This window comes from Lampetra planeri, chromosome 12 (genome assembly GCF_965212315.1).
Source record: "Lampetra planeri chromosome 12, kcLamPlan1.2.h2, whole genome shotgun sequence".
NCBI lineage: Eukaryota > Metazoa > Chordata > Hyperoartia > Petromyzontiformes > Petromyzontidae > Lampetra > Lampetra planeri.
In genome coordinates, this window is record NC_136118.1 from 8,065,026 (window position 1) to 8,137,114 (window position 72,089).

Here is a 72,089-nt window from a genome sequence, read left to right on the forward strand (position 1 = left end):
CGCTTACGAGTAAACCACCCGGAATTCAGCCGATCTCGTCAGATTTCGGAAGCTTCGTCGGTCTGAGCCTGGACAGTGATTGCATGGGCGACCACAATGCACCACGAGGTGCTCCAGGCTGCGGGTTCCACGTGGTGGGCAGCAGCGGGAAGAGCAGCGCGATTCGTTGTCGTAACTGCGCCTGTGTGATGCCACGTCCACACGCACCGCATTCACAGCCAGCATTGGCCGGCGTGGTGAAGTATGGTCAAATCACCCCACACTACGAGCCATGCGAGAGGCGAGGAGGCCCCTTCATCAGCGTCGCTAAGGCCGCGTTACGTGTACATCTACGGCTCCCAGCTCTTTCTCTCTTTACCGAGCTGAAACCGCTAAATGGAAAAAGTGACTCCTTATAATCAGCAGCGTTCATCCTCTGAAACTCAATTAACCGCAGTTGAATAGCAAATACAAATACGTCTCGTGACAAATAGAAACCATGCCCGCCGTGGGCGTCAAGACTCAGCAGGAGATGAGAGCACGGAGCCGTCAACGCCGAGGACTTGGGTTTGAATCCGGGCGGTAATCAATTACACACGCTCAGAGCGTAGTAAGCACGTGTTCGCTCACCCTTATTCCACACGTGACTCAAACACAACACGCGGCCGTGTTCCTCCGCAATGCACTACTGGGTTGGAAGCAGTGGTCGACGCACTGCACCACCGCAGTTTGATTCCCGGCCACGATGAACATCGGTGAAGAGCGAGATACTGGACTGGATTCTGAACTTCGAATCCTGGTCCCACGCCACTACGCTTTCACCAACTCACCCTACCGCACAGATGACCACCCTGGTGAAGTATGGTCAACCAACTCCCCCCCCCCCCTCCTCCTCCTTGACCGAAACTGCGTGTGTGGAGGCATTCATCAAGCAGTGGGATTGACAAATCACGACGTCGCACGAACAAACAAGCACGCGTCCCTAATAATGACGCATGTGACCGTGCGTGAGATAATTGCTTTTTTTTGGGGGGGGGGGGCGTGGGACTGATGATTTATACACGAATGAGAGATAAACGCTTTTAATAAAAAGAGAATAAAGGGCAGTTGCACAGAGGGGCGGGAGAGACGGCGGGTGGGCTGCGTCTGGGGGAAGAGGAGCGGAGAGTGGCTTCTACGAGATTAGGCATTCGGCTACCACAAAGTGCGTCACGATAACGCGTTATTGCTCGAGTCGTGATCAGATTGTTGCCTCGCTGAGGTTGGTGGCGAGCGATGGGATGGGTGGGGGTGGGGCGGCGAGTGGTGGGGTGGGGGCTGTGGGGGTTAGGGAGGGAGGGGGCTGTATTTGGAGCTGTTGTTTCGTGGTATCTCGCTTACAGCCACGAGCGCCTCGCCTCCTCCTGCTCTTCGCGTGAATGAAGGCCGAGCAAGAAGGGGGCAGATGAACAACACGGTGAACGGGCAGGACGTGGGTGGGGGGTTAGATGCGGGAGCTGGGGGTGGGGTCAATTGACTTTGGGCTGCCGGTTATATTTGGGGACCATCAGTCATTTGCGGCCAGTGTCGATTGACTCCTGGAGCCACGCGCGGACCCAAGGGGCGCGGATCCGTAGACAGGATTCCCCCCCCCTCCTCCAGCGCTATCATCAGTCATTAACGACATCGGTCGTGAAGTCTTCCCGAAAATATCAAACGGGTAAACTCAGGGCCGCGCTGAGGTCCTTTCCAGGCTGCGGAAATGGGGTGTTGAGATTTCGTACTATCACTGTTTTATTGTTTAAAAAATACAAACTTGTGAGAGGGGGGTGGTGGGCAGGGGGTAGCTAGTAATGGGCCAGTATATTACCCTGTGAACTTCTTGCAGCAACAGATCAGCAGCCGTCTGACCGAAGCACACACGCGCGTCAAGCGGCGACGTTTAAAGGTACGTGACGATAACTTGCTAAGCTGAATTCAGGAGCGATCGTGCAACAAATTTTACACTTGATAATACACAGCACCAGCGTTCACTCTTATAAGATTTTTTTTGTTTAAATAAGGATAATCTCGACTCTTTAGAGGTATTGTCGGGAAAGCTGCGAGGCTCGCTTGGAGGGAATGATGAGTATCGGCGTAAGGCACTACCACTAGAGAGTACTGGACAATGTAGGCATATCCACAATCATTCTCAACGATTTAACTTCATATTGTATTCCTATAATGCTATGAACAGGTTTGTAACAACAACAAAAAAGGTGCAGTATAATGCGGGCAAACTATAGATGTGGAGTGGCCAAAATAGCTCCCGGAGCATCACTGCGGACTATTTTGGCTGACATTAAGGCACTGGATTATAGGCCTGCAAGACAAAGACAAAGACCCCCCTGTAGCCTTTAATAGACTTGGGGCAAGTGCTGTTAGCGAGCACCTATGAAGGCAGGAACCGTACACGAGGGGTTAGGGGCCAGCACCACGCCCGACCACCTTTGTCTCCCGATTGGCGATGTTTACACACCGCACCAGCTACTAATTTGAGGCTGAGTCGACCTAGAAGTGGTCCAGAACTTATTCAAATATTCGTCACTGGTTCTCGCCGTAAGCGGGAATCGAACTCGGGTCGCCGGGCTCGTAGCGCGGCGCGCTCACCGCTCCACCACCCGCTCCACCACCCGCTCCACCACCCGCTCCACCACCCGCTCCACCACCCGCTCCACCACCCGCTCCACCACCCGCTCCACCACCCGCTCCACCACCCGCTCCACCACCCGCTCCACCACCCGCTCCACCACCCGCTCCACCACCCGCTCCACCACCCGCTCCACCACCTAAGTGGACAGTTCATTGTCCACTTTCACCTAAAAGATGAACGTGTACCGTCACGCTGCCGCTGTGTTCGAGCGTCGTGACTGCCTGCAAGGTACGTCTCCATATGGCAGGCCCTTTTGCCGCTCCACTGCTGGATGACGGCCTCCCTCCGACGTGCATGGTTGTGACCACGCCTCGTGCGGGTTGGTGAATGCAGGTAACCGATGCGATGGGGGGGGGGCATAGAAGTACAGGGCAACAATGGATTTAGCTGCATTGCCCTCTGCTGGCCACAACGTAGCCCCACAGTCTCCGCCGATGACAACCTGTTTGTACATGTGGGTCACTCATTCAAGGACTCTCCAAGGTCCACCCTGTTGAACTGCTTACAAGCTTGCGACTTTTTGCGTATCCAGCGTGATTTGGGCGCCACGGTGGCGAGATGTTAACTACCTCGCCTGGTATGCAGGAGGTCGTGGGTTTGATCCCGACCCTGACGCCTGCTGCTGCTGTATATTCGGAGCTTGCACGTCTCTCTCCCCGTGGTCGCGTGGATTTTTTTCTCCGGGTCCTCCGGGTTTTCCCCTCCACATTTAGAATCAACATCACGCGTTTAAATTGTTTGGCTGCAATACATTTCTCCATGATAGGGATAGGCCACTTCGTTGAGGTATCATTTGTGGCGAGATTGCTTCTGAAAAAAAGAGGCTTTATAGCCGAGTGGGTCTTACCTGGTAAACTAAAACATTGTTTCGTTTAAATAGTTGGAATAACAGTCAAGGTATACTGAAGGAGGCTTGTCTCAGTATTCAGTGCTCTCTCGTACGGTATAAATGAGTTCCTCTATAGTAAATGCACAGAAGGCGACGGTAACAAAAATCTACCAATCCACACACTTGGCGCCGATGTGTGTGCGTTTGAACAATATGCGGATGGTTCTATGCATCGCGTGTCTGTGGGTATCTTTGTTCGTGTACGTGGGTCACAGGATTCGCGCAAAATAAATTAAGGACGCCGTCCATAATAAAACATCATTCACGAGCCATTTTACCAGATGGCAATTTTAACCACGCCTACATGTGCAACTGTTGACATACCATACGTTTAAAAAAAAAGATAGCCTTGTGTAGCTTTTTATAAGTGTGCAATGCCTATTCTCTTTACAAAGACACAGAGACTGGTTTTGCTGGCCCTCTAGCAAGTACGCAGCATGTGCGAACATTCACTTATGTCCATTGGTACAAAAACATCTGCCTCTTACAAGCAAGTAGTGACGGTTCTAAGGGGTGGGGGGGGGGATTTGCTACCCCTCTTACTCCCATCTCATTTTAGGAAAGTTTCTCCCTCGGGCTGTGTCTGCAAGCGAACGGTTATACAAGTGACGCGCAAACCCACGCACACGCGTGGATTCTGTGACGCGTTCCCAGCACGTGTTTGAATCCACAAGTGTTTCGTTTGCAGCAGACGCATGCAAACCAAACTAAAGCCAGCCAAACGGATGGGCATCTCCCAGGGCCAGACGCGTATGCATAATATATATTATTTTAAATACTGTAGCCTTACTGACTGTCGGTTGGGTGAAATTGTTTGATCAATTTGACCAGTTTTTAAGCAACACTATACCTTCCTTCATCCATAAAACTATAGCTTCATCCTGCAGTTTCGTTTGTGTTCACGTTTCCGTGTTCATAACTAATGCACAAGCGCTTTCATCGTTTGTTGGGAAATGTAAACAAATATATACAAAATAGCGCACGAAAAATGGCAAAGAGTCACTCAAAGTAATATAGGCCAGTCCACATCGTGGTAGCTCCACATCAGCTTATTGTCCATGAAGTAATAATGTATTATTATTGTTATTAGAAAGTCACTGGAGCAATGCACTGTTCTTCACGTTTTTATATATTTATTCTGAAAGTGCAGAAGCACCGAGACAACGCGCCGATGATTTCTGTGGGGAGAAAGACATAAAACACGCGAGGGGGTGGGGAGACTTGTGGGTGCTTGAACATTGTCTAGGAGCCTGAACATTGTCTAGGAGCCTGAACATTGTTCTCTCCGACAGGCGCGGTGTGGGGGTTGTGTTGATGGAGGGGAGGGGGGACATTGATCAGCATTCTCTGGGGAGATGGGGTGTGGCGAGGAGTAGGGGGGGGGGAGGCAAAAGCGACAGACTATACGTCATAGTCCAGCTTTTTTGCCCGTCCAAGGACGGATGTGTATTGCAGTAAATCTGAAATATTAAATAGAAAAATTGTTCAGCTCGTGGTTATTAAAGAGAGGGGGGGGGGGTTGCCCCATGTGGAGTAACGTCACGCGAGAGGTGGGCCTCCTGTGGAGTGACGTCACGCGGGGGCCTCATGTAGAGTGACGTCACGGGCGGGACGGACAGATATTTCTGGGTGATTATAGCAGGTAACGCCACACACGAGGTTTGATGTGTTGGTTGGCGACGCATCAATCTTCTCTCAACTGACGAAAGTAAAAATAAGAAGTGGAGGATAGGGAGGAGCCCCCCCCATACCCCCACCCCCTGCCCGCTCCCATATCGCGTCCCAGGGACCTCTCCAATGTTCCTCTCGTTGTAGGCTTGGCAAGGATGTGGTGGGACCCACGACCTGGCCTCAAACTCCTTTTCTTTCATATTCTTAGGTTTTTTCGGTAAAGTCACGTAGGTAAAAAATAAAAGTAAAATAAAAAATAAACTAAAAATCACGACGCTTTCGGAGGCAACACAAGCTTCCGTCTTCAGGTGGAACCGTCACAGCACGATATAGCTGGTTCCACCTGAAGACGGAAGCTTGTGTTGCCTCCGAAACGTCGTGATTTTTTATTATATTTTACTTTTATTAATTTTTATTTTTTACCTACGTGACTTTACCGAAAAAACCTAAAAATATGAATCCTTGCAGTCACGAAAGCTTCAAATCTAGAATCCTTTTCTTTCCCCATGGAGTGCCTGGCACAGGTGTTGGATGCCCGCGTGGGCTAGCACGGTGCTACGCCGGTGTCTCCATGGTCTTTCTCCAGTTAGGCAAGATGGACTTTTTTTTCCCCCTCGGCTATAATGTTGAAAGTTCTGAGTATAGGGCGTGCTGGTGTTTTGAAAGGGGTGTCCCGCTTTCAAGCCCTCACAGGGGTAGTTTCAGTTGATGGAGAGAGGTTGGTGCCGCAGGTTTGATTAAAGAGGGCCCGATGTTTTCTGGTAAAAACTAAAATTGCGATGTTCCTGGCATGATGAAAACGCATGTAAGTTGGGTTGGTATTGCGTCTGGGGCAGAGGTCGCAACCGGGTACCCGATACCCGTACCCTACCCGATACCCGGCTACCCGTACCCGGCCGGGTATCGGGTACCCGTTTGCGACCCTGGTGCGGCCGGGTACGGGTACGGGTAAGGAATCAAAACCCGTTTGCGACCTCTGGTCTGGTGTACAACTTGGGTACATCTTGGGCAGTGGTGTGGGTTCGGGCGGGTGGAGCTGTGCGTCTTAAAATCTAGATTGAAAACTAATTTCTTTAGAACTTATTTTTGTGTTTGGTTCGTAGTCCCTTCCCACGCACCTCCGATTAGCGTGGTTGGCTACGTACGGTGCGAACGAAGTTCGACAGCCAGACGCGTGTGGCGTGTGGTAAGCAGCACGACTGTGTGAAGTCGGTGGATCGTTTCGTTGATCGTGCAACCACCTGCAGTGAAACTATAGCAACCTTCGAAAGCGCGTCATGTCCAGTGGGTACAATGAAGTCAGGATCATGATAATCATCAGCCAACATCTATCTACTGCTGAGTGAAGTCATCCCCCAAGCTGTCACCAGCTCTCGCATCCTCGTGACGTATCGAACCATCGAAAATCTGCGCACTGTTGTATACAGTATCTGCCTTTTTCCAAATTTGTTTTTATATTAAGTGAGAAATTGCCTATTCTCGGTGTAATCGTTTTTTTGTAGACATACATGAGGATCGAGTGCATCCTGAGCGTAAACAGAGGCCAAACTAATTAGCATTCAAATGAAGAAGTTGAACAACAGGCCTGATGGCTTGGGCTGATTATGTCCAGTGACGCGGGTCTGTGACACCCCTCCCTTGAGACGACGGAGGCCAAAGGAGCGCACCGCTGCTGCTGCTTCATGGCCAGAGCAGACAACCGCCGCTGCATTGAAGGGGGAATGGAACTCGGCTGACCAGCCTCAATGGGAGAGGGGACAACAAGAGACAACCCAGAGAGGGAAGGAGGGAGGCCGTTTGACCAACATAGAATGGGCCCCGTGTAGCCTTAACAGACTGTAGGGGCAAGTACTGTTAGTGAGCACCTATAAAGGCCGGCACGGCACACGATGGGGTATGTGGCTAACACCACGCCCGGCCGCCTTTGTCTCACCAGTGGCGATGTTTATACATTACACAAGGTACTAATTTGAGGCTGAGTCGACCTAGGGGAGGCCCAGGAACCGGTTCAGATCATCGTCACCGGTGTTGGCCGTGAGCTGGAATCGAACTCGGGTCGCCAGGTTCGGAGTGGAGTGCGCTGACCGCTACACTACCGCTCCCCGTAGACACATCCACACACAACACACCCGGGGGTCAGCTTCTACGGGTCAGAAATCTGTCCACATAAGTCTTGGGATGACTGATGGGCGACGAGGTATCCAGGCAGCCAGAACAAAAGGTGAACTAAGATTGACCGGACGAATGCACGAGGGGCGTGCTTAACATTAACATTGAGTGCGCACAGGAATATTGTCCAAGCTGTAGGCTCGGAAAAGTTGACTGTCGAGCAAGTGACCGGTATTACATGAGTTGTGGAGAGGCCTGCAGAGTGAGCGTGGTCGTCCAGGCTGCTTGCACAGCGGGGGGGACATGCGAGGTTGTGGCGAGGCAGGCGACGGCTGACAGGCAGCGTGCTGGACCAGCAGTGGCCGCAGCCAGCGTGCTCCAGCTGCAGATCTAGCCTGGCGTGCAGGCTCCCTGCGAGTGGGCAGCGGCTAACGGTCGAGAGCCGTGAGCACACTCCAGCTGTGGATGGAGCCTGTCGTTCCAGAACATCGTTGTGGGCCTGGAGGTATTTTTCGGGAAGAAAGAAGATAGAAGATGGAACGTTAACTTCACACCCGCTCATCATTTGTAACTGTACCTTGCACAGGTTGCGTGCCATGGAGAGTCTCAGCTTGCACGCATCACACACCGTGACCATCTTCTTGGTTCTTTCGGTAAAGTCACGTAGAAGGGAAATAATAAAATGATAAAAATAAAACATGATAAAATACAATTCTCACGACGTTTCGTCCACAACGCAAGCAGCCGACCTCACGTGAAGAACAGGTCTGTCGGAAAGGCAGCGTCTGTCAGACCTGTTCTTCACCTGAGGACGGCTGCTTGCGTTGTGACCGAAACGTCGTGAGAATTGTATTTTAATATGTTTTATTTGTATTATTTTATTATTTCCCTTCTACGTGACTTTACCGAAAGAACCAAGAAGATGAGTCCCTGCAATCACGAAAGCTTTAAATCGAAAATTACACCGTGACAAATTAATTGTGCATCGTCGCGTTACTGTGATGCACTAGCCTATTGTTTTATTCAATCACGGGATCGTGAGATTTGACCATTGATGCTTTTATGATCATCCAGTACGGATTGATGAGTACGTATATTTGCATGGGTACTGTCGTTGTCTCTGATGATAAGTGTTTTGGATGTTGGAGTAAGTTGATATTAAAGTTGCTGGGATTAAAGAAGGGTCTGAGTGCTTCTTTCCAAACTCGTGCATCGTTGTCTTAATTACGAGAACTGCATCTTGCGGTGAGATCTGAATCCGGAGGCTTGACGTGATTACACGCGTAATTGTTGTGGTCAATGCAAACATGACTCCTTGTAAAAAAAGGTGTCAGTTTTGTTGCCAGATAAAAGGGTAAAAAACAATTATCATATTTTGCTACTGGCAAAGGAGGTTCCAATGGAGTATCACGATTGATAATTTGAATCAATTATAATAATTATAATAAATTATATTTATAATCAATACTCCTAAACAACGAGAGAGACTAATACAAATCACTTGCTAATTGCATCATAATCACAAGCGACGTAAATATTCATATATTTAAAAAATCACAATCATCTTTAATTAAACTTAAACACGTATAATAACATTTACACTGAAAGAACGTTAACATTAACATATTTTGAACATAGTTTTAATCAATAAAATTACTTGCTTTATTTTATTCATATTTCATTAATTTTAATAAACGCAACATATACAATAGCACGGACCGATTCCGTTGCTCCATCTCCATGGGATACAATAAATATAATAAAATAATAATAATATGTAAAATACGCCTTTTTGGAGTCCTCTGATCTAACACCGTTTGAGACGAGGCTCGAAAGAAAGCTGTCTCTGGCGTGGACCAATCAGTTTCAAGGACAATGCATATATTATCAGAGTGTTTTTTTGTTTGCATTCTGACCACAAGTATTGTGGTTAATGCGGACATGATTCCTTGCAAAAGGTTTCAGTTTGGTGTTTTAACATCTCAACACCTGTTTTGTTGCCAGAAAAAAGGGGAAAACCTATTCTCATATTTTGGTACTGGCAAAGGAGGTCCCATGGTGTATGGAGTAGTTGTTTGTGTCTGATCGTAGATAAAATCATTTTTGTAAAAAATCATCTCAGCTTCATTATTATATTCATTGAAAACTTTTGCGTGGCAAAGACAGCCATCATGAACTAGTTGACGATTAAAACAAAAGTGGGTTATCAATAATTGTTTTATTTTAATCCCCAGCACATTCCTCTTGTCAGGCTCACGAGCGCCCGCGAGGATCCAGCCCGCCGCTCTGCGCGACCCCTGCCGGCATCGCCGTGCACCGCTAGCGCACCGCTGGCGCACCGCTAGCGCACCGCTAGTGCACGTGGGGGGCGTGCAGGAGGGCGCAGCGGGAACCCCGCTCGTGCCGTGGCCATGGGCGCAATCAGCGGCTGGTTCAGCGAGATGCGCGAAAGCCATCGCTCGAGGAAGCTCATCCTCGTCATCGTGTCCGTGGCGCTCCTCCTGGACAACATGCTGCTCACGGTGGTGGGTGGGTGCCAGCGCCGCGATTGGCAACGCCACCACCACTACCGCCACTACCTTAACCACTACTCCAATTACTGCCACTACCACCACTACCACTACTACCGCCACCACCACTACCATCACCACTACTGCCAACAGTACCACTACCATCACCACCACTACAATCACCACTACTCCCACCACTAATACTCCCACCACTACTACTGCCACTACCACCACTACCATCACCACTATTGCCACTACCGCCACTACCTTAACCTTGCCACTACCACCTTAACCTTGCCACCACCACTACCACCACCACTACCACCACTACCACCACCACGACTACCATCACCACCACTACCATCATCACTACTGCCACTACCACCACTACCACCACCACGACTACCATCACCACCACTACCATCATCACTACTGCCACTACCACCACTACCACCACCACGACTACCTTCACCACTACTCCCATTACCACCACCACTGCCCCCACTACTGCCGCCTCCACCACCAATACTGCTACCACTACTGCCACCACCCCTACCACGACCGCCACTACTATTGCCACTACCACCATCAGTGCAGGATAAGAATCTCCTCCCTGTTGAGAACATTTCATCTGTCCTCCCTCATTGGCCCAGCACGGGCGTAAGGAGTGGGGGCTCAAACTCTTTCACCACCACCAAATTAATTCAGGGCAACTTGAACTATAAAATATATTTTACCAGCTATACAGCTCTTTTTCAGAAGCGACCTGGCCACAAATGATAGCCCAACGAAGTAGCTCATCACGTGCAAATTTACAGCAGCCAAATACTGTAAACGCGTGTTGATTCTAAATGTGGAGGGAAAAATCGGAGGACCCGAAGAAAAATCCACGCATGCACGAGGAGAACATGTCAATTCCAAATATACAGCAGGCGTCAGGGTCGGATCGAACCCACAACCTCCTGTACACCAGGCAAGATAGTTCACATCTCTCCACCACAGTGCCCATTCTATGGAGGAAAGGATAACTAAAGTTTTACTCATGAGCTCACCTGAGGTCTAATTATAATATCTCCTCTGGCCTAGATCAGTACTTTACCGAAAGACCCAAAGAGTATGCATTCCTGCAGTCACGAAAGCTTTAAAACAAGATTTAGATCAGTGCAGGTCATGATGAAGCGGTGGTGCTGTTGTCAGCGCGCTGTGCTACGAATCACGCCACATGAGTTTGATTCCCGGCCACAGCTAACATCAGTGGTGAGCAATATCTGGAACCGATCTTGGGATATCTCATTCACCCAACATGCACTGACCAGGGTGGTGAAGTATGGTCAAACAAACGCAAAAAATATGCCACGGGGAGGCCTTCATCCAGCAGCCACTTGACAAAAGAACTCTACGTTACTATCATTCATTAGGTGCCCTTGTTTAAGTGCTATTATTGACGTTGGAAACCTCTCTGTGCCCTACACCGCAACCGCTCATTTGCACCCGCAGTGCCAATCATCCCCAGCTACCTCTACTCCATCGATAACCACAACGCCACGCAGGCCCAGCCGTCTCCGACTCCAGGGCTCGCATCGCGACCCACCCATCCCGTCCAAAGTCAACGCACGCAGGCGGCTTCGCTCCCAGCGTCGGGGGCTCACGACCTCCCGACCCCCGGCGGGACGAGGTCGGAGGTCGCGAACGGGACTGAGGGGCCGAGCAAATGCGAGGAGGGCTCCAACGTGGACCTGTCGGATGAGAACGTGCGCGTGGGCCTGCTCTTCGCGTCCAAGGCCACCGTGCAGCTCGTGGCCAACCCGTTCATCGGCCTGCTCACCAACCGGTGGGGTCACTCGGCTGGTTCGCCGGCGGACTCGACGGCCCATCGGCGTTATTGTCTACGTCATCGTCGCCATCTTTTGTCACTCTCATTTATTGCATTGAAAGACCTCAAACGAGATAAATGCAAGTCTCTTATTGGTCCTAGAAATTCGTTTTGAGGTGATTAGTGTACCATTGTATCCATAGGTCTGTTAACCCAGAATATTGTTAGATATTGGAAGCGAATCATTTTCATTCATCTTTTAATACAGCGACAAAATAGTTTAAGGCAATCGGCCTCCTTATTTTCTCTCGCGATGCTATACGATGTGTTTTGGAAGTGGAGTTCAGCAAAACTCGTGAGCAGCAAGCCACTTGGAGTCTTTGGAATAATGGTGCAATATGAATGCAGATTATCATAACCGCGCGTATTTTGAGTTTGAAAACCCATCTGATGGTGTCTGAGGTCGCTAGTTAAGTTCAGTCCGGCGTCTGTGAGACATGGAGAGGCCACGCCGTTCTTTTGCTGGATCTTCAACGTTAAGCATCTAGGCGGAGATTTTCGGAAAGGCTGGCCTCATACCGCGCCACCGGCGATCAATTGGTTTCCCAGCTGAGAAAAAAAAGCACTTGTGCGTGGCTCCAGAAAGATTTCCACTTTCGTCGTCTGGTGACAGGGCGGGTGGTGTCGCCCTGAGGCGACTCGATCGACGCCAGTTGCAGAGGTTCACGGTTGGAATCGAGCGGCCGCCCCGGTTATTACCGCTCGCCGTCCGCTGAAGAACTCCTGACGACATTCGCCAGGGCGAACAAAAACTTGCCGTGTTTGAAGATTACACTGCCGATCACTCAATTGGGGATGTTACACTCGGCAGCAATCATCGTCCCCTTCCTGGCAGTCTAACGCACCCCAGGGCACTCTTGGCAATGAGACTCGTCCTGGACTCTTTGAGTTCTCACCCGGTTAAACGCAAAAAACTTGCAACTTGATATGACAATAAATGGACGTCAAAATCAAGGTATTTCTTCCATCTCTCATTGGACTTCTCTCTCAGTGAACCCGCTCTGGCGCTTGCAGACACTTTATGGAACAATTAGGGCTGCAAACATTTGTTTCAGCGTTTGCAGATACCATAAATGTTTATGTACGTATGTTGAACTTCTTTCGTCGCGTACGTAGCCAACCGTGCTAATCTGAGGTTATAACCAAAGCTTTGTTGTCTTTCTCTTTCAAGTTAAGTTTAGTGGAGGGGGGGGGGTGCAGTTGCACGATTTCAGGCGTACATTTCAGACACTTTAAATCTATGGCTAGTCCTTAGCATCGTCACAAAGTGGCATATTACCCGGGAATGGTCATTATCAACATCCACGAGCAGAGAGCCCGTAAGTGTCCACTGCACATTTCGTGATTTGCTTCCACTTTCTACCGCCTTGTGCCAATATGCCGAAGAAGAGCCACATCTTTGTGGTTCCAGTCTCTTACGTTGTCAAGCCGTTCACTGCGAGGCCCTGGGTATGGTATCTCGACTAGCTATGACTTTAATCCGGACGTAAAACCATTATTTAGCCGCCCTTGTCGATGAAAAGCGAAACGCGGTGCCGCGGTGCCGGACTTCCTCTGGCGAGAACCGACTTCTTCACCCAGGCTGGGACGATGGCGGCGCATTCGGTTTTGCGTACGCGCCAAACCAGCGGCTTAGTCCATAGACGGGCCAGATAATTTGTGTTTGAACAATAGACAGCTACCTTTAAAGTGACCACCCATACGTATTATGAGGATGAGATGAATTCGTGGCTGTGAATCGTGGCGTCGCTATCGAGTGTGCAGGTAGTGCGACTGCGCCTGGCTCCAGGCACCGGGATGTAATAAAGGGGGAGAGGGTGGTGGGAGATAGGCGGAGAGTCGGGCCTCCACGTTTCATTCCATGCAACATCGCTAAACATGCAACATCGCTAAAACACACGCCATCGCTAAAAACGTGTCATCGCTCGTTCTGAGGTTGCCCAATTTGTGCAACTGTCCTCGGCTGCGTTGCAAACATGAATACAAATGAGAGCAATGCATTCATATAGGGACATCATTCCAGAAGATTCTAAGTTGCTTGGTCACAATTCGTTGTTTTAGTTACATCGTGGGATCGTGAAAGATGACGACAGCTTGAAAAAGCATTCGTCCAGCAGTGGACTGATGATGGCTGCTGCTATGGATGATGATGATGATGATGATGGTTTTTGTCTTGTTGCAGGGTTGGTTACCAGATACCTCTCTTTGCTGGGTTCATCATCATGTTCATATCTACGATAAGTAAGTTATCGTTTCTCCTCCTGTTTTCCATTGCACCGATAAGATCATCACATCTTCGGACATCGCGTCTGTCGATACGATAACGTAATCCTTCATATCACTGCTGACATTTTTGCCAACTGTGCGACAGCAAACGTTTGGTAGTACAGTACAATGCGGCACTGTACCATGTGTTTGCGACAACAGCAGAGATTGCAACATTAATAAGCTTCGTCTTTTAAGGGCAAGCTCAGTGCGACATGTATTCCAAGACGGCCGGCCAACGTGGCAATTTAGAACAAAGAACTCCCCCGAGTTGGGCTCCCTAGAGCTTCTCTCGAGTGGAGACCCGTCCGCCAGCGGTGGCGCGAGCGAGCACTTGCGGAGCTGCGCCTCTAAATTCTCACAGTTGCAATGATTTGTACTTTTAGATTTTTTTCGGTAAAGTCACGTAGGTAAAAAATAAATAATAAAAAATAATAGCAATAATAATAGAAATAAAATAATAAATCACGACGTTTCGAAGGCAAACAAGTCTCCATCATCAGGTGGGACCGTCACAGCTGTATTAATACAGTAAATTCAGCTGTGAAGGTCCCACCTGATGACGGAGACTTGTGTTGCCTCCGAAACGTCGTGATTTATAATTTTATTTCTATTATTATTTCTATTTTTTTTTACCTACATGACTTTACCGAAAAAAGAGTATGAATCCTTGCAGTCACGAAAGCTTCAAATCTTGAATTAATGCAATGATTTGGATTGATATGACGTCTAAATGCGACTGCATCCCGCCACGCTCTGTCCACCGGGCATTCTACTCGTCAGCTCTCCAACGTATCCCAATTGCAGAGGAGTCCACAAAGAGTAGAACGTGTTGCACGTGTCGTGTGTCTGTAGGTTGACGATTCCCCTGTGATAAATGCACGACGCATACATTTTATAACAATGGCAATGGGCACGGATACACATTTTAAGGAAACTATTTTCCTTCGAGCCTTAATTTTTTTTTACAAGAGCTTAGGGCAAGACAGCGAATCTGGAAGTAGGGCGCTGCCTCTGTGAGAGAGGAAATCGATATTAAATATTCATAATACAAGTGCTATTTGAAATAAATATAACCGATAATAAACAAAGGTGCAGCCCTGCAATGAGTTGTTAACAACACTGTTGGTGGAAGAACTATTTAACTGTTATATTTTACCAGGTAAGGCCCACTGAGCTATTTACCTATTTTGCAGAAGCGACCTGACCACAAATGATAGCTCAACGAAGTGACTTATCACGTGGACATTTACAGCAGCCAAATAATACTCTAAACGCGTGATGTTGATTCTAAATGTGGAGGGAAAACCCGGAGGACTCGGAGAAAAATCCACGCGACGACGGGGAGAGAGAGACACGCAAACTCCAAACATACAGCAGGCATCAGGGTATCGATGAAACCCACTACCTCCTTGATACCAGGCGCGAGGTCGTTAACATGTCGCCTCTGTAGCGCCATAGAGGGAACTCCAGAGAGGCCCTCGACTGTAGAGGGTACATGTTCTACTCGTCCATGCTAGCCACGCGACTTGGAAGAGGACCAATAAATATAAAGCGCCTTTGAAATCAAAACTCAGAGGGAATTCAATTGGCGTTAAATGCAGGAAATAATGCAATGATATGTATTCATCTCATATAAGCTGGGTCATGCCGAAAAGCACTTCAAATGTCATTAGAAATAATAATTACATTTAAATCTTAGCTCGATAAATACATTCTGCGTAGACTATGATCTTAATTTTTTTTTGCAATTGGATAAGTCTCATAGCAGTGCGCAGCCAGTAGGATACAATTTAATTTTTTAAAATGCACGGACGTAATTGGCCTGCATTATAATTATTGTTGAGGAGGGCACAGTAATTAAATTGTGTTCAATTAAGGCACTTAACCATCGGCTGAAACCCAGTACTTAGGGGGCTTTTATTTGTTGCCTGCCCCCCCCAACCCCCCTTGTCCACGCGTGCGGCCTATCCGGTGTAAACAGCTGTGTTTGTCTTTGCGACGCCTCGCTCGGCTCGCTGGCGGCAGCGTGGCGGCCTGCGGCCCACCCTTGTGACATCACAATTGGAAAAACAGGCATGGGGGGTGGGGGGGGGGTCACACGAGGCAATTGTCCAAAGCGACGGTGAGGATTTGCGCGACGTCGTCGAGACGCGTGAGCGAATCTCAAGACGCGATCTTAAACGCATCTCGAGTCTGCGCGACGACGACCCCTTTGTGCATTCGGCGAACGCCTCTGGACAAGCGCCGCGCGTCGTTCGCTTGTCACGTTAACTTGGCGGTCGCCGCCGCCGCCTGCCTTCTCTGTCGCTCCCCCAGTGTTTGCGTTCGCCGAGAGCTACGGGCTGCTGGTGTTTGCCAGGTCTCTGCAAGGCATTGGCTCTTCGTGCTCCTCCGTGGCCGGTGTGTAAGAAAAATGAATCAACGGTCCAGCTCGCGTCTGTCTGTTCGATTTCCGCTCAAGGCCAACACCGGTGACGATTATCTGAAGCGGTCCTGGGCCTCCCCTAGGTCGACTCAGCCTCAAATGAGTACCTGGTGCGATGTGTAAATATCGCCACTGGGGAGACAAAGGCGGCCGGACGTGGTTCTGCCCACCCACCCACTCATGTGCCGTGCCGGCCTTCATAGGTGCTCACTAACGGCACTTTCCCCAACAGTCTGTTAAGGCTATACGGGGGATCTTTGTCTTTGTGTGTCTATATAACGCTGGTCCAATGGTTCCAACCACATGCCAACATTTTCCCAGTGGCATGCTTTCCTCCACTTTTAATTTATGATCCCAGTCAGCCTTCAATAACTAATTGCCTTAGGTGGTACATATTCTCTGATGGGTTTTCCAGTTGTGTCCAAGCAACACATATATATATTCATTTATTTACAGAACTTGCTGCACGTAATATTTGTTTTAGTTTTTCTCTCTCTCACACCTAGTTTGAGGCAAACTTTGGGGCCTTCTTCGTTAAGTTGTTAAGACAATTTCCTGCGATTTGTTTTTCTGACGCCATCGTCTTTCTTACAACGAATAGAAATGCATTGCAGGACATGACTGAATGTGCTATGAGCACATTGGCCAGATCTGAATTTTTTTTTATAGATTACAAATTAACATTATACAAACTAGAATGTAGCTGTAATCCAATGGGAAACACGTTAATATTTCAAAAAATATTTCACCATTAGCATTGTTACAATATGAGCCATCGATGTCAAATTTTTCAAACCCGGAATAATAATGACAATTTAAGTTTAGAACACGGTAGGCGCAATTTAAAAAAAAACCTATACCAGCAATCATACCGTGGTTAAATTGTAGTTCTGGCTTCCTGGCAGACAGTGGCTGTGGAGCAAGGCACCATTTAATTGCATGGTGTGACAAGCAAAATGGCAAGTGTAAAGCCGATTATTGGCCGGTGTTAAGTCTCCAAATTGTCAGTAGCAAAATAACAATGGTGACCACTCTGCTCCATGTGCAGCTTTGCAACTTGTTGTCGCGAAGAGATTGGAGGCGGCCTGTGACTAGTCGCCACGGCCATAGTGAGCGGAAGTATACTGGATGTGGTGTGCCTGTTGTGGAGATATTTTCCGGATCACCAGTCTGGACAAATCCTGATGGCATTCAGCCCTGGTGGATGGTATGAGGAGTGGCGGTGCAGCGGTTAGTGCACTGTTCAGTGAACCTGACAAACCGAACTCCATTCCCGGCCACGGCTAACATCACCGGCGAGTGATATTAAAACCGGTCCTGGGTCTCCCCTAGGTGAGACTCGGCCTTAAATGATTTCCTGGTGTGGTGTGTGAACATCTGCACCGAAGAAATAAAGCCGACCGGGTGCACTGCTACTCACAACTCCCCGTCGTGCGCCGTGCCGGCCATCATCGGCGCTCACTCACAGCACTTGCCACGACAGTCGATGTAGGCTTCACAGGGGAACTTTGTCTTTGCAGGCATGGGTCTGCTGGCGAGTGTGTATCCGGATGACGAAGAGAGAGGCAATGCTATGGGCATCGCTCTGAGCGGTCTGGCCTTGGGGGTGCTGGGTAAGGAGTCGCACGCACACAGCCTGGAGTAACACAGTGCACACGGTTTGCACGGTTGGCTACGTATGGAGCGAACGGAGTTCAACACACGGTACATACATCACGTGCTGCTAGAAAACGAAACATCGATTGGAAGCACAGGGCCGAGAGAAAGAAAGATGAGCACATGGATAATGGGGGACACAAGCTCGCTCGGAGACATCGTACCGAATGCCGAGAAAAGTTTCTGGGCTTGGAAGGGAAGATGATGATGATTGATGGACAAGACTGGTGATGGCATGGCAGCCAAAGGAGAAGATGAGAGGACGACCACCGCAGAGATGGCACAGTGAGATCAGCTCACCGAGAGCGGTGGCCACAGGCATGCGGAGACATTAATCCAGCAGTGGATAGACCATGTCCGCTGCATGTTGATGATACAAACAAATGGACATCAGTTGTGACGCAAAATATTACGACGTGTTGCATTGTGAGCCTTTTTGAAAAAAAATTGCCGTCGATAAATCGATGCGCACCCATCGTCGTCGTTCCACGACCAGACGACAGACGGACTGCGCAGCGCTCGCATTTCGCCAATGACGACAGCGACCTTTGTGCGTTTGCAGTGGGGCCGCCCTTCGGCAGTGTGATGTACGCCTTCGTCAGCAAGACGGCGCCATTCCTGGTGCTCGCGGTGCTGGCGCTGTTCGATGGAGGTAAAGCGCCCCGGCGCATCGCACACGCAACGAAGATTGCCCCCCCCCCCGCCCCCCACCACAACCTCAGGTAGTCGTGTGACCACTATCCGTAACTTCACAGAAACTCAATCGGGGGAGCAGTGGTCATATTTCTGCAGAATAGGGAATCTATATCCATCGAAGGAGAAAACTGTGCAGCAACTGTCCGATCCCAGTGTATCATAGGCGTCACTTCATTTAAGCCAATTCTGACATATTCTTAGGTTTTCAGGTTTTTTCGGTAAAGTTCGGTAAAGTCACCTACGTGACCTAAGAATATGAATCCTTGCAGTCACGAAAGCTTCAAATCTAGAATAAATTCTTACATTTTTGGGACCCAGTGCACCACGTCCAGTTTCCCTCTCGCGATGTCCATATCTGCGAGTCGCGTGCCTACAGCAGTCTACCAGTGACGTGGAAGAGATCGAGTGAGAAATTAAGCCCTGAGCATGGAATTCGGGAAAAATAATACAAACACAGGGTCAACAGCGCAAGGATGTTCAGCTCAATCGCTGACGATCAGCAACCAGGAGAAGGCAATGAACGCGGCAGCACGATGGGATGGGACGTAAATCGTCCCTTCTCGACCGAGCCTCTGATCTCGCATTGAAATATTCTCAGGTTTTTTCGGTAAAGTCACGTAGGTAAAACATTAAAAGTAATGAAAGTAAAATAAAACAAAACAAAAATAAAAATAAAATTCACGACGTTTCGGAGGCAACACAAGTCTCCGTCATCAGGTGGGACCGTCACAGCCAGATTAGCTGCATCAAGTGAAGCAATGATTCAAGACGTAATCCCTTATAAGCAAAAAAAAAAAGATCTCCAAAATTCTAAACAAACATAAGATCCAAGTCCGATTCAGCACAGTGCATAAAATCCGTGATCTGATTCCATCTGTGAAGGATGTCGTTCCTGACTTACAGTATCCTGGAGTCTACAAATTGAGTTGCATTTGTGATGATTGCTACATTGGAGAAACAAAACGTCATGTTGCTGATCGTGTCCGCGAGCACAAGTCAGATCTGAAACACGGCAGAACTGATTCTTCGGCCGTTGCCGATCATTGCTACAACTCGGCGGGCTCTCATGAAATTGTCTTTTCCGAGACCAAGGTTCTCTGCAAGCCTCCTGGCTACCATCAAAGGTTTGTACACGAAGCCATACAAATATACAAACACAGACATAATTTCAACCGTGATGATGGGTACAAACTCAGTAATCACTGGAAAGATGTTATTAACCACGCAAAAAAGACTTAATTACACTTTTTGGACCATCTTATCTGACAGGCACTATTTTAATTTACTTCACAGAGTGTTAACATCCCCAGTTATTTTTAACAGTACTCTCTTCATTTTTCAGCCTGCATTGGTATAAACATGGGCATTTTCGTTCCTTTGTTCTATCATGTGTATCAGACCTCCCCTCCCCCCTCTCTGCCCATTGTGTTGGCGTGCGCAGCAGCCGCGTCCAAGCCGTCGCCAAATGTTTTGTTGGCTCCCTCCCCCTCCCACCCCCCTCCCTCCCGATACGTTCCATTCATTGGCTACCACATTCTGATGAACTCCCCCCCCCCTCTCCTCCCCCCTTCAACTTGCTTATAAGGGATTACATCTTGAATCATTGCTTCACTTGATGCAGCTAATCTGGCTGTGACGTTCCCACCTGATGACGGAGACTTGTGTTGCCTCCGAAACGTCGTGAATTTTATTTTTATTTTTGTTTTGTTTTATTTTACTTTCATTACTTTTAATGTTTTACCTACGTGACTTTACCGAAAAAACTTGAGAATATGAATCATTGCAGTCACGAAAGCTTCAAATCTCGCATTGAAACCTGCACGTCTCCGTACGTGCGGACGATCGTAGCCGAGCTACGGGATACCTGACGATGTTCCATTAGGGCAGGAGTGGGCAACCTGCGGCTCCGGAGCCTGCATGTGCCTCTTTACGTTACTGCTTCATCACGTCACGTGTGCATGCATTCACGTGCATTGCGGCTCTTGAAATATTGAGTTTTGTACCGAATTCGAAAGAAAAAACAAACGTCTCTTCTTGTTATTTTGGTTTTGCCAACCCCTGCACTAGGCCTAGTGAGTTGCAAGTTTGTTTTGTAAACATTGTCAAGCCTACGCTTATGAGCAGAAGGATGTAAATGATGAAGTCGTTGAATCTGGGGCCATAAAAAAAAAAACATGACGGCCCCCGGAGGTCGATCGCTTTCACTCGAAGGGCACGGCGAGGCGAAAGGTTCCACGCGAGAACCACGTCGGGTGGCGTGCACCATCTGTGACCCTGCTCGTCGTCGGTGACCAGAGCACTTCACCTCCCGTGGAATGTGACTGGCAGAACGCAGGCGAAGACCACTAGCAATCATGACGAGCGATAGCGAATGTTGCCAATCGCCAATGTGCACTTTGCAATGGGTCCTGTGGGTTTGCACGACCGAAGCGGAGTATGTGGGTAGCACATCGTACCACATTTCATGCAACAAGCTCGACGCATTCGTCAAAAAACTTTCGTAAGCAGAGACATTGATCTCTCTCCGCCATGAGGAAGAGCAATTGATGGAAACGTTGCCTATTACACATAACATTACAATGTTCCCTTACGGGCAGTGTTATTGACTAACGTGTCGAGTTTTTTGTGAGTTTTGTAGTCTTGTACCGCTGCTGCCAATGCAGCATTACAAAATTGTAATGAACGCAGCTCTGTGTATTAACGTGCACTCTGAATTGGTTAATCCCCAGCCTTACAGCTGTGCGTTCTGCAAAAGCCCAAAGCAATAGCCGAGGTGAGTGAACCCTCGGCCGCCCTCCACACCCATGCCTGACATGCACAATCACATTGAAACCCACATGCCTCCAAGCCGCCGCTGATACGGCGGTGTGTGCCACGTGTGGCCAACGAGAGCGAGTGGCTTACCGTGGCGATTCCGCTCTCACAGATCACCAAGAACGATGCAACTCTTTAAAAATTTTCGCACCGATATAGGTGTACCCGCAGTGCTGTTCAATGAACTGTCGAGATTCAGGGTAGCATGTCGATTCAAGAGTCGATGGCTTTCTATCATGTTCTGGTCTTCCCCCCCCCCCAATTGTATCCTGATTGTGCACTCGGTGTAAAGTCATGAGACAGACATTTCACTCCGACCGATCACAGAGAAGTGCAACACCCCCCCCTGCCCCACCCCACCGTGTTCGAGAACAGCCCACGGGAAGCGGTGACAACAGAACTACGTTTGAGATCCCCTCACATTAGGCGGCAGAACTTTCCCACCCGACTCGCCACACAATAACGTTCGTCCCATTATCATTCAAACTGATGGATCGTTTATTCTCAGAGCTGAACCACATGATCATATCCAGATGCAGCGCTCCGACCTCTGACCTCTGAGCTACCCGGCCACCTCGAGGCATCGATGTTATTTTTACATTGCTGTAAACGTAGCAGCTGCAGGAATCACGTGAACCCATGACATTCAACATAGACAGAACAACATAAATATTGATATTTGCACGAGCGATATTATTCTTGTATCATGAGCAGAGAGAGTTAATATTAATCGATGAACCAGTGCAGCATTTTACCACTCGTCATCGACATGTTTTGTATGCACAATCAGCAACTATAACAGCCCTGGTGACACTTCGTTTTGTGATTTTATCAAGTTCTCTGTGTGATGCAGTAATCCCACGAATGTGGAATTGAGCACATACTTATATCAACAACTCAACAAATCGGTCAATAACACTGGGGAAAAAATGGATATAATAAGGTGACGTTTCAAGCGATTGTCTTTCTTCATAGCACATGATGTACGATGAAGAAGCGACCATCTCATTGTGAAATTTAAAACATTCATTATGCAAACAACATGTTCCATCTTGCTAAACGACGCTGTCTGCTTTATTATTACGCAAAGTGACACTCCATTGCACACACTTTAGCAAGACTGAACAAAAAAAAACCCGTTTATGTAATCGCTATTCGGTAACTATTAATATGCCAATGTAAGCCTAATATTGAGAAAACATTGTTGCTGTAATTGTCATCAGGCCCCTGTGTGTGAAGTGCATTCTCCCACTCGTATTGTCCATTCTCGCTCTCTGCAGCATTTCAATTGAATGTGCTACGAAGAAAGGTAATTGAACGAAAGATAACCTATTATCTTTATATATAAAACATTTTTTTAAGGCCACAGTGTTATTGAGGGAAGCTGAGGTTTTCGTTGTTATTTGTGCTAACAGAGAAGCAGCTTCACCAAATAATGTATACGGCCTCATATTGTGGAGAATACAGAACAACAATAATAATAATACAATGGGTGTTGACAAAGAATGGGAAAATGAATTATATTTAACATCAGTCTCGACGGTCAGAGAATTACATTTGGCCTTTGCACAGTTGCTGAGCAGTGGATTGGGGCCGCGGTGATTTATTGTGACACCAAATGGAATGGCGAGCACATGTGTCGTTTCAATGTTTTCCATGACATTTGCACAGTTAATACGAACGCTTCGGTCGAACTTGCGCACTGTGCTGATTACCGACAACAGATCTTTACAGCTGGCGTGCAGCTCCAACAGAGATGTGGAAATCATGCACGGACTACAAAACCATTGCCCTTTTCCACAGCGGCTTCTTCGAGACACACGCCAGAGAGTAAACAAGAAACACACGCGGTGAAGGGCAGGCAGGATGAGACGGCACCGAGTTCATATTCACCTTGACCACTTTGGGCACGTGTAATTCATCCAATGAGCATCGTTGGTATCTTTCTCTCGTTCTCTTTACATCCCAAGGACATGCAGCGATGATCGTCAAAAGAGACCATCACTGGCACGGGCGGGCGGGCGGGCGGGTGGGTGGATTGGTGGCTGAGTAAATAAAAAAACAGATTGTGGGTGGCATGGGTGGATGGGGTGGCATGGGTGGATGGGGTGGCATGGGTGGATGGGGTGGGTGCTTGGGTGCGCATCACCCATGCATTGCCTTTACTTTATCCAGCCTCGGACCAGCGAGCGCCCAGCAGTAGAAGGTCAGCCAGCAAACTGCTTTGCATCTCTCCCGACGATCTCCCTCGCTCATCCACAATGGGGAGCTACTGCTCTCGCCCGGGGCACCCCGCTGACATTTTGTTGAGGCGGGTGCCCTTTGGTAGCGGGCAGCCCCGCAGCCGCGATTGTCTGGAGCAGTTCACACGAATCGGGGGGCATGGGGGGGTGGTGAGGGTAGCTGTGAGTTCAGGGTGGCAGCCTTCCCACCCCTCTTTACTCCCCCCCCCCCCCCCCAGTAGCCCTGGGGCAGCTGTAACGTGAACTGGAAAGGTCACGTTACCTATCGGTACTGCGCTCAGAGAAGCTTCCTTGCTGCGAATGATTTCGAGCGACTTCATCTCGCGTCGCCGTCTGTGTTTCACGTCAGTTCTTTAGCGACGATGAGGCCAAATCAATGTCCCGCCCTTGGATCTTCTTTCGGTCGCTGGCGTTACCGACTCGTTGAGTCACAGACCTTATTTTCTTCTAGATATTAAAAACAACATGGCAACGATGATGCACTTCATTTACCCAGGAAAGACTTACCCAGTCTCAGGGCTCTTTTTAAGGAGGGATGTTTGGCCAACCACGTTTACGATTGTTTGGTTTCGTGCCGGAGAAAACCAGAGAAATACCACGCGTACAAAGAGGCAACATTCTAATTTCCCCACTGATGGAGTCAACAATCATTTGCTGCACTGTCATCGCCTGCCTTACCAACCCCATGTATTCTATCCCTTCAAAGTGCAGGACAACTAGGCCCAACCCGATATCTAAATATATTGAATATGTTCAGGTGAATTGGTTTTAGGGGATTCATTCAACATTCAAATTCAGGCATTCATCTTCTCCAGGTGCTTCAGTTTCCTCCCACGTGTCATTCATTGGCCGAGTACATCTTACATATATAGGACTGCAGAGCTTGGGCAATTATTTGCACCAGCTGACAGCACTCGGCTGCCTCCCAACGTGCCTGTGGTCCATCGGCGATTGAGAGATGCAAATGGAACGATATTCATCGAAAACATTGTTTTGATCGTAAGCAGTGATATCGTGTTATGTATTCATAACCGTAGACTTCTGGTTGAATGAGATCTCTTGGGCGATGTAGAAAACAGTCAAAAACAGTGACACGGCTCCGTTGGGGGACAGACGGAAAACAAAACTTGTTTCGACGTATTGCTCAGCTGTTCGCCAGGCTAAAAGTACAGTTCAGTGAAACTCCTCGTATCCGTGGTGATGTGGAGGGGGGGGGTGCTATATTGCGGATCCTATTATCTGCGTTCATCCACCTAAATTACCGCTGCTGTCTACGCAGTTCGACAGCCGCGAACAATCCACTGCTGGATGACGGCCGTTTACCGCCATCTTTCGTGCTCTCGCGATGCAACAATATTATCTCGCTGATTCCGCACACGAGCTGATTTCGTCGCTGCCCTCCGCTGGGGAATGTCTTCTCTGGCAGGCTCGCTCCTCCGGAGTCGCGGACGGTAGGGCAGCGGGACACGCGTTCGCTTTCTCTCTGCGTCGATGACCGTTTTAATCTCCCCCCCCGCAGAGCCAGAAGGGATCCTCTCTTCTCACTCTGCTGCAAGACCCTTACATCCTGATCGCCGCAGGTAAGAACATCGCTCTGAAAAATATCACGCAGTGGTTCTTCATCCTCATGATCAGCCAGCCGCCGATCAATCCACTGTTGGACGAAGTCCTCCGGTAAGCCGTCACCACGTCTCACGGTCACGCGACTCAACACTCCATCCTAGCCCCCCCCCCCCCCCCCACGACAGAGGTCGCAACCGGGTACCCGATACCCATACCCGGCTACCCGTACCCGGCCGGGTACGGGTAGCCGTTTGCGATCCTGGTGCGGCCGGGTACGGGTAGGCCGTGAGTCACTGGTGAGTAACTGTTTGTCACTCATTTCCCAACGTCTTGTCTCTTCTCACAATTCAAGTTCCTAGATTCAACCCACCCGCGCCTGCAACATGGCTTCATCCCAGAGGTCGCAATCAGGTACCCGATACCCGTACCCTACCCGTACCCGGCTGGGTACAGGTACCCGTTTGCGACCCTGGTGCGGCCGGGTACGGGTAAGGAATCAAAACCAGTTTACGACCTCTGCCGCACGAGCCAATTCCGTTGCTCCATCTCTTCGGCGGGGACGTGCTCGCGGGGCACACTTGCCCCCCTTTGGCTGCCACTCCGTCAGCGAGTCTCGTGGGGGAGGCCTTCGTCCAACGCTGGCAATTTGTTTCGCTTACGATTGTGCCCATGAAGTGCACGTCATATATTGAATTGAATATTTATCGAAGATTTTTTAAATTGTGTTTGAATATGTATAGATCTGATTTATTTGCATGAAATAAATTACGCCCATTTTGCGACAGAGCAGGAGCCATCTCATTGCGTATTTCTAATTTATATTATGCAAAACATATGTACCGTTATGCAAGATAATGCTGTTTGCAGCATGCCTGAACAAACACCTGTTATGTAATCGCAACTGTTAAGTAATCGTTAACTTACCAAGGTGAAACTAAAAATCTGAAAACATTGTTTGTAATGTCATTTTCATCAGGCACCAGTGTGTTAAGTGCAGTCTCCAACCCGTATTATCCACGCTAGCTCTCTGGCCTCTCTATTTATGTGCTGTGAAGGACAATTGCCCAAAACATCACCTAATATAAATATATTCCTTTTAAGACCACTGGGTTTTTGATGAATGTGTTTAGTTACATAAATGTTGTACGTGTGCACCACTGCCATCGCAGCAGCAGCAACACCAACTACTTTGTTGAACAAAAAGCTGCACGCTTAGATACCGCACGCATATTATGAGTATTTTTTCAAGACAACGCTGGCATACTGCGGCCTCACCATCACCCCTGTGCACACAAGAAGCGGACGGGTTAAGGAAGCTGTGGAGTGTGGGCGTGCCAGTAACCCAACCCTACGTTTACACAACAGAGACCCCTATTAAGTGCTCACTGACAGCATCTGTACAGTCCAGGGGCTAAACCCTAACCTGGCAGAATTGGCAGCAGAATAACACCTTGTTTCAATTACAATAGGCATACAGGGCCTCATTTGTGTGCGACTTTTGTAATGATGGATACATTTATTTAAATACGCTATTAGTATCCATAACAGTTTTTTTTTGGGTTAGATTGCGTAAATATATAAGTTTGTCGTTAAACCTGCCACCACCCGACACGCTTTGTCACGTAAACAGAACATGCCAATTCGTTACGAGTACAGCAAACCGATGTGTTGGAGAGCAAAGCCACAACATTTCCAATCTGAGTAAGACGTTTCGCCAGTAATTACAACTGGCCATGGCTCACACCCGTGGCAGTGGCGAGTGATATCTGAACCGGGACCTCGGCCACACCTGGGCCCTCACAAGCATTCACTGACCAGCGTGGCGCTACGGTGGCGAGATGGAAACTACCTTGCCTGGTATACAGGAGGTCGTGGGTTTGATTCTGACCCTGATTCCTGTATAATTTGTAGTTTGCATTTTTTCCCCCTGGTCGCGTGGATTTTTCTCCGTTTCCTCCTGTTTTCCCTCCACATTTAAAAACATGCGTTTCCAGTATTTGGCTGCTGTACATTTCCACGTGATAAGCCACTTTGTTGAGCTATGATTTGTGGCCAGGTTGCTTTTGAAAAAAGAGCCGTATAGCTCAGTGGGCCTTACCTGGTAAAATAAAAAAAAAGTGTAGTTTTGTTTTAAATATGGTAAAACCGCTCCCATATGACCAACACGGCAAGGAGAGACTAACGAATGAACCGTACGTGCGCACACGTACTTTGATAACGATTGCGTGACGTAAATATGTTTGAGACCAGGAGTTGGCAAACCTGTGGCTCTGAAGCCGGGTGCAGATCTTTAGGGACTGCTTCGTGACAGTTAATTATTAAAGACCACCGCCTTGTATTCACACGGCACTGGGGCTTGCAGAATAAAAAAATAAATGTCTCTTCTTGTTATTATGGTTTTCAAACCCTGTTTCAGGTCCTTCTTCAAAAGAGAAAGGGTGTTGAGGAAGCTGTGGTGCGTAGATCGGATAGAGAGGGATGTGGGTGTGCCAGCAACCCAACCCAACGTTTATACAACAGACCCCTTTCAAGTGCGCACTTAACAGCGTCTATACAGTCCAGGGCCTAAACCAGAACCTTGCAGAATTTGCAGCCGAATCATACTTTTGTGTCCACTCATACGACAACTGCAATGTCATATACACCAGAGCTAAGCTCGTCTATAATGTGCACTGGTATCTGTTCTTCAGAAGTAAATTATGCTAACCGGTGTTTGCTTAAGGGGCGTATATTAGGCACAGGAACATTCATGCTTCGCACACCGCCCTTGTCGGCTGTGCAAACGGCGCTGGTTATTTATTTATAATCACCGTTGCGCTCATTGAATTTGTTCGTTGCAGGCGCCATCTGTTTTGGGAACATGGGAATAGGCATGATGGAGCCGCTGCTGCCCATCTGGATGATGGAAACCATGTGTCCCTCCAAGTGGCAGATCGGTGAGTGTGCGCACGGTCCCGTTCTCAACGAGTCCACCGAGCCGATCACGAAACAACCCTCTGAGATTTACTCGCCAATGTGTGCGTGCGTGGGCACGTGCACGTGCGTCACAGGTTGCTGGGTCGACGGTTGTCAGATTGGAAATAAAAAAATAATAATAAATAAAACATAATAAAATAATTCTCACGACGTTTCGGAGAGCAGGTCTGTCGAGTAGACAGTCTACTCGACAGACCTGCTCTACACCTGACGGCGGCTGCTTGCGTTGTGGCCGAAACGTCGTGAGAATTATTTTATGTTTTATTTTTATTATTTCATGATTTACATTCTACGTGACTTTACTGAAAGAACCAAGAAGATGAATGAATCCCTGCAGTCACGAAAGCTTTAAATCGAAATTTATGGTTGTCAGATTGTTTAGCGCAACGGTTTCCCCAAAACTCTATGCCAGAGTTCGCATTTTTCGCAAACCGCAGGCCAGAGTTTGGCCTGAACAAAATAAAAAGGTGGTGGTAAAGTTTCACCGTTTATTTTTGGGAACATGGCAATGGTCATGGTTCAAGCAGTGGGGCTATTTGGCATTTCAGAGATTCGCCAGGCTATTCCTGAAGCCGTCCACCGCCTCGCTGACTAAACCTGGATATCAGCAAATAAACATTGCTGATCAACCCCTCGCCATACGACAGAATGATGTGGAAATTGTAGGACATTTATGTTCTTTCCTCCCAGGCATGGCTTTCCTCCCAGCCAGCATTTCATATCTGATCGCAACAAACATCTTTGGGCCACTCGCTCATCGCATAGGAAGGTGACGTTTTCCTCCCACTTACGCACGCGACCTCTAACGATCACAGCGCGGCACACTGACGTCTATAGGTGGATATCTTACTGCCTACGTACAATTTGCAGCGCTTTGGTCAATCCACTGCTGGATGAGGGCCTCGTCTCGTCACCGCGCGGGTATTGTGGGTTATTTCACCACACATCACAGTGCTGGTCAGTGCGCGTCGGTGAAGGTGAGCATACAATTTGGAGCGTAGATGCACAGTAAAAAAAAATTATTCTGCACTGCCCTCTGATGTGCACCACGGTCTAAATCATACGAAGGACACGAGTTGAACTTGCATAAGCTTATTCTGTCGTCTAGATTCAGTGGTGGCACAACCGCTGATGGAGTAATAGCCACCGGTGTTTGGGGAGTGGTGTCCATGCGCTCCAGTGTCTATTTGTCCGAGAAGCCTCGACTGATGAAGGGTTTGCAGACAGTTCGGGTAGGCTGAAGTCTGTAATAACATGAATTTTAATTTTCCGTGACATTTCTCCGTAACGGCTTAAAATGTGGTAGATGCTGAAGACACTTCTAGCCGGCTTCGAAACCGAATCGTGTAATCCAGCAGCTCACACACACACACAAAGTGAAAATATTGGCGACTGAAATTACCGCTCACATTGTCTTTTTCGCCAAAGACGGTTCAATACCCATCATTGTCACTCGGTAAACTGACTGCGGGGGATAGACCCATGACCCCTCAAGGCTCGAACCTTCTTAACAGCATACAATTAGACGATCGCGAAACTGCTTTTTTACGAAGTCAATTTAAAATGAAGCGAAACATTACATCTTTTTAAAATGTGTTTTTTTTTTCTTCTTCTTACCGTTAACTGTTCACAGGTGGCTGTGCTCACTCCTGGGGATGGTGTTGGTTGGCGTGAGCATGAGCTGTGTGAGTCATCATCGCACCAACAGCTGCGACTGAATATTGCATCCTTCATTGAACTTTGACACAATCACGGGTTTTCAGTAGATGTAAAAAAAAATCCCGATATTTCATACCACGAAAGCACGAGAGAGCCCGCTTGGTATTTTGTATAAAAGCAAAGCTGCAGAGACATTCATGTCACAGTTTTTCCCAGTTCATTACTTCATGACGCTCGGAGCAGTTTAGGAGAAACGTCGTCGTGCGTCGATGTTGAATTCAGCCTTGTCCTGGATGGTATGAGGACCACTGATAATATTTAAATGTTTTATTTTAATAATTTTTATAGTACATATATATCATCCTTATGGCGGTACCCCGGGGTACCAAATAATACAAAATGGCCGAGGCAATTAAATATTTTATTTCTGGGACACTATTTTCCAGGGGTGTACTTAACTCCGCGACTGGGGTACCAATCAATCCGAAATCAGTGCCACACTCTGCGATGTCGAAACGCAGCGAGGACGATTGCGCCAGAACCCTGAACGCTCGTACGCACCGTAGCGGTGCATCGTGTACAGCTCGTCGAGACGAGTCGATTGCCGCATCGCCGACCATCAACAGACTAAACATGACTGCATCACGGACATTATGCGAGAGCCGGGGTACCGCCTTAAGGTTCATGCTGTTTGTCTCTTAACTGTGCTTCTTCTCAAGACGAGTATTCACAGCACCCATTAGATTGTGGGTTCGAGACACGTAACACGATCTTTGTTTTCAAAACTGTTTTGCAGGTACCACTGGCTAATGACATTTATGCCTTGATTGCTCCGAATTTTGCAATTGGTTTTGCGCTGGGTAAGTTTCCTTGTACAAAATACGAGTATATATCAGTCTTCATCAGTTTTCCTGGCACAGATTGGCACACATTTTTTCTTCATGTTTTCTGATCTTACCATATTTTGCCATCATCACTCTCCATTCCCGTGCTCTTGTTTTCTCAAGGATACCATCTTTGCATCTCTCCCTTGGTCTATCACTTGTCGTCTTCTTATTCTGTCCATTTGCCACACAAATAACCATATTGCCAAATCGGTTATTCCTCCAACCACCTCATGTGATCGAACCTTAATTTCGTGTTTCTTACATTGTCTCTTTTACTCCAGAATGCTTATACTAAATCGCATTTCATGACATGTATATTAGCCATTTTTTAAAATCCAGGAATGCCACCGAGTCATAGGACTCTTTTTATGAAATGACACCGGCAAACAAGGCCTCTTTTCTTTAACTGCCACTGCCAAAGCAGACGACGCGTATTCATGGTTAACACACCTGCACATCATTTAGCAGGGTGGCTGCCGCACAGTTCGAAGTGCAAACCTCTGCAACAAGTGCACGGGTTTGTTTTGGTTTAGTTTGTTGTCGTTCCCCGACACCTTCGATTAGCACGATTGACTATGTACGGTGCGACAGACGTTCAACATACATACATTCATGTGTGCTAAAGATACGCGACCGCTCGGCCATGCCACCACAACATCGCGGGCGGTGCGTGTTTTTTGCGGGCGCATGCAGGCATGGTGGACTGTTCCATGATGCCCATCATGGGCTACCTGGTTGACCTGCGCCACGTCTCCGTCTACGGCAGCGTCTACGCCATCGCGGACGTCGCCTTCTGCCTCGGCTTCGCGCTAGGCGGGTCCCGCGGCAGCACAAGCCACGACGTTACGGGCCAATCGTAGCTCGACGTTCCGGCGCACGTCCTCGCCGTCTGCTCCTTTGCATGCGTCTAATAAGAGTGTTGGGCTTTGAAAAGTTTACGCGTGATACGCCACTTCGTTGGGATACCGTTTGCAGCCAGGTCACGTCTGAAAAAAAGAGCCATATAGTTCAGCGAGCCCGACCTGGAAAAATAAAAGGTTTCGTTGGATTTGTATCATGTCAAAATGCGGCCGCATCTCGAGCCGCTGTACTTAAAGAGTCGGCACATTTATTTGTACAGAGTCAGTCATTTCAAAGAGACAAAAAGGAAGGTCTTGATCCTGGAATTGAACAGGCTCATGGAGTCAACACCACGCATGGCGAGGGGGAGTTCCACACGATTGGGAGTGTGGGGAATGAGAGATCTCCAACCAAATGAAGGATGCTTGAGCAGAGTGTGAAGAGGATTTGAGTGCTTGGAGAGAGACAGGAGAGTGCATGGACGAGAGTAGAGTGAGATGAGAGGGGAGAGGCAGGAGAGTGCGTGGAGGGGAGTGGAGTGAGATGAGAGGGGAGAGGTAGGAGAGTGCGTGAAGGGCAGTAGAGTGAGATGAGAGGGGAGAGGTAGGAGTGTGTGGAGGGGAGTAGAGTGAGATGAGAGGGGAGAGGTAGGAGAGTGCATGGAGGAGAGTAGAGTGAGATGAGAGGGGAGAGGTAGGAGAGTGCGTGGAGGGGAGTGGAGTGAGATGAGAGGGGAGAGGTAGGAGGGTGTGGAGGGGAGTAGAGTGAGATGAGAAGGGAGAGGTAGGAGTGTGTGGAGGAGAGTAGAGTGAGATGAGAGGGGAGAGGTAGGAGAGTGCATGGAGGAGAGTAGAGTGAGATGAGAGGTAGGAGAGTGCGTGGAGGGGAGTGGAGTGAGATGAGAGGGGGGAGGTAGGACAGTGCGTGGAGGGGAGTGGAGTGAGATGAGAGGGGAGAATGTGTGGAGGGGAGTGGAGTGAGATGAGAGGGGAGTGTGTGGAGGGGAGTGGAGTGAGATGAGAGGGGAGAGGTAGGAGAGTGCGTGGAGGGGAGTGGAGTGAGATGAGGGAGGTAGGACAGTGCGTGGAGGGGAGTGGAGTGAGATGAGAGGGGAGTGTGTGGAGGGGAGTGGAGTGAGATGAGAGGGGAGGTAGGAGAGTGTATGGAGGGGAGTATAGTGAGATGAGAGGGGAGACAGGAGTCCATGGACCAGAGCAGAGGGAGATGACATTTTGGTAGGCAGGGCCGAGTCCATGGAGGATCTTAACAAACGGTGTGATCTTGAAGTTGATCCGAGATTGGGGAGCTGGTGAGGCGATCGGACTATTGGGGCGATGAGGTCTCGTAAACGAGTCATGTGGTCTTGCTGCAGGTCCCTCGGCTGGAGGAGCCATAGCCAAAGAGTTGGGCTTCCCCTGGCTAATGGTCATCATCGGCATCATTAACATTCTCTTTGCTCCGCTCTGCTTCTTCCTACGCAATCCACCGGGCAAGGAGGAGAAAACGGTGAGGCTATTTCCACGACCTCACAGATATTAACATCATGCAGGATGATTTAAACAAACCCTGGTTTGTTTTTTGATCTACATTTTGGAAAAAACACATAAATACTTGTTCTATCGGCAACAAAAATCATACATTCTCAAAACAAAGTTCTTGAGGAAATTATTTTCTAAGACGGCAACACTGTACTTAGTTAATTCCAAGATGAAGACACTGCAGCAGAGTTGTGGTTTGCTATCGCGCTGTTAATCCAGCATTGCATGAGCACCACTGCACACCGTGCGGTTTGTAGGGGTTACTTAACGAAACTTAACCCTTTCCGAGACACCTGCAAGTTGCAGGGTGGGTCCCGTTCACCGCTAATCATCGGAACGCGCAAGCGGTTAGCTTAAATTTTATTTCAAGAGGCAGAGCGTCATTGTTTTCAAACGCATCGTACTCACCGCAGAGAACTGTAGCGACATGGCCGCACTCTATAGCTGGCGCTAAACTGTGCCACTCGCCCTCCCGCATGGCCTTGTGGGAGTCTCGTTACCAATAGTTATTTTACTTTACGTGCACGTCATTGGAACGGAACAAGAAGAAAAACTGATGACGTACACATACATACACGTACATCATTGGAATGGGTTAACTATACTTAACCACACCAGTCAGTGTGGGTTGGTAAAGGAGGATCAAACAAGTTTGGTGCATAGGACACTAAGTGATTTTGCTTCACTGTCCACAATTGTGGTTTAATAATAGCTCAATTATTATAAAGTTTAGCTAGGGTTTATGTTCAGCTCAACTTATATCAGGGACGAGTGTTAGCAGTGGATGAACAAGTTTACAGAAACAGGAAGGGGTTAGGATGCCAAACGCTCCGGGAGGAACTCAACGTTATATCGCTTTGGGCGACATGTTCTTGACTACAAAAGCATCAGCAAAATGAAGGAAAGCAAATTGAAACCTGCCGAGTTACCCGACATTAAAACACACATTTCAGAGCCATGACATTGTCAAAATAAGCTCTAGAATTAGGGAAGGATATTACAGTGACAATATACGCAACATACGAACAATGTGATCTCAATACTGATCTGCATTGCCCTACGGTAAAACAAACGTGACATTTATCTTTGATACCAATTACGAACTGGTTCCTATGTCAAACTTCTTTTGCACCGTACGTGGCCAACGCTAATATGGCAAGCTCTTATTTATACACTTGCTTGTGTAACCCTTTTTGAACAAGCCAACTATGAACTAATGGTGTGATGTGATCTTGTTGTAGGCCATCCTGATGAGCCAGGGCTGCCCTGTATACACCAAGACGTACCTCACCCAGAGTATGCCGAACCGGATGCAGTCCATTACTGCCGACGAGACCATGGAAGAAGAGAGCGAAGAGTGATGATTCAGCCACATGCATGGTGCAAATATTAGTACACAACCACACACCCGGTGCAAAGCCACAATTTCAAAATAAACGGAAAAAACTAACGGAAATGGAACTTCCATTTAAAATCTTGACACCTCGCAACTCGGAAAAGTTATGCAACATTGTGAAAATCGTGCCATATGCGTGGCATTGCAATGTGTAGGCGGGTTGTTTATTTTGATGCGACTGCCCGTCCCTCCTCCAGCCAGCTGGCAAGACTTATGTTTAATAGAGGATGAGAGCATATAGTCCGTGCATTTGCGCAGGACCCACGCAGCCAGGGTGGAGGGCAGGCGCGACACGAGCACGCACACACCCGGCTCAACGTGGCGGGATGCGGCAGACGTCATTGCGCAGACGTGCACGGTGATGTCCCTACCGGGCACACTCACTTTCGCCAGCCAGCCACCCATCCATCCATCCTGGAATCTAGGCAGAAATCCAGCCAGCAAGCAAATCTTTGTTTCTGATAGAGCATGTATATGATACATACCATTATGTATTCACGCAAAATGTATTACACTATTAAATGCGCATGACATTGGTTGAACACAAATGCAAACAATGAACAAATAATTGCGATGGTACATTTCACATTAAGCAAGTGCTCACAATCCTTATTAGCCATGGTCAATCCACTGCTAGATAAAGACCTTGCAAACCCATTTCCGTCTCTCGTTATCCTGCGATTAAATATTCCAGTGCACCAGCACACGAGCCGATTCTCTGTCCCCATCAGTGGATGTCGTCTGTGACAATAATGCCAAAAAAGCGGTCAAATAATAAAAAATAATAACTCAGATGCCCGCTCAAGCTTATGGATTTATGCTGCGTACATTCAATGTGTACTTAAAAGCTACATTTGCAGGTGAATACATGTTTTATTTGGTCAAAGTACAATAAATGTATAATTCTTGTGGCAGTATTGGTAACAAAGCAATGTTAGGATTTGTCTATCTGCTGCCATGTTGATGTTTCTTACCATGCATATATAACCATTACATTTGATTAAAGTAAATACAAATGTACGCTTTATTGATTTACATGCCACCTTGATGGGACTAAATGACGTTTATATACTTTAGACTGTGCTATTTGTTTTCATTAACGTACCGTTTTCACGTTTAAAATCCAACATGCCATGTTGGAGCCACCGCGAAAGTAATATTAACTGTATATTGTGCCTATTGACACTAACTTTGCTTGGATTGTATGGACCTTGTTGGCAATATTTGCAGATGCCATTGAAAAGGGTCAATAATATTTACTTGCCAATTAAGCAAAAATGTATACTGTTAATAGAAAACCATCAGCTCAGCCATCTAGTTCCAGTTAAGAGATGGCATCATTGTATTACATTCTTGTTAGCTATTGACATAGCTCTATGAAAAGAATACAGATAGCCAGACAACTGTTCTTTCATGTTGACCTTGAAATAAAAATACATTGAAAAAACATCGGTTTTAAGCGACTGTGAATAGAGATCTTAGAGAAAAGTGCTTTAAATATATCTCTTTTAATCATAATGCCGAAACCAAACACAAGTTGTATTAAAGACAGTCAAAATGTGCCACACTTGTTTTGCAAAGAGCATGATCACTGTGGATGTGACGTTGATGTCAACATTCGCTGGGCATTCTGCGGCGGATGGAGTGATTATAAAACATTTTAATGTCGAGGAGAGGCTCCACCGTTGCAAGCCCAATTCCCTAAAAGGTTAAGCTTGCAAACAACAAAATATCTTTACGCACAGAACACAAGTACAACATCAGCAGAAAAGCAGAGTCGTCACAATTGGAAATTTAACAATAACACTGTGATACTGAGAAACCGACCGCAACAGTGCAACATAACATTACCAGGAAAATTATTTTTCTGAAAGCTGCACATTAAAGAACAATTTTAAATTATCTCCAACAGGTAGCATGCATATTCTAGCAGATTTTAATACATATATTTAAACCTAAAAGTCCATTGCTGACCTTCATTGAAGTAACAGACTGATGCACAATACCCAGCAGGAACACAATGCTTTCTAGACATCACAGATTCAATGAATGGGCATGGTATTTATGGACAATTCCCCCCAAAATGTTCCTTTATTAAACAGGGCAGGCCATACAACGTGAAGAATTATATAAAATATTTGTCAGCATTTATTAAATGCTACAAAGACAGAGGGGTGGAGTGATGATGCAGTGGTCAGCGCACCATGCTATGAAACAAGAGAGCTCTAAGTTCGATTCCCAGCCCCGGCGAACATCAGTGGCCAGTGATATCTGAACCGACCTTGGTAACCCGCACTGACTGACCAGCATGTTGAGGTCAAACAAACCCCATGACCAACACAGCATGGGAACGCCTTCATCCTGCAGTGGATTTACAAAGGGCACAAACTTTTATTTTTAGAGCGGGCTCTATCTGTCAAGTCTTATTATAAATATACCGTATGCTAATGTGTATCTCCACAATGTTGCTTGTATATTTTCATCAATTGCACTCTGCATCGTATTAGGCTAGCAGCTTTGCTCAAACTTCCTCGTCATCTTCCTCCACGTCCAATGCAAACACAATCTCACCCGGGTCTTCGCAAACCTCCGACGCAGCCGCAAAAGCCTCCTCCGCCTCCCCTTCCTCCCACGCCGCCCCAGACACCTCTACCACTGCTCCCTGAATTACCGCTAGGTCGTCCCGCGGCGGTGAAGAGAATAACGAAGGCTCCTGCGGCGTATAGAACTGCTCCGATTCTGCCGGGCGCAAGGGCATGTCTGGTGTGGGCTGGGTCAACACGGAGGACACTGCCTGGGGAGGTTGTGGGAGCCGGTGTGCAGAGGAAGGGCCACTCGTCGGCACGCAGCCAACTTCCGGCTGATCCTCTTCCTCCATCCCAGCGCGGTAGTGGATGGACAGCAGCGTCAGCGCCTGTACACGGACGATGGAACACCTCGTGAGCGGTGCGTGACAGTGGCGTGGCATAGTTGCCGTGGGCCTAAGAGCGAGGAATGAAATGGGGAAACGATTTCGTTCCTTGCACTATAATAAAAAAGATAACTTACGTTTGAAACCAGCGCGGGTACGTGTTGCTATGAAATGCGTGCGATAAAAGGGACCCCGTGCTGAGAACATAAGGCAGGCGTAACAGGAGAAGTGAATTACAGTAAAACCCCAGCTAGCCTGACTAGTCGGGTAGGAGAGCCCTGGTCCAGATAGCTGAAAAGACCAGCTAGCTGCAAAGATAATTAAAATCAAAGTAATAAACAACCCTTTGTCCCATATATGTATACGAATCACTGTAAACGTATTAGTGTGTAGCGTGTGTTATTTTACCGACCAACAAATAGAATGACTTTATGGTATGTTGTGTGCTGTGTAACGATGTGCTGTGCGGTGTTCATGTCCTTTGGTTTCAATGTACGCCGGAACCCCCGTCCCCACTCCCCCACTCCCCCACCTCTATCCATACCCGTCCCCCATATCCCACCAATAACATATTGCTGTAAATACACTTATTGCCGTTCTCGTATTTCGTACATTATACACAATACCACATGCTCTTGTGCATTTTGATTATACATTATGCGTTACGTAACAAATCCCAAAGTGTGTCGTGTGCACAACATTCCATTTACGATGTGCTTGCATTTCATTTGCATACTATGTTTGGTTTTATTAGCCAACCTGGTGCGGCCAAATGCGAAATCCGGCAAGCCGGGGCTTTAACTGCGATGTGAAAAAAAATCGATGGCCTGACCTGTAGCCTCTCCGTGGACTTGCGCAACGAGTGCGTCACGTTCACCACCTTCTTCGCATCCGCGCCGGCGGCGCACGCCTGGCGCTCCTCCCTCTCGAGCGAGTTTCTCTGCTCCAGCTCGGCCTCCACCTCCTGCTGCAGCTTGTCCAGCATCTGCTCCAGTTTGGACCTCCGCTCCTCGGCCGGCATGCCGCGGAAGATTTCACGGCCGATCTCCTTGACGGCCAGGTACACGCTGTCCTCGAGCCGGCCCGGCAGGGACGCCTGCTCCATTGCACGCGCAGACATCTCCATCATCATCATCATCATCGTCATCGCTATCTTCTTCATCGCCATTATCATCATCATCATAGGAAACATCACGAATTTCTGAGGTCAGTGTGCAGGGCTGCCACTTTGTTGGTAAGATCAGTGTAGTTGTACTGTACTATGCTCCTACATCGATGCTCCCCACCTTCAACCTGCACTGACCAGTATAGTTTAAGCATGATTAAATAACTCCCATGAGCCACATGGCATAGCGAGGCCCTCATCCAGTGGATGGACAAAAATCTGTATAGGACTAGGATAAACTGTTAGTAATCATGATAAAGTGGTTACATTTCTTAGCATTTCACTCATTAAATTAAAGCGATATAGTACTATCCTTTATTTTGTATTCATTCACGCGTACATATTCATACTCACAGCGGATGGCTGCCCAGTGGGACCCGCCGCACTCCCGCTGCTCCCTCCCTCGTTGTCGCTGCTTTCGTTGTCCGACGTTCCCCCCGACTGCGTTGGCCCGACGACAACCTCTTCACTGGCTCGGAGCCGACTCCCGGCCTGCCGCAGCGGCCTGGGCACGGCCAGCGTCAGACGGGACCGTGCCATCGCTACCGACTGCTTGAGGTTTGAGAGCCTAGCCGGTGGGTCGCCACCACCACTGCCGGGAGCGGCGCCGCCACTACCAGCGGCGCCACCCTCACGGGCTCCGTCCCTGCTCTCCCTCGGCATGCAGCGCCCGCTCTCGCTCTCCTCCAAGCAGCGCTCCTGGCACTTCTTGTGGCACACGTAGGCACAGCGCGAGCACTGCGTCGCCGCCTTGGTCCACACCTTCTTCTTGCAGTAGTCGCAGTAGGTGGGGTTCTGGAATTGGGTGTCGCAGAAGCTGTGGCGCACCGCTCCACCCATCCCCGACGATGGCGGCAGTGGCGACAATGGTGGCGGAGGTGCTGCGGGTGGGCCGCTGTCCCAATCGCGCACCCCGGCGGGCAGGGGGCCAATCTCCTCGGCTCTTGTGAAAAGATCGCGGTCTTCGTCCACGTTTGTTGTGCTCGATGATGTCAAACCATCGCCGCCTTCGTCGACCCAGTAGGCAAACCGCAGCCGAACGTCACCATAATATGGTTGCTCCAGATTCTGCTTCTCCTTTGCATTGGCGTTGCGCATGGCGGTGCGGTTGGCGGTGGCCCTGGGTTCGGGCGCGCTCAGCGGGAACACCTCCTCGTGCTCATAGGACGCGGTAGCCAGGCACTCCGCTGCTATCTCCATGAGTGGCACGCTGGCATAGCCCAGGCAGCGCAGGGAGTCCGGCTTGAGCGGGTCCTTGCGCCAAACTGCGACCGTTAGGGAGCGGTGATGACTCTCAACGTCGAAGGTGTGCGAGGCGGCACGAGCCGGCCACACAGCCCTGTTGGAGTGGTACACCATCTCCTGCGTGACACGCAGCTCGTCCGTGCACTCCTCTGCACACGCCAGGCCACTAGTACCGACTGCTCCGCTGTCCGTCGCGTCGCCGAGTTTCTCTTGTTCCACTTGTTCCATGGATCCTCCCTTGTCTGTGGGTTTGAGCGTGCTTGCATCGCCCGTTTCCCCGGGCGACTGAAGGCTCCCAAGCGGTGCACTGCTGGTGGCCCTAAGCTGCGGTCTGGGCGGTATCGGGGGCGGCCGACCGCTCTGATTCACCGTGCCGGGCTTAGCAGAAGCAGACGGAGCCACCTTCTCTCCATCTGATTGTGCAGGTGTGGTGCTCCCTCCTTTGGCCGCGTCATAGCCCTTGTGTAGAGAACGGAGCGGCGAGGATTGCTGCAGCCGGCGGCTAAGGATCGGCGAGATGCTGCCGAGGGTGGCCATTGTGCGCCGCTTGCTGGGGCTGGCCGTGGAGGGCGGCTGCGGTGCCTCATCCTTGGTCGGTGGAGCAGAAAGCAGCGACAGGGGCGGTTCCTCTTTCGAGCGCAGGCTCTCGGGGAAACCGTCGCCACATTCACCCTCGCCCACGTCAGAATCTCCGTCTCTCGCGTCGTTACTTTCAACGGACCCCAGGGAGACCGTGTCTGTTCACATTCCCAAGTACAGAGGCATACGTTAAGGAACAAAGATGACAAAAGGTGGTCCATGCATGTCATTGAGCGACTATGTAAGGTTAATAATTGATTTCCACCACCTGATAAAAGCATAATTTGGTTAAGCATATGTCATGATCTGACATTACCCGCACTTTAAATATCTATAGTACAAATGATTCAACTGGTATGCAACTGGAAAGCAGATGTACACCAGGGTTGCAGTGGCACAGTGGTTAGCACACAGCACCTCCGATTAGCATGGTTGGCTACATACGGTGCGAAAGAAGTTCAACATACATACACATTAGGAGTTCACTGCGCTACAAGTTCAATTCCTGGTCATGGGTAATATTAGTGGCGTGCAATATCGTGAAGCAGTCCTGGGCTCCCCCTTCACCAAGCTGCAGTAACCAGCGTGAAGTCCAGTCAAACAACCCCCCTGACCACACGCCGCAAGGTGGCTTTCATCTGGCGTTGGACTGACCACAGCTACCACTCTTCTTCTTAAGGTGTACATTTCCGGCAGGTAGCAAACCGGCCAAATTAAGGCACAGGCATCGTATTTGGATATCCACTTCTACTGACCTTTGGAAGAATCGTCATCTGGGATAATAGCAGAACCATCTGTCACATGCATGCCGTGGGGCAGAGGGCCCGAGGCGCTGCCAGGAGGCGGCTGCACGCCTCCAAACGTCCGCTCCAAGCTGATTATTACTCGCTCCCCTGCTTGCTTGATCAGTTTCGACGCCTGGCTTGAAGTGGCCACTTTCGTTCCTGCCAAAAAAAAGAGTTGGATTCAGGTTTAGAGGCTAGGAAACACAGTTCAGTTGTGGGCTACCGGAATGATAAAAAAAAATTCACATAGCCATACACATGAAATGATACTGCCGCCATTTACTTTCAACAATTGTACACGAGGAAGCTGGCTATATTGGAGTGAAATAGAACCACACAGCAAAGGAAACAGCAGGAGGAAAATATTATAAGAAACACTTAAATGCGTTTGTGTTCGCATTAACTCCGAGCAGAACGCAGACACACATTTTCAAACTAATGGCATTATTTAACATAGCTGCTGAAGAGCTCCCGTTGAGGATATGAACGTAACAACAAACAAGAGCAATTTAAGGTATGGGAGTTGATGATGTCGACACGACCATTGTTATAGCACTGGGCGAACGCTACGAGAACACTGGCACGCATTTTCGGGGACATCGCACCTCCAATTGTCACCAGCCGTTCCCCGCGACGTATGTTTGCACTGGCGGCGGGGGAGTTTGCCGCTATCGCCTCCACGAGGACCTGGCTTGACTCCCCGTCTGTGGACTGTGTCTGGCGGAAAGTGAGGCCGATGGGGGCCGTGCCGACCTTCACGATCTCAACCTGGAAACACACGGCAGCCGACTTGAGTTGCGCTCACCAAGCACGCGTGCCGCACTCACATGCTCAGTGACGTTCATAACCCAGCAGCTTTTAATTTTTTAACTACCAGGTAAGAGGCCCACTGAGCTATATAGCTCTTTGTCAGAAGCAACCTGGCCAAAAAATGATAGCTCAACCAAGTGCCGCCTTGTGATGTGAACATTTATAGCAGCCAAATGCTCGAAACGCACGTCGATTCTAAATGTGGAGGTAAAAAGCGTAGGACCCGGGATAAAAATCCACGCGACCACAGGGAGAAACAGGCATATTCCAAATATACAGGAGTCAGGGTCGAGATCGAACCCACAACCTGCTGTATACCAGGTAGGGTCGTTAACATCCCGCCACCTATGTGCACAACCCTTTTGTCACCTCACTGTTCGATGGCCTCTCCCTGCAATGTGAGTCATGCGAGGCCATTCGCTATGCTGATCAGTGCGGGGAGCGCAGACGTTGAAGCAAAGCAGTACAGAGCATCAATGTATTTTTTTCTGCATCGGCCTCTGCTGCCCATCACTTAGCCCCACTGGCCTCGTAACACCTGTCATGGATGTTGGTCGTCAATCCAATGGCTTTCAGAAGCTTAACCCTGCTTAGCTTCCGAGGTTTGGTGAGATTGGGTGCGTTCCAGATGATTAAGTCACAATGATAACAAGGTCATAATGATGCAAAATAATATCGACTTAGTTACATGTTTTTTTCAAGTTATCTATTTATTTTCGGTGTTGTGCCGACTTGTCAGTCCACATTATAGCATTTATTAGTGGATTTATCTTGTAATTATCAATTGATCTGGTATGTAAATAACTTCATATCTGCAATATTGGGGTTGATTTACTTTTATGGAATTTTTTTAAAATGAATTTGCAATTTCTAACACCACAAATTCCTATTTGGCTTCTACAACGGATTATCCACGCCAATATAAACCTCTACAGCTGCAATCCACTTCCACCCCGCATAATTATCAATACTAATTAACATTTACATTAAACAACAATCACCAGAACAGAATAAACACATTGGCATTAGCTTACATATTAAAATTAAACACGTTTTGATGTTCACCTTTGAACAGCCTCATGCATATTAAATCAGTCACCCTCTGCTATTCATCCGCAACTGAATCGGCTTTTGCTGCCTACTCACAATGTTTCCCCATTCAAGGGATATGGATCATGAACTGCTCAAAAATCCCTGTCACCTATGCCAACTAAACACTGCATTGATGTGTGTCACAGCAGCTTAGAGAATGTCAAAACAGCCAGATGGATTGTTGTAAAAAAAAAGGTGTCAGTTTTGTTGCCAGATAAAAGGGTAAAAAAACAATTATCATATTTTGCTACTGACAAATGAGGTTTCCAATGGAGCCAGATGGATTGTTTGGATTTAAGCCACCACTCATTTGGAAATTATACGACTTCCGATTAAGATCACCACACATAGTAATGCCCTTTTTAAAATGTGTTCTTGGGAGTGAGTGCGCATGTGCTTGCATCAAGCCTAATGAAGGTGCTGCTCATCGCAAAATGTCACAACAGCATGGAGGGGATTTTCAAATCGAAATGCATTGCGATGTGACGAACCAACAGTGTAAGACGGCATTTGAAATATGATGGTAGATTATAAGCAACCAAAATACGGCTGCTTTAGCATGTGAAGCTAGAATATCATTGCAATTTCAAACCAATAAAAGTTTTAGTGGACTTGAATATTAATTGTAACAAATGCTGCTTTTAAGTGTGCAGCAACTTACTACCAAGCTCAATTACATCAACAACAATTGCACATCAAGCATGTTGGAGACGCTTCTGATGGCAAAATGTAAGATGTGGCCACTGTAACAAATGCCAAGTAAGAATATTTACAAAACTACCTTTTTTAAATAGCGAGTCCACACTACTGAAATAGCACAAGCAATGATGATAACAATCTAACGTCTTTTATATTCACGCAGATTTATTTTGGAATAAGAAGGAACCATATTTGCATGCAATGAACGAATAGCCCTTTTGCTTTCATCTATTGCAATAGTCACTACGACTCAGCTCTACTTTTCATGACACATACAAACCCCTAATTTTCAGCCAACACTTATGGATGGAAACATCGCATTCCCACGTCACCAGATGTGCTCAATCAAAGACACAGGTTAATTTCAGCAGACAGGCCAATGCCAGGCAAGACGGGATGGGATTTATCATTACCATGAGCAATATGTGAAATAATTACTATAATTTAAGGAGCCAACACCCTTAATTGGCAGGCAGGGGTTGCTACTGTCCCTCACCCGTGACTATATCTCTCTGCTTTAATATGAAAGGGATACCTGTAATTGCAACCAAATGTTCATACTCCCTCGAATCGTTTCCATAATGACCGCAATTAAAATGTATCAGTTTGCCGGTAAGTGACAAAAAGTAATTATTACAAAAAGAGGAAAAAATGTCACCAATGGGTAATTCAAGCTATTTCGCTCAAGATGTAGCACTTAGGCATGCTAATTGGCAGCTTATGTTACTTTCAGTAATGACCTTTAATTCTCAATGTTACATAAAAAACATGCAGGCATGTATGTGTATATGCATATGCACTATACCGCTTGCTTACAGTGCACTATTACATTAGAATTCAGCACAAAACTGGATATCATTTATTTCACAAAAACAATGCATTGATAAAATAATACAATGTGAAATAGTAAGTAGCACGCTACTTTAGTTTAATATAAAATTGATCATAGTGTGTGAAAAATAATAAAATAACGAAATTTTCATTGTGACTACATCACAATGCACATCCAAAGAATGGCATGAGATACATATATTCTTTTTAGAGTGCTGACATTTTGGTACTGATGAGAAAAAGCATGTTTCATGGTGGTGGAATTATTGTATTGCAAACAACCTCTCCAACGAATGCCATCTGGTCTGAGAGTGTGATGGACTAATATAAAATGACACGCCGAAAATTGCAGCCGAAAAACCTGAACCAAGAAAGAGGTCATCACTAAAATTGTGGCAATTTCCTCCCCTAGAGCCACTCCCAAACCGCCTGCCACCCCCTCCCCAAAAGGTTGTGTCAACAATCTTTGGCTTCTCGGGGAGAAAATTCCATCAATGTCTAGAGGTATTCATTGGAAACAACTGACATCTGCTGGAGACTAAACGCTGCCATTAAGTTGTGAAAAGAACTAAGGCGAATAGGCATGGCAGCGAGCACGGACTCTCTGGGTCGGTACCCCGTTCCACCACAGGGAAGCCACCGGCAAACACATCCACCTGCCTGGACATCATAAACATCAATACCGGTCCGTTATAAACACCGGTGGAGGCAATTTTCCAACAAAGTCTGTTCCTGCTTTTGACAAAATGACAATCAATAACTGTCAGAGGAAGCCAAAGCGTGTGAAATTATTGCGCGCAACAAGGATCGCTGGGAACGTTTTGAAGAGCCACTCTAAAAACGTGGCACGAGCACCGGGGAGGTCGGCATATTGCTCGTCGCATAATTTGATATGGCTACCGTATTTGGGAAGCAGAATGTTCAGCGCCCATATGATTTGAAGAACTATTGGCTCACGCACATTTTTTTTTTACTTACGAGCTATGTAGGTAAATAAGTATTCTTAAACGTGCTTATTCCGCACATCAAAAATATGCCATAAAAAATCTCAAACAAGTATGAGTGTTTCAAATTACCCTAACGATAGTATATAAACAGTCCCATCGTGATAAACTACAGGCATACATTTACTGCCAATTATAATATATAATATATTTTGACAAAAAAAATACATCCTGATATTTTTGTAATGTAGGACATGAGGGTAGTTTCATCATAGTTGTATTCGTGAGTTTGTTTTACATTTAAACAAAACCGTTTTCTAAAATTTTGGACAAGAAAAATACTAATTAATTTTTTATTCGCATCCATTACTTGATACTTCGGAATAATACACCGTACAACTGAATTCTGTCTGCTCAATTTAAATGAAGCACCAACATTTCCCACTGGAAAGGCACAGGCTTTGATGCTGCAAACCCAAATGGAAGAAAAGCGATGATAGAGGCAGACGTAAAGTTACTTACAAGTAAAGAAATTATAGTCTTCAGCAAACCCAATTTTGAGTCTTTATCATGCTGGATTACAGCAAACAGATAACAGAAGCAGGCAGCCTTAAGATTGAATCTGAAAGTTGCAATAATGCACCATAATGCTCTGCTTTTGGCAAGCATTTCATTTCCTTTCTACAGCGCTTGGCATAATAGATACGCTGCTCCATACAGCAGGGCATCATTTTTCGACCGATAACGTCAAGATTAAAATGTGCTCATAAGAGGCACCAAAACGCAGTAGGACTTTAATATGTCCATTACTGGCTCTTTGTACTGGAAAAAAGACATCCTCACAGCGCTGACTTCTTCCAATGTGGCCTTTCTTGCTTGAAAGAACATTTTTCGAAATAGGGATGAGAAAAAAGCCCCATAAACACTGCAATTTCAATCGCATTTTGTCAACACATTATTAACTGTAATTATTTTAATGAGTGATTTTCGTTTCGATATATTTTCTGGTGACAATGATGAAAACAATCAGGGAAAATTACAGCTGCCAAACTTGAACGCACATATACCAGGAACTTTGCAATTTTCTGTCCACAAAATAACTTCAATTCGACGGGTTTTTTTCCTTAAATTATATTAATGTGGTTCTTGTTTTGGAACTGCATCTGGACAGCAGAGATTAACTGTGGTGCAATTTCAAATAAGTGATGGCTTATGTTACAGCGGCATTAACACGCGCTGAGCACACATGATAACGCAGCCCATGTTTACACATACCCACTATTACAGTATTTCTTCTTGTAAGCCAATCGTCACATTTGGAACACAATGTTTTCAGGGAAAGAATACCAGCAAGCGCTTACATCCACAACTAATAGATTTTGACATTCACAAATCTTAAGGGGCATATTAACGTGTCAAGCATGGACGGCAATTTTGATGGTGTCAAAATAAATGCTCTTATTTTATAGATAGCAATGTCAATAATCAATGTGCCAACCCCATCCTGTTTTATAAAGGCTTTAGACACACACACACCATTCTAAGACAAGGATTGCGTCGCAAAGCTTATTTTATCTGCTCCAAACCCCATTCTTCCAGCTCGCGCTTTTCCAGATGCCACCAAATCAGCTCATAACAAATTAAATTTTGTATAGAATTACAGTAATGTATGCCTTTAAGAAATATATATATTTACAAAAGTGACAAACGATCTACAACTTACTTTGGAAATTGGGCCTAAATATTGATGTACAAAAATTGTTGGCACTGCCTCGAACACATTTGTCTTTAGCAATAAAATGTTTGAATATAATCCCGTTGCTCATTTCCTTTTACTATCAAACAATATACTTGCAGCCCTTACACACGCAATTAAAACAATAGGTTTACTTTGCTTGTCTAAGTGACTTGTATACATACATTTTGCTTGTGCTTATATGATTGACAGAGAATAAAATATATCATTTGGATGCAGCATCTGAGACACCTAATTTGGTTATTTAAACCTTAAGCGTAGCATAAACAGTCACGCACTTCCCACTGGGATGTTTTCAATAAACTTTGGGCTCACGTGCAGAACTACACTTTGCTTTTCTCGCAATAGCAGCCAACTACTATGGCGAGCGGGGAGAAATGCATGGAAAGCCCTGATTGAAAGCGAAGTGCCAAAAAGCCTTTCAGCTCGTTGGGCCCTTGGGGAACTGGAGCCCATCCCCTTCAAGCTGCAGGCTGCAGACGGTCGCATAACCAGGCAACACGGTTTATCGCCACGATTCAATTTACTCGTGGATATGAACCGTGGTGTCGTGAGCACGACTTGGCAATCAAGGAAGGCGCACGAAGGTGCACTCTCTAGTGAGCATGCCGGTGCTCGAGAGGAGCTCAGGCGGAATGAAATCTGGCCATGCCGCAGACTGAATCAAGGACAGGGCCCCATGCTCTATAGGCAAAGAGACTGTGTAAACAGCTCCTATCAGCATTGTCGCTCAGTGGCAATAAATAAAGCCACTTACTTGGCGGTGAGATTTCGGGTCTATTTATGGTTCACCGGAACGGCGTTCTACGTCACGGCTTCAGAAATTTTTTGGCAAAGTATTCCGACCGCATGTAATGGAGATCTCAACACTTTTCAAGAGGAAACGTTCACTTGAATTTTATATGTATTATTAGGTTGGCTACGTATGGTGCAAAAGAAGTTCAACATACATACATGTGTTATTATAACAAAGCATAAAACATTGCCAGAGCAATTACATTTTAACTTTCAAAAACTATCACAAAAAAGTACTTAAAATGGTAATCAATGCCACCAAAATCATTTTCAGTAATTAACTAAACCTATCAGTCATTGTTCAGTGCAAAAATATCCCGAGCTTCCACAAAGGAGACATGTTCATGAACCTTGCACAGCACAGCAATGGAATTTGTGATAATGGCATCGAAGGACTTACATTTAAAGGCACACAAGTCAGTACTAATTTGCGCACTCCGAGTCGTGACCAGGACAATAATGAAAGTATAATGTGCTTGCGTGCCATGTGCCTTGTGCAATGCGTAGGTCTACAATTATGCCGTCATGCAAAATGTCAGCTTTAAAAATCGCTATTATGGCCTGGATGAAGCATGAAATACTCTTTTGTGTTGTTATTATGAGAAAGACTGCCATCAGTGAAATGAATCTTCGTATAAAACAAATTTCTAAACGTGCAATAGAATGATATGCACGATGTTTTGTTTATTTACAGAGTACTTGTGAAGTGAAGCTGCACATCTTGTTCTTATAGTCACATCTTAAGCTAGCTGTGCAAAAGCAAATGTGCAAAAGACGGCTTTGTCAATTAATTACAATTCCTAAGCTTCCAAAACACACCAAATCTCATAAGAATTTACTTTTTTAACTTATACTTTGTATGTAATGCATGCACGTCATCTCTGTTGCTTTAAATATGCTACCATTCACCTTAGTTACAAAAGCATAATCAATTCTTAAATCAAATTGTGACCATGAATCACAACAAATAATATAATTACCGGGGGTAAATTTTTCACCCCTATTTCATTTTGTAAATACCTATGTTGAATAAAGCATCAGGCACATATAAAATATATTCATCCCCTAATTTCCCAGCAAAGCAACATGAGCCTCTAGACTATTTGTTAATGCTTGGACATTTCCAGTGTTTGGCATGTATGAGGAAAGAGGGGTACACGGAGAAAATCCACTCATAGGAGAGGATGGAAACCCAAAGCTTCACACAAATATAGCCATAAGTTATGGCTGTACTGCCATCTCTTGGGTACCTCGAAAACCCAAAGCTACAACACCAGCTATTTCCCAGCAGTCTTCCACTACCCAGGGTCAAACCTGGGTAACATTCGAGATTTGACAAGATCGAGCACATTCAATTATTTGGTCATGGGATGTTGGATAATATATGTTGAACTTCTTTCGCACTGTACGTAGCCAACCGAGCTATAGTGTAGGTATGTAATATTTTAAGCGCATTTCACTTTCTTTCCTTTTGCTTGCACGAAAAACATGATGCATTTATCTTACGCTTGGCAGAAAATCGTCATTTCTTTAAAAGGGGCAAACATCCATTTAGATAAATATAAAAATGTTTCTCCAAAAATATAATTTCTACTTTTTTTGTGAATTAAGTTGTTAGCGGTAGGGCAGTTGACATTGGTCACCTATTGTGTATTTCACTGCATGCTAATATACCAAGTGAATCAATATATGTCAGATGAACACACACATAAAATAATGCGCAAATCATTGACTGTCCAAAGAAGCATTCTAGCACCACCTAGTGAGCAAAATGTAGGAATGGGCTCGAAAGGAAAATAATAAAGTCCATCAAAATTATAAACATTTACAATATAATCAGGAAAACAACGATATATATTGAATTGTCATTCACTGCACCTCCGCTTAGCAAGGTTGGAAACGTACGGTGTGAAAGAAGTTGAACATACATAATCATTCACATTTCCCTTTCAAATCGCTTTGTGGGCTAAATTCATATCATAGTGTTTATATAATAGACATCCGTGCAGTAATCCTCTTCAAAAAGAGGTCTTTATTGGAATTAATGCATCTCTGAATGTCTTTTTAAGTTCAATGTGTGTATGTTATCCATTTTAATATACATTTTGAGAACCAGCAATGTTACTGTAAACATTTAGCACTTCAAAGACATTACACTTACCTTTGCTGCAAGGCACTGTGGATATCGGCATAGACCCGGGCAATGTGTGTGTGCTAAACCACATGCTTAGCTGACAAGCCAAGTATTTTATTGAATTCACAAAGGATGGCTGGAAATATACATGTACTCGTGATTATTTCCCTGTAAGATAAAGGCTATTTGGGGGCAAGTTAGAACAACATGCGCTTATCTCTGGGGTGTGTGCCATGCACTCTGCGTGGAGATACCTCTCGAACGGCACTCCTTTCTCGCTCTTTCCACTGGCCAGCACTCAGCTCCAACGTGCAGTGAACAGCCACTTCCCGTTCCTGGGATCCTGGTATGTACAGCCTAGCCAAGGAACGCCCAGAGCACACGCACAGAGAGCAGTGCAATCATATCTAACATGTACTGGGGCACACAGCCTAAGTATAATAATGCACAAACTATGAGCAGAACATAATAAAAACACTGGTCACATAAGCCATCAGCACGGGGAAACTGAGTCATAAGTTGGTTTGCCATCATTATTGTATAGAGCAATACTCCGATAGTTCGTACAATTTAAGATCCGCGATAACGGTATCGTATGTTTTGTTTTACATAGTCTAAGCAGTTACTTGTTTTATTTGTCATAAGCTTGAAATTAAACTGAAATATTCCACTTCCTGACAAGTCATTAATGAAACAACACCAACTAAAGTTCAGAATAATAATGAAAGTAAAACATGTTTTTGCTAAACCTGACCTTCACTCTGCACTGAGGATGCGTGCAGCAAACAGGCTTTGCAGACTGAACCCAGTTTTACAGAGTAAAAGGGTGGGGGGGGGGAGCGATGTTCCAGACTCCTTCAGACCGCCTCCCGAGACCCAGTGTTCACTCCTATCTCACTACTGCTGCATATACAAAATTCATACCTACAAGACTGAATCCAAGGTCTGTAAAGGAGCAGATGGGGAAATAATGTCACATGCACGGAGGGCTGCATCACTTCTGCCTCCTTTATCCAGAAAACGTTTCGGATTCAAGTTTATATTTTGCATGTGTTTATCTCGCTTAAATATGGTCAAAAATCCCCAAAAGATTGTTATCACTTGCTCGGGCAGACTCTTGACTACTAATCATGTTCAGGCTGAAATGTTTCGTAAACCGAAACGTTTTCAAAGTAAAATGAGAGGGAAGCGAGGCAGCCCTCAGCAGTAATTTTTGTTGAGTATGGGAGGACGTGGCATTGCTCTTTGCAAACTCAATGGCTCCCCATCTGCAGCCAACCAGCGTTATAGATTGTAAACTTAGAAGTTGCAGACTAATGGCAGTAAAACTGAAGTTGAAGTACTTTTAAGTTATCTTACTTAATTTCAGAACAGTAAAATGCAAAAAAACACAATAACATTGTGAAAAACAATTATAAAACTACAGGAAACTCAAATATTGCTTTGTTTTATCATCGAACCTTGAATCGAATCATGATAAATGATAGTGGCAAACCTAGTATAAAGTGTGCAAACACCTCCAATTAGCACAGTTGTTGATGTACGGTGCATAAATATCTATTTCCTCAATTCGGGGTAAGTTGGGAACTCTGACCCAGTAAATGTGCAAAGGATGTGAATGTGCATGCACTGCTGCATTTTTAATCATATACATATAGCATGCAATTTTTGCGTCGAGTTAAAAGCTTCAATACGATAATTGAGGTTAATAGGAGCATGTGTCCATGTGTGTGTGGGGAGCAACAAGTGTTAGTAGTTAGCACACTGCACTATAAACCTAGCAACGAGTTTGATTCCTACTCAATCAATAACATTGGCAAATATATGTATTGGTCCTGAGCCTCCCTTAGGTTGACTCAGCCTTCAATCAATACCTGGTGTACAGTGGGTAAACATCAGTACTGGGGAGACAAAGGCGATTGGGCATGGTGCTGGCCATATCATCCCCTCATGTGCTGTATTGGCCTTCATAGGTGCTCACTAACAGCATTGGGTGAAAGACCCAAAGCAGAAGGATCCCTGGTTTTGATCTTCCACGAAGCTCGTGGTCCACTTTAAACCGCATCCACACAAACCCTGGCAGATGCAGATACCCGATGCACAAGTGGAAAATGTAAAACTCTCAGGTGTGTGACTGTGGTCATCCAGAACAGACCATACAACATATAATGTCGCAATTCCTAATCCACAAATATGGAGGCGGCATCACATCGGTACACTCTGCTGCTCCTGAGGTGGTTATCTGGCTTGACTATCTTGATGTGAAATTGTAGTTGTTGTTCTGCATCTACGTAAGCCATACACAATAAGACGACTAACAGCATTTACCCCAACAGCCTGAAAACGCAATATTACGTGGTATTTGCCTTTGTATTTTTGTATGAATATGAAGCCAATAACTGTAAGCTTGCAAGGGCCCCACCTGCTGCATTCCAGCAGCGCCACCTTCAGCCTACCCTCGCTCAGCTTGCTGTCCTGCATGCACAGGTCGATGTCGCGTGGAACAACTCGAACAGGAAAGAACGGCTTGGATCTGCACTCGAAAACCAGTACAAAACACACACACACACACATAAGCACAATGTATAAAGGAGTGGCAACAAATCTAAGAATCTATATTATCTTGCAAGGATTCACCCGCTCCCCCCCCCCCTCTATAGCAATATAATTAACTGTCAAATGTAACATTGTAATTTTACTAAATAATCTATTGGTCTTGTTTTTACCATCTTGCTTGTACTGTATTATTTGTTTTAACAGTTGCTCCATGAGCCTCAACGTACAATAATACATCACTTTTAAGTATTTTGTATAATATATCATTTGTAGAATGAATGTAGCCTGCGAATATGAATGCATGTATCTTAACATGCCTAATTTGACCTGAATGATTTGGCCCTTTCTTATCTTAACAACTGCCACAATTCTTGATTGATTAATAAAGTTATTTATATTTTGAATAGCGCTGTCCCTAGTGCCAGCAGGCATTATATGAATCCAATACAAACAAGCCATCACACTTTCGAAAACAAAGTATCCTATGGATTATATGAAGCACTTAATTCCACTGTATTTTCAAAGAAATGTTGTAGGTGTGTCTTACAGCAATATAATCTTAAAACAGATTTGTATAACATCATTGACACCGAGCACAAGCTTGGGGTGGATCTCATTTAATCTAGAGCACATGAAAATTCTTACACATACGAAATCATTCACACAATGTGTGCAGATGCCTCTACTTTCCTTCATTTTAATCAATTGATTAATTCATTTCAACACCCACTGGAGTAGCTAGTAAGTGTGTGGGCAAAGCAACTGCGCCAGGGTCCCTCAACCCGAGCGGTCCCGTGCCAGGATATGAAGAGGGTAAAAATGGACGGGGTTGTGGCCCGTTCCATTCCTTACATCAGGACCAACACCAACAGTGCTAGGCCAGTGATCATACTTAATGAATGGGAATGCGAGGACAGTTGCAGAAGCCACCTGACTTTGTAGTTGGGCAGCGTGTGCTTGCGGCAGATGGCACTGCGCAGCTGCCTTTCGATAATGGCCGTCAGCTGGGGCAGCGGCCGCCCCTCCAGCCGTGACTCGACGTCGAATTCAAGCTCGGGCTCGCGGATAAAGGCGAAGGACCAGTGCGTGAAGGGCAGGTGGCTGAAGCGCAGGCGCACGCGGCCAGCCACACGCGCCACACGCACAAACAGGTACGCGGACTTGCCGAACACCAGGTCGACATCCACCGCCAGGTGAAATCCCCCGCTGTATTCCACATCAACCTGAGACGTAATGAAATGAAATGTTAATGACATAACGATCAAATACGCTACCACTTATGTCTAATTTCCAGGTCTCTCATCTCTCCCTTGATTACCTCACTTTAATCTCACGAACCTTTATCTATTGTCCACATATTTAATCTATTTTTTTTGTTCTCGCTCATGTCACTAATATGTATCTCTTTATGTTGCATGCACACCAGATATCCTCATTGGCCATAGTTTGGCAGGCGACCAAGAACATTCTGACCCATGGGCCGCCAGTTGAAGAACCCTGCATTAGTTATTGATTGCAATGGAGACAAGCAGTGAATAATGCAGGTCCAGGAATGTGTGGCTTCGTGCAATCAGATCCAGGTTTTCCACACACGCACAAGGCTTCTCACCTCGAGATCCAATTGCTCAGGGACATTTTTTTCAGGTACAGGGTCTGGTTCATGCATCACCACGGAGCTGAAGACAGGCAACGTGTCACCGAGTGACACATCGCGCAAACTCAGCCCTTCAATCAGCCGGCCGACTGTCTTGCTCTGCAGTAGCTGTGGAAGAAAATGTGACCCTTAAATTAGGTGGTTCATTCTAACTGTATTACATACTGTCAATGGGAAATAAAAACATTTGGAACAGCTCCCACAGTAAGCAGAGCCGACATAATACAATGATGTATAACGTAAGCGTTGCCTTAACATCCGATTAATGGGGTATTAGTGGGGTTAAACAAGCACATCTAGCTTTTTAACATCTACGTTCTAAAGATGCTCTGTACACTCACTAGCATGTTACAAAGTACATTCACGCAAACAGCAGGATACACACAATATACTGTATTGAGATACAGTATTTACATTCTTTCTAAATATACATTCGCATGACTGACACGTGCTGGGGACATTCATCCAGATATGGATTAACAAAGGAATGTTTTCGTTTTTCGCATTGCCTGCGGCTGGCAAACACTGGTTGAGGAGGTCATCAAATGATTTCTTAAAATAGACCATGTAATACAATTTGGCAATGGACAAAGCACCCCAAATGAGCCTAATCTAATCACATCTTGGAAGTTAGGCAGGGTTGTGACTGGATAGTGCCTGGCTAAGGGAAAGGCGACGTTTCGGGCCATGGCACTCCTTTGCAGGACACCGTACATGAAGAAGGGTCATCGCCCAAAACGTCTATTCTAATTATTTATTTTAAGGCAGTGTTATTGACGGATGTGTTATTGTATTTATTAATTATGCACCACAACCAACGCAGCCATAACCACAATCGCCAATTAACTTATAATGTATATAACATGTTGTTACTGGCTCCGGGGCAACGTGGCAAGCAGCGCAGTTGTACAGCACTTCTATCCTCCCACAAACTGTATATTTCTCAAGCCTTCATCAACCCAAGTACCTGTACAGCATGGATATATGTGGGGAGGTCCCTCATCCAGCAGGAGATTGACAAAAGGCGCTGTAGATGGCCAGACACACAAAAAAAATCCGCCAAGACAATCTCAATACATTGACAACAACATGAGCATCGGTAAACATTCGCTGCCAAGCCGAAGCCGGCAGCGACGGGGGAAAGTCCCCGCGGCGGCGGTGCCAGGCTAGGTGCTCCCCGTCACGTGCGTACCTCCACAAATTCCACGCGAATCTTCTTGATGAGCCACCTGCGCACAGTGCCCGTGTCCCTGAGCTCGCGGAACAAGAAGAGGAAGAGGACGTTCAAGAAGTCGCAGCTCTCTGGCGTTCCGGGCGGAGGCTCGCCGCCGGCACCGAGACCGTCCGGGGAAGAGGTGACTTGCCCCTGCCCCTGCGCCCCGGGGACCCCCCTCGCCTCCCCGCCACCGGGTCTAGGCGAGGCCGTAGGCTCACTCGGGCCTACGACACCTGACTTGGCCGGCACCGGCTTTAAACCCAGGCGGTAATAGATGAAAACTTCGAGCATGAAGGTAAAGACGATGCCGAACAAGGCGGAAAAAACTATCACGTAAAACATTTTGATGTTAATCGCAATTTAAATGTCACGATCGCGTTCGGTGAAGTTATACGCGGCCGGCGGACGCTGCGCTCGGGGCCGAGTTTCATGGTCAGCGTGACAAGTTGATGCCACGCCCACAGCGTTCCACTGGCCAATCGGATTGCGAGATCGCGTGGTGACGTCGCGCGCTGGCAGCCAATCAGACGGCGTAATTTGGGTCCCGTAAATGGCGGGAAATACGAATTTGTGTTTTGCTTGGCGGTGGTCACCGCTGTGTTCTGCTGGGCAGCGATTTGTATTTTCTAAAATACTCATTAAGTCCATCACGTTTCACTTGTAAATTACATTATTATTCTGTGTTATGTTTCTCAATGGCCCTCAACCGTATTTTAAAGCAAATTGTGGTTTTGCTATACGGACACGTGGAGTTTCCCCTGCCACATTGGGGCCTATTAGTTTACAGTATGAACATAAATCAAAGACGTGAATTACTTGAAAAATCCACCAGAACATTAACATTAGTGATTGCCAGAAAGCCATGCTTCCAACAACACAAACATTAACAAAACGCACACAGCTTCTGTGCACCGTAGATGCGATAGCACCCAAAAAGATTTCAGCATTTCTTGAGGAAGTGCGTTCATTGTGGTTAATGATCGTTGCTGATGAGTTCTAATGAAGGTTAAACGAGTCCACGGTTGTCCTTCACTGCTGCCGTCTGTCGGTCACATCTGCTCAAATGTATTTTGATGGTGACCCAAGACAATAGGTTCGCAATGCAGTTCTGCATGAAATGCCGATGGTTTTTATATGATGCTTTTACTCTTCACACATGGCTGTCTGTTGTTTGAATATGTAATTGTTTTTCACATGTGTAGAAATGTATATGCAACTCCTGCATATGAACCTTACATAGGAATTATGTAATCCTACACACATTCCTGTGAGTTTTAGTGAAAAATCAAACAGTTTTTAAAGAAATGAAAGGTCAACATTAAATCAACTCTAACTCTAAAACTTGGGTGTTGATAAGAAACAAACTTCGATTTAGTAAAGCACTTCACATACTCTTTGGTTCTTTCGGTAAAGTCACGTAGAAATAAAATAAAATAAATTATAGAATACGACGTTTCGATTGCAACACAAGCAACCGTCATCAGGTGTGAATGAATGCAAGCTCAGAGAGAGACACATTTCCAGCGAGACAAACACCGACACGGAGAGAGACACATATTCAGAGAGAGACGCATACACAGAGAAAGAGACAGAGAGAGACAAACACAGAGAGAGACACACAGAGAGAGACACACATAGAGAGACACACACGCAGAGAGAGACACACACAGAAACACAAAGAAGAAACACCGCCTCTGTGACGAGGTATTATATATTGAGAGAGGGGGGGGAGGTGCGGCAGAGAAATTAGCATGTCAATGAGAGCGGCAGGGGGAGAGAAATTGGAAGTTTGAGAAAACAAACCTAGTAAACTTATAAATGTAATGCAATGCACCACAGAGAGTCGGCTAACAACAGTTAACACTTTACCTGGTTGATTACCTTCTTCCAAAGATTGCAAAATTTGAAGTTAAGTATGAGTTGTGTGGAAATCCTCCCAGTAGAGGTGGCTCAAACTTGATTTGAAGCTTTCGTGACTGCAGGAATTACTCAGTTTTTAAATCCTTTATATTAAGTTCGCTTGCTTGCTTGCGTGCTTGCTTGCGTGCTTGCTTGCTTGCGTGCTTGCTTGCTTGCGTGCTTGCTTGCTTGCGTGCTTGCTTGCGTGCTTGCTTGCTTGCGTGCTTGCTTGCTTGCTTGCGTGCTTGCTTGCGTGCTTGCTTGCTTGCGTGCTTGCTTGCGTGCTTGCTTGCGTGCTTGCTTGCTTGCTTGCGTGCTTGCTTGCTTGCTTGCGTGCTTGCTTGCTTGCTTGCGTGCTTGCTTGCTTGCGTGCTTGCTTGCTTGCGTGCTTGCTTGCTTGCTTAGGACCGTGCAAATCTTTCGGTCGTTTTTTAACCCACTTCCCGTGATCCAATCGAGCTGACATTTTCCACACAGACTCGTTGTGCGAGCCAATTAATGTTCGTGAAAAAAATTCCCAAAATTTTACACTGTTTAGGGAAAACAAATTAAATATTTAATAACCAATTGCTTTATACTGGCAGACAATCATCTGACCCATAGGTGGCAGCCATCTCAAGCCAGAGGACGAGAAGACTCTAGCCGCCACGCATATAAAGGATTTATAGTGAAAAACTTAGTTTTTACGGGTTTACTTGTTTTTCGGTAAAGTCACGTAGAAAGAAAATACTATCATTTGTCCACACGATGTCGCTACAGACTAGGCTTACAATTTACAGTATTTCACTCATCGTGGTTGTTTATGCCAGCATCACATGGCATGAAAGTTAATGTCAGTAGCCCTGATAAAATTAAATTAGAAGTTTTATGAATATCCCTTCGACTCAAACACGATTTAAATATAAGCACTTGAGGTGGGTTTTAACAACGACAAAAACACCAATTTAATTTCATTACTTCGTCTATTTTTTTGTCTGCAATTTAATCACTGTTAAATTTAGTCTAGATTTGATACATTTAAAATATATTCAAATATTTTGTGCATTTAAAATTGCAGATGGCTTGATGTAACCAAGATCGCCCTTGCAACAGAGGCAATTGTTCATGTGTCTCAATGGGTTTAATTAATATTTTGGATAAGTAAAAGAAACTGACTGACAAGGTTTAAAACATATTTATTGTTTTAGCCTCATTTTACGGGAATGGTTTAGTGAAATTATTATTTTCATTTGTAATCCATTGTCAATCCACAGCTGGATGAAAGTCTATCCATACTATGTCATTGACAGGTTTCATAAATTTTGTTTCATTTGTGCATCAGAGGCTACTGATATCATGTCTTTCTCAGTGGACTAAAACTGCTCAAATGCGTCGACCAGATCCTGAACCTGTTTGCAAGTTTGCATATTAAATAACAATATAAAATTGAGAGTGGAGATAATTAAGGATGGCCTTGCACAGATTTTGTTTACCAAAGTTGTTGTTATTGTTTCTAGATGATACAAGGAAACTCACGCATTGCCATCATTTGTGTTGCACACTTTTAACTTTCATAAGTGTGATTGCAAGTTATGCTTGAAATTATATTCTAGAAGTAAAATTGATTTATTGCTCATATGAGCATTGAGGCAGTGTTCATTGCCAGTTACAGCCTTGGGCTAGTTGTGGAAATGCCACATTGTTATGTTGGGGCCAATTTATTCAAAGGCCAACCATTGTTGACTTTCCCACAAAGTGGTAGTCATTGTACCGACCTCAGAGGGATGATGGGCTGAGTAAATCGCCATCCAGGATATGAACTCATAACCTTCTGATTGCGAGCCACGATACCAGAGCCACCTGGCGAGTAGAAATAGTATCGCATGCATTAGAAAAAATGCGCAGGTGAAACACAACATTCAGACTGGTAAGGAAAGTAAGTGAGCTTGGGCAGGACACATCACTCGAGTGACAGCCAAGGAATGGAACGCATCCAGGAGGACATCCACCAAGGAGATTAAATCAGCTCGATTGCAGGTGCCGGGTAGATTATTGCATCACAGAACTGTGAGAGATGTTGATGACTTGGGGAGGTCTTCATTCAGCAGTGAATTGGTCATGGCTGATGATGATGATAAGCACTGCAATTCCAACACACAAGATGGATTGGTTATTTTAATGCTACAATTAGAGGCAGGACATAAATATGGACTTATGGCTTGTTTACAAGCAGGCTGAGGAACTCGCTTGACACTTAGAGCAAGCTGGGGCTAGAACAGCCTCAGGGATAACTCAAGTAAGTCCAGCAATTCCTTGTAGAGCAATGTTGACTACAATGTAAGAGAAGGATAAACACCATAATTATTTTATGTCACGCAATGTTTTGATTGTCTAACAAAGCAGGGGCTTTTAAAATGGAGCCGATAAGCTACTTATTTGCAGTGCCCGGTAATGTCCACCTGTTGATTGTTCCATCTGAGAACACATTCCATGTTTCCTCAAGACTGAAACAAACATTTACAAATCCTAATACGAGTCTATTGCCCAGGTCTGTGCAGTTTTGTGTTCAAAATTGGCAAAAGCAACAACACATTCCGTTAAAAAAGTTTGTTTTATTCGTCAGCATATTATCCATTGGTTTATGGTGCTTTTCACGAGACAATTATTGTTACATCATTTCCAAATGGAATGTTCTACAAGCATGACTTAGAGATATAGTATAGAATGGTGGGGCAATATTGCGGTGGTACATGCACTATAGTAATTCGAGTTCGATTCCCAACCATGGCTAACATAAGTGGCAAGTGATTCTGAACTGGTCCCGGGCACCCCATTCCCTTAACAAACCCACGCTGTGCAGCGTGGTGCAGTATGGTCAGCACTCCTCCACGATCGACGCAGCATGGGGAGGCCTTCGTCCCAACAGTTCATTTGCAGAGGGCTGTAGAGTAATTTTATTAAATTATCATACAGTGTGTACAGCAAAACATTACTTTCAAATGTCACATTAGCAATGACATGCGCGGAACAAATGTACTACAGATGCAATCACTCGTCGTCCCTTGCAATTTATACCACACCACTGTACTCGCTTTTTTTTTACTCAAAAAGAAAATTGTTTCCTCTTGCACATCACAAAGTAAATAAAAGTCAGTGGGATTTATTAACTGTGGTGCACAAGTTATAATTTTCTGCCAATCACTCTTGTGGTGCCTCGCTTCCATGTGTGGCAGATACTGGAGCGAGGCAACCGCTGGCAATAGAAGTAGTTAGGCAGGCTAAGTGAGACTCGTAAATTGAGGTAAGGTGGCAGGTTGATTGGTTAGCCAAAGAATTATCCTCGCGAGGACTGCAATTATCATGTAGTTTCACTCCTTAGGTAAGATGACAGCTAGCGATGGGACGCTGGCCACAGAAACACCTGGTCGGGTGTTGTGGAGGAAACCCACCTGCAATGTGCCCGGATACCCGAAGCAAAAATACCTCCGATTTAGGATCAGAGACTGCTTCGCGAAGCTGGTTTTAAACAAAGTTATGTTCCCGCTGAAGTGCATCCTCTTGACTGAAGCGGCTGCACGTGCCAAGTCTGTTCAGAACAACAGGATTTGCCATGAACTTCACTCAATGATTCCTCCACCCATGTTGAGAACACGGTCTATCTGTCTCATCCGTACTGCGTTCAAGCACCGCAATGCAGGCCAAAGCACTTCTCTCTCTATGCTTTTTAATTCCTTTATATTAAGTTCACTTGCTTGCTTGCTTAGGACCGTGCAAATCTTTCGGTCGTTTTTTAACCCACTTCCCGTGATCCAATCGAGCTGACATTTTCCACACAGACTCGTTGTGCGTGACAATTAATGTTCGTGAAATTTTTTTTCCAAAATTTTACACTTTTTAGGACAAAAATATTATATTTTAATTACCAATTGCTTAATGCTGCCATGCAATTATCTGACCCATAGGTGGCAGCCATCTCAAGCCAGAGGACGAGAGGACTCTAGCCGCCACGCATATAAAGGATTTATAGTGAAAAACTTTATTTTTACGGGTTATACTTGTTTCCTAGCCCTGCTCGACTTTCGAATTTTCTTCCATCGTCTCATTTCCAACGCTCGTATAACCTTTGCTAAATAAAAAAACACGTATTAAGTCTTATCTATAACGATTTCAGCTGTGCTGTCTGTTTCTGGTTGCTTTTGGTCTTTTGTCCTGGGCTCAGCAACCGTGATTTGAAGGGAACAAAAAATCAACAGTCAGCATGGAACTCCACCCTAACGATGAGTGTTCGGTATGATTCACGCCATCCCCATCCACCTTCAGTGGGGCAATAGGGGAGCGAGCAGCACCATCGTCATCAGCAGCAGTCGCTGCGAGCGGATCTGTGGAATCGGCACTAACGAGTCGACAATGAGCAAGTGTACTAACACCCGAAGCCGTAACTGCAGATCTCCCCTCACTTTCTTGGTTCTTTCGGTAAAGTCACGTAGAAGCTAAATAAAAAAATAAAATAAAAATCAAACGTAATAAGATAATTATTATAATAAAATAATAAAAATAAAGCATAATAAAACAATAATTTTATTTTGTTTTATTTTTATTATTTTATTATTTCCCTTCTACGTGACTTTACCGAAAGAACCAAGAAGATGAATCCCTGCAGTCGCGAAAGCTTTAAATCGAAATTTAAACTCCCCTCAGTTGTTTAGAAGTCGCTGATTGCTGTGTCTGTTTACACGTGAGCTGATAGTGCGGTGCGTTTTTGCGAGCCTCCTTTAATTCCCTGTACAGCGTTTGCGTGGTGGAGGACAGCGGGACCTCGCACGAACGGAGATCAGAGGCAGAGAGGCGTCTCGTGGGAACTGATGGGAGCAGATGGTGACACGAAGTCAGCCTTGGGTCTCCCACAGCTCGAAGATTGGAGTTGATCCCTCAAGTAGAGAAGGCCCGACACGAATTAAAGGCACTTGGTAGACGCGCATAGGGTCGAAACTGCGTTGGTAATAGCCGTGTGATTGTGTACATGGGGAATATAATGGTTTCGCTGCACAGCAACGACTGCGGACATGGAAGGTTAAATGTAGATCTGAAGTTTTCGTGACTGCAATGATCCATTTCTCTTTACCGAAAGAACTAAAGGGAATGGAAGGTTAAGTTGCATTATGCGTGGCAATGAGCGGTGACCTCGTGGGAGTCATATAACTGAGGTTACTGCAAAGATAATTCGGTGACAGGATGTATAATGCTGTGTGATTGAGTGCGCACGGTGTGCGGTGTTGACGTCACTGGACTGAATCTCCCATTCCTAACACGTGGAGGGGAATGGTCGTGCCTCAAGTGGCTGCTGGGGTGACATTTACAGAGAATATATACGGCTCGAAAAACATAACATCTTACGCACGTGAAGTGTATTTCGTGTTGCCACCTGCCCGGGTTAATAGCGTAAAGTTTAACAAAACACCACCCGATCTGGACAGTCCGTGAACTGCATTTGTGTTCGAGTGCCAATAATTGAATGGTAGCGAGATGTGGGACCGGGTTTGTGTACTCCACAGTTTCGAAAGACCTCGGCTGACTGCGAAATATATCCGGGTTTTGTCTATGGAATAGATGGCAATCCTCTGTGCGATGCTTGTATTGTGAGCTTAAGAATCGATGTTAATCGATGTATCTACGCATGGTTCCATAACTACTGTGTATGTAGTTTCCCTGTATGGTGATTTGAGATGCTTCGCTATTTAGACGCTTGAATGCAAATCAGTTTATTCGTAATTTTACAGACGTTATTTTACGAAACGTGCTCAGTCATGCGAATAGAATTGTCACAGGTGTTGTCAGATTTTTCAAAAATGCCCTGTCTCAGCATGTCAGTTATGGCATCTTGGCTTGCTTCAAGCGAATAGTTTGGACGGAATTTAGAATTTATTTAAGTGCCATAAAACAGCCATTACGGCTTGACACGAGAGGCCGTAAATCTATAAGCTCTGGGCAGTTTACAATTTTCTCAAGGGCAGACACATAGTCCCCAACCATTGCAAAAGGGTTTAGCAGTAAACTATTTTTCAAAGGTTAAGAGGCGGAAAATATTGTCTTGATAATTTACCATCAGAGTTCGGCTCTTCTATCATAATGTAAAGGCTGCTCTCATTTAATCGCCTGTCTTGTGTAAAAGACAGGTAATGTCACCTTTTGAGCTGATAATAAGGTTGTAATGTTTAAAAAAAAAAGTTCAAATCCACCGTCATACACGCGTCATGCGATGTGATTTTCGATGGTTAGTACACCATGTTCCAATTAGCCTTCAGGAATGCCGTGATAATGTCGTGAAGACATTCCAGAATGTAATTGTCATGCAATGTACCTTCACCCACATGTCCACTGCTTTGGTTAACACACTGCGATATGAATCTGGCAACCTCGGTCTGATTCCCAGCCTTGGTTTACATCAGTGGCAAGTGATATCCTTCAACCAGAATTGTGCTGCATGGTCAAGCAACTCCCAAGACCAATACGGCATGAAAGTGCCTTCATCCACAGTGCCGTAACAAAAGGTCGTATGATATGATTTACTTTTAATATGATTTTATTGATTATTATAGGCATATTGCACAAACACATATCATGGTTTGGTTGTTTTTATTTCCCCAGAATATAGTTTTCCGGTTTAAATCCCACACACAGTGTTATTTAACGTGACAGTGAACATTTTTTATCCCACAAAAAAATGGTCTGCCATGATCCAATTTCAAGTTTTAACATCATTTGACACCTCCTAAAATTGTAGTTTAGTCTATGACTTATAATCTGACGATCACGGGTTAACCCCTTCTATGAGCTCGAACATAAAGAGCGCAAATCTCCTCTGCGAAATGCATTGCGCGTGATGACTGATGACCTCAATGCTTGCCTGGCCTGCGCCCTCCCCCAGGGCAACCAGGAGGCAGTGGTCGCGCACACATTATGAGGATTTGGCCACGCAGCCGCATGCGTCCCGCATGTCTCCTTCGCGCCCGCGCTCTCTCCGCCCCCGTGCTGGTCGCCGCGTCGCGTGCTTTCAAGATGCGCTTCTGCGGCCGTCTGGAACGCTCTGCCTTCCAATATTAGGAAGTCGAGCAAATGGAGCTATGCACTTTTAAATCATCTAGATTGAAAACGTATTTCTTTAGAACTGCTTTTTTTGCGTGTTAGTTTGTTGTCCTTCGCCCGCACCTCCGATTGGCACAATTGGCTACGTACGGTGTGAAATTATTTCATTATACATCCATTCATCCATCTTTTTGACCCAATTGACTCGCATTTGCTGCCCTGGTGTAATGGCTACCGCCCCGGACTTGCAATCCAGAGGTCGCCGGTTCCATCTCCCGGCAAAGAAACTTGAAACGTGCTCATTGGTTCTTTCGGTAAAGTCACGTAGGTATAGAATAAAATTAATCACGACGTTTCGGGCACAACACAAGCGTCCCGAAACGTCGTGATTTATGTTATTTTATACCTACGTGACTTTACCGAAAGAACCAAAGAGTATGGATTCCTGCAGTAACGAAAGCTTCAAATAAAAAATCTCGCCCGCCCCCCATGTCAGAGCCCTCCAGAGTATAAATTGTTGCACCACAGTTAGCCGTTCGGCCGGTTATGGTTGAATAAAGTGTGGGTTCTTTCACCTCTACCGAGACGTCAAGTCAGTATTAAAGAGCAAACCAAACGACCCTCTCGAGAAGGAGCTCTCGCTCTCTCCAGCGGGGCTCTGTAGAGGTTCCTCAAGTGGAGGTCCTTCCGCAGGCACTGTCGTAAGCGAGCGATTGAGCGGCAGTCAGCTTCACCTTTATACCCTTTCAGAAATGGCACGATCGTCACCAAGCAACATTTCTGAATGGACATTGCACGTTGGGCACCGGAATGTGATAGTCAACGGTGGCGAGATGTTAACTACCTCGCCTAGTATACAGGCGGTCGTGGGTTCGATCCTGACTCTGACGCCTGTATATTTGGATTGTGCATGTTTCACCCCGTGGTTGCGTGGATTGTTTTTTTCTCCGGTTCCTTTGGTTTCCCTCCACAATTAGAGACATGCGTTTAGAGTTTGGCTGCTATACATTTCCACGTGATAAGCCACTTTGTTGAGCTGTCATTTGTGGCCAGGTCGCTTCTGAAAAAGAGCTACACAGCTCAGTGGGACTTACCTGGTAAAATAACAGAATAGATGTTTCGTTTTAATAGTTTTATTTTCACCAACTGGGCAAGTGGTGGGGATTTCGATGCGTTTCATTCACAGCTCCGTTGTCAGTCCACAGCTGAATGAACGTCTCCTCCGATTGCCGCGTTGGCCATGGAGATTGTTTGACCATACTTCACCACGCTAGGCAGTGTCGGTTGGTGAGAGAGAGGCGGGGCCCCAGGACCAGTTCAGACATCAGGCGCCACTGATGTGACCCGTGAATGTAAAATCAAACTCAGGTTGCCAGGTTCGACCCACTGTGCCTTCGCCCCAACCCCATTTAAATTGCAATTTAATCATAATTAGTCAAAGATAATGTCATTATTATTTACTGTACAAATACGAATATCCCCCGCGTAGCCGAATCAGACTGTTGGGGCAAGTGCTGTTAGTGAGCACCTATAAAGGCCAGAACGGCACACGACGGGGTGGGTGGCCAGCACCACGCCCGGCCGCCTTTGTCTCCCTAGTGGCGATGTTTACACACCGCACGAGGTACTAATTTGAGGCGGAGTCAATCTAGGGGACGCCCTAAACCGGTACAGATAATCGTCACCGGTGTTGGCTGTGAGCGAGAATTGAACCTGGGACTCCAGGTTCGTAGCGCGGCGTGTTATCTGCTACACTATCGCTCCCCACACACTCTACGACATACATACACAATATACCGTATATGGAAACATATTTTTGGTTACTGAGAGTCAGTCTAGTGAGTATGCATCACGTATCAAGTAGGCATACATGGATACTGTGTATGAGGCATGCACAAAGTATTTAAAAAATGTTTTACCTGATCTTCTAGGTTCTTTCGGTAAAGTCACGTAGAAGGGAAATAATAAAATAATAAAAATAAAACATAATAACATACAATTCTCACGACGTTTCGGCCACAACGCAAGCAGCCGTCCTCAGGTGAAGAACAGGTCTGTCGGAAAGACAGCGTCTGAGAACGGCTGCTTGCGTTGTGGCCGAAACGTCGTGAGAATTGTATTTTATTATGTTTTATTTTTATTATTTTATTATTTCCCTTCTACGTGACTTTACCGAAAGAACCAAGAAGATGAATCCCTGCAGTCACGAAAGCTTTAAATCGAAAAATGTTTTACCTGAGTTTAATTGCCAGCGATGGCTAACATCAGTAGCAACCAGTCATGCCCCCCATCCCTTCACCAACCCGCATTCACCAGCGTGGTGAAGTATGGTCAAATAACCATCGTGACCGGGCAGCGTGGACAGGCCTTCATTCAGCAGTGGATTAACAAAGTGGCGTGATAGATGATTATTACTAATAATAATGATAATCTCAAGTTATAGCTCATTGGCCTCATAGCAGAGTGGTGCTAGCCACTGCACCGTTGCTCCAATCTACTATATTATACATAACCTACTCTCTTTATATATAAGTGTGTGTATATACATTTACATGAATACCATCTGTGTGTATGCGCATGTCAAATTAACGGACTGGAAGAAGAAGAAAAAAACCCTCCGCAAAAAATTGACACGCGGTTGCATTTGCCATTTGAACTTGCACAATTTGAGAACAATTTACCTTATCTGAAGATTACAGTGCAGACTAAAAGCGGTTGGGGGGGGGAAACATAGACATCAGTTAGTTAACGGTGAGAAATGGTAATTTCTTGAAAAGGCAAAATGAAATGACAAGGGCTTCCAAGGTAATCTGATAATGAGAAATTTGTCACACTTCCCACATGGCCATCAGTGAGACACCAGGAAATAATAGGGCCCATCTCTTAGATCTGCTTGTCATTCCAGAGGCTCTCCTTTAACTCGTTAAAGGCCAAACGGTGGTGCATAAGAAATCGGCAGTGCCCATCATGCCATCATTCTTTGTTGTTGCATCGGCCCCGTCGCGTCCTGAGGGTGGCAGTAGAGCTTTGAAACCATTCGATGTTTCTTTGCACGTGCTAATCCACCAGGTCTACAGTAATGGCATGTTTCTCAAATACACAACATTCGTCTTAATTTAGATGGATATGTGATGTGTAATTATGCAATCTATGCGTTTGTTGACTATAGTCAGTGCTTAATTTTAGCCGAAATAGTCCGGAATGCTGCATTTGCCCCTCATCATTCATTTTGCTTTATTTTATTGGCATATTATGTATTATTAACCTGTTCGTAAAATTATAGGAATATATTGTACAATAATATAGCATTGTTACCTTGTACTCTCGTAGTGGTAGTGCGTTACGCCAATAATCCCGACTTGAAGACAGCCTAGCAACATTCCAGAAAATGTCGAGTGAGAAATTAAGCCTTTATTGCGTATTTTTGTGTTTGCATCTACGTATATATAAAGTATATTTATGCAATACTGAGTGACTACATTAATTACAAACGCACTATTTTACTTCCTCTTTAAAAGTGTAATCAATATTTATTTAATGCAGTTACAATGTGCAGTATTCAAATAAAGGCGCCTTTGTGTCCTGTGATTTAAGACAGATAAGTAATTTTAATCCATTAGCGGATCTGAGAAATGATACACACGCAGTTAATTCCCCTTGTGCCGATATATTAACTGGAACTGCTTGGTTCTTTAAGAAAATTATACATATTTTAAATCCATCGTGATTGACTTTAATGGCAAAAGTAATGCATGGAGAGAACCATTTTAAAGTTCAATCAAATGGGTTTTTGCTGAATTATGAAAAAAAGAATTACACTTTTCTAGTTCATGTCAGAGCAGCAAAAAGTCAGAAATTCTGTGATGTTTCTTCAATAATTTAAGGATTTAAAACCAGCTTTTTGTACTCTTTTGTGCTTTTAGTTCTTTTGGAAGTACAAAATATAAAAACCGACGTATAAATGTGCCATACTTTACTCTTCCAAGTAACATCAAATAAAATCCACTATCTCAATATATATTTGTAAATCAACCTTTTTTTGGTGCGTGTGTTTTTTTCGGTGACTCTTATGTTATTTAAAACTATCCGTCTCACGGCACTGCAGTGCAAACACAGGGGTGAGAAGGGGGGGGGGGGGTACGCAATTAGTGATCTTCCGGGCAGCTGGTCATTCATTGGTGCCACTTGGAGACACTTCCATACCGCAAGGGAGTGATCCATTTCCATGGGTTAAAGAGCAACAACAACAACAACACATTTGCGATATCGCGTTGGCAGTTGTGCACAAGCACGCATAACAAGAACTCAACAAAATCATCAAGAACTCTACCCCACAGAGGACCGCATATACAATAGGCGACGTTTCGAATGATGGTCCATCTTCACAGCAGCGAGGTCATCCATTGAACCAAAACGTCACCTATTACCACACTATCCGGACTATACGGCGAACTTTTATTTGTGCATTTCAAAGGTTGGGGCTGCATTTTAGATAATCCAGCAATAAAAAAATAAAAATAGAACATTATAAAATGTTTTATTTTTATTATTTGATTACTTCCCTTCTACGTGACTTTACCGAAAGAACCAAGAAGATGAATCCCTGCAGTCACGAAAGCTTTAAATCGAAATATAACCCAGCAAGTGTGTGTATGTGTGCGTGACGAGAATTCTACAACTCGATTGACAACGGGCACGAGTTTGGGGCGCGTCTTACTTTCCGGACCATCTTATAATCCGAAAAACACGGCCAATAATATAAGTGCATCGATTTAGGGCGGTGTCATTTCCCGGCAGGAGAAAGGATCGCATCTGACGCTCCTTTTCATCTGACGCGTCGCCCGCAGAGCACCCGTAGGCACCGTCGCTTTGTGGTGCCCAAGTGCCACGCGTTTTGACCAAAAGGAAGCAGTCGAAGCGGCACTTTGTTCCTCGGTCAGTTGGCGGAGCAGGAAGCGATTCATTTGATGGCAAAGAATCAAATCGGAACCCGAAGCCGTGGCGCCGCAGTGAGACGATCGCTTTCGGGCGTTCTCACGATGAGATCGACCGTCGGTGGTGGCTTAGCGACGGCGTTGTAGATGGCAGTCGCACAGAGGCGAAGCACACATCTCGCGTTCGCTTCTCGGAGTTTAACTTGCGGTTGGTCGCGCACCACCGCTCTCCGCACGCGACTACGACGACGACGCTCGTTCGATTCACGCTCGCGCCCAACAACCGGTGACGGTTATCTGGAGCGGTCCTGCGTCTTCCTTCCCCCCCCTCCCCACCGGTCGACTCGGCTGTAAATGAGAGCCTGCCGAGGTGTGTAAACATTGGCAATGGGAGACAAAGGCGGTCGGGCGTGATATTTGGCACCCCCCCCCCCATCCCCTTGTATGCCGTGCTGGCCTTAATATGTTCGCGTTAAGAGCACTTGCCCCAACATTCTGTTAAATGCCACGTGGATAATCTTTGATTTGTGCGAGTGTAAATTTGCGTGAATATTTTTTATGAAAGGATTCACTTGTTATGAATTTAAATATAAATGAATATTTGCTGTAGTCAGTGATCATCATCGTCAGCCACAGTCTATCTACTGCTGTATGAAGGCCTCCGAAACGGTCACCATTCCTTAATGGTCACACGAAGGGCGATTTGACTCCAGGGTTCATGGTTCAAACCAGCGGTGAGAGAATTCGGCGAGCTCCAACTCCACAATTCCTGGTGCTCAAATACGGACGTGAAATAAATAAAAAAGTAAATGGCCCCACGATGCAACAATTTACGTGGCTTCTTGAACACGGTCCCGATCACGTTGCTCCATCTCTTCGGTGGAAGCCCTCACGAGCGTATTCCTTCCTTTGACTGTCATCGTTTCGTCTAAACCACTGGCCGTCATCCCTTCGAGCGGAATGTGGTGTCAAAGCCTACTGATCTTCTTGGTTCTTTCGGTAAAGTCACGTAGAAGGGATAATAAAAATAAAACATAATAAATTACAATTCTCACGACGTTTCGGCCACAACGCAAGCAGCCGTCCTCAGGTGAAGAACAGGTCTGTCGGAAAGACGGCGTCTTATTTTTTATTATTTTATTATTTTCCTTCTACGTGACTTTACCGAAAGAACCAAGAAGATGAATCCCTGCAGTCACGAAAGCTTTAAGTCGAAATTTAAAGCCTACTTACTTTAATTAACGTTCAATATGACGTCCCTCACTTCCATACACACTCTCTCTCTTTCTCTCTGAGCCACGCGATCCGTATAAATTACAATGAGTCATTTGTACAGGAATCATTTCGTCACGCAATGTTTACAGGATTTTTGTTGACTTATCTCATTCTTTTTCTCTCTCATTCTGCAAGCAGTATTTGTCTTGGGCATATGAACCTAAATTACCTTCAAACTTATTTTCAATGGATTGTCCCCTGGTTGGTAGTTCTGATTGCCCGAGCGTATGATCACGCTATCGTGTACCTTTTGAGACATCAAGGCATCTGTCCGATGAGTGCAATGCAACACACAATGCCTATATTCATATGAGACGCAACCTTTATTCATTTCAAAATAACATCATATCAATATCTTCAAAGTTCAGTTGTTTATTCTTTAATGCCAAATATGATCCACAGATCACGAAGAGAAAGAGCATAAAATATCACATCACTTCGTTTTGCCTCGGGTCCGGAATATGGAATACAGGGCGCGCGAGTGTACAAAAAAGCAGTTATAAGGTCATATATCATATGAAATATACATTTATCAAGTGTACGCTGCTTCATAAGCTGTGCCTTGGCACAAACTTCATAGCTGGAAGCTAATTAAATCTATACTCCCGTAACATAAGTTATCGTAGACTTTGAAAATAATCTCACTGATCTGCTCGTCTGGTGTTGTATTTCAATAAAAAAAAAGGGTAGATGACATGTTATATTAAACGGCATCATCCACACAATGGGTGTGGTTGTAAATCCATCACATTTACCTATCCTAATGTTCTACGGAGCAAAGTGCTGGTGGAGAGTGCTAATGCCATGTTTCGGCTGTTTCGGGTCGATTTAAAATATCGGAATCCACCGCCCTATCAACCCAATGCTGAATGCAGGTCATGTTGGTCACGGTGGGCAGGGGGGGGGGGGGGTGTTTGACCATACTTCACCACGATGGTCAATGCAGGTATTCGGATATCGCTCTCCATAATCAGCCGTGACCAGGTATCGCACTCAAGACTCGGGTCGCAGGGTTTTTAGAAGCGCGGTGTGCGAATAATCACCCCCCCCGCCCCATCACCCCCTCGCTGCTGTTTAAGATGAC

The 72,089-nt window shown here is 45.9% G+C and overlaps 2 protein-coding genes across 3 annotated transcripts; one reads left to right on the top strand and one right to left on the bottom strand.

The window, feature by feature from the left end:
• Positions 1-1,520: 1,520 nt before the first annotated feature.
• Positions 1,521-36,906, top strand: LOC144721618 (synaptic vesicular amine transporter-like). 2 transcript variants are annotated; one of them, XM_078599402.1, is made up of 16 exons: positions 1,521-1,906; positions 9,554-9,848; positions 11,327-11,660; positions 13,885-13,943; positions 16,287-16,370; positions 17,916-18,008; positions 18,614-18,703; positions 21,477-21,520; positions 25,324-25,384; positions 28,208-28,303; positions 29,034-29,112; positions 29,977-30,028; positions 30,799-30,862; positions 31,583-31,702; positions 33,102-33,235; positions 34,509-36,906. In XM_078599402.1, the coding sequence occupies exons 2-16, from the start codon at positions 9,731-9,733 to the stop codon at positions 34,626-34,628; spliced, it is 1,548 nt and encodes a 515-aa protein (XP_078455528.1). In that variant the 5' UTR covers positions 1,521-1,906; positions 9,554-9,730; the 3' UTR covers positions 34,629-36,906. The 2 variants fall into 2 exon arrangements, with proteins under 2 accessions (XP_078455528.1, XP_078455529.1); XM_078599403.1 differs by having other exon boundaries at positions 9,571-9,848.
• Positions 36,153-56,278, bottom strand: LOC144721617 (PDZ domain-containing protein 8-like). Its single transcript, XM_078599400.1, has 10 exons — positions 55,812-56,278; positions 54,575-54,727; positions 53,896-54,188; positions 52,832-52,942; positions 50,664-50,766; positions 41,954-42,116; positions 41,319-41,507; positions 39,094-40,721; positions 38,407-38,670; positions 36,153-37,577 (listed from the first exon to the last, which is right to left on the bottom strand). Exons 1-10 carry the CDS (start codon positions 56,175-56,177, stop codon positions 37,185-37,187), a joined length of 3,663 nt encoding a protein of 1,220 aa, XP_078455526.1. The 5' UTR covers positions 56,178-56,278; the 3' UTR covers positions 36,153-37,184.
• Between the last annotated feature and the right edge of the window lie 15,811 nt (positions 56,279-72,089).

Excerpts from the sequence above, each read along its gene's own strand:
- LOC144721618 (XM_078599402.1), top strand. The coding sequence starts at position 9,731 with ATGGGCGCAATCAGCGGCTGGTTCAGCGAGATGCGCGAAAGCCATCGC. Across the intron at positions 11,661-13,884 it reads ATCGGCCTGCTCACCAACCG|GGTTGGTTACCAGATACCTC; the intron begins GTGGGGTCACTC and ends GTCTTGTTGCAG. Across the intron at positions 33,236-34,508 it reads CGGGCAAGGAGGAGAAAACG|GCCATCCTGATGAGCCAGGG; the intron begins GTGAGGCTATTT and ends ATCTTGTTGTAG.
- LOC144721617 (XM_078599400.1), bottom strand. The coding sequence starts at position 56,177 with ATGTTTTACGTGATAGTTTTTTCCGCCTTGTTCGGCATCGTCTTTACC. Across the intron at positions 50,767-52,831 it reads GCGCTGCTGGAATGCAGCAG|GCTGTACATACCAGGATCCC; the intron begins GTGGGGCCCTTG and ends TTCCTTGGCTAG. Across the intron at positions 37,578-38,406 it reads AGTCCACGGAGAGGCTACAG|GCGCTGACGCTGCTGTCCAT; the intron begins GTCAGGCCATCG and ends GTCCGTGTACAG.